Source organism: Netta rufina (genome assembly GCF_964035555.1).
Source record: "Netta rufina genome assembly, chromosome: 10".
NCBI classification, from domain to species: Eukaryota; Metazoa; Chordata; class Aves; order Anseriformes; family Anatidae; genus Netta; species Netta rufina.
In genome coordinates, this window is record NC_140133.1 from 3,818,516 (window position 1) to 3,879,463 (window position 60,948).

The 60,948-nt window shown below is 40.1% G+C and overlaps 1 protein-coding gene across 3 annotated transcripts; it reads left to right on the forward strand.

Moving 5' to 3' along the window:
• Positions 1-5,265: 5,265 nt before the first annotated feature.
• Positions 5,266-59,067, forward strand: FAM120A (family with sequence similarity 120 member A). Of its 3 annotated transcripts, none has more exons than XM_084292838.1 (18): positions 5,266-6,116; positions 10,965-11,211; positions 15,835-15,917; positions 24,878-25,006; positions 25,482-25,578; positions 26,672-26,769; positions 27,060-27,343; positions 28,748-28,835; positions 31,871-32,095; positions 35,420-35,594; positions 40,998-41,247; positions 42,620-42,734; positions 46,508-46,717; positions 47,681-47,864; positions 48,840-48,977; positions 50,448-50,589; positions 54,249-54,345; positions 57,101-59,067. In XM_084292838.1, exons 1-18 carry the CDS (start codon positions 5,643-5,645, stop codon positions 57,410-57,412), a joined length of 3,348 nt encoding a protein of 1,115 aa, XP_084148964.1. In that variant the 5' UTR covers positions 5,266-5,642; the 3' UTR covers positions 57,413-59,067. The 3 variants fall into 3 exon arrangements, with proteins under 3 accessions (XP_084148964.1, XP_084148963.1, XP_084148965.1); XM_084292837.1 differs by having other exon boundaries at positions 26,669-26,769; positions 57,101-59,066; XM_084292839.1 differs by lacking the exon at positions 48,840-48,977 and having other exon boundaries at positions 26,669-26,769.
• The last annotated feature ends 1,881 nt before the right edge of the window (positions 59,068-60,948 follow it).

The following is a 60,948-nucleotide window of genomic DNA, read 5'->3' on the forward strand; positions in this document are numbered from 1 at the left end:
CAGAAGTCAGTGCCAACAAGCAGCCCTGTAATCCCTGCCTAGGCAGATAACCAAGCTCCTCCTAATCCCTCTGCTGTTACGCCCTGCCTCCTCCTCTCTCTGCCTTAGCCATTCTGTACAAGAACTGTAAACTGTTGTCCAGATCATTCAGACAAAATACCCTTCCTTAAACCTGCCTTCTTCAGGCACACAGAATAGGTATTGTCTCAGGAGGATTAGCAGACCAGGTACTACAGAACCCAATGTCGGGTGCTCCAGGCAAGCACTTTGCGTGGGCAGTTGCTGACGCTGAGCGAGCAGCCCGTCTGCTGGGCAATGGACACCCCCAGAGCACAGGGAAACAACTGGATTGCTCCTGTTACAGGAATAATGGAGCTGGTAGCAAAATGAAGATGCCAAGTGAAATTGCCAAATATATGGAGATACTGAAAAATCCATGGGTGTCTTCAGTGGGCCTCTGCCCCAGTGTCGACCCATTTGGATGTGCTTCCTCTTCGTGGGAAGGTGTTGGGGACAGCATGTGGAAGATACCGAATACACAAGAACCTGGGAAGATTCATCGATTTGGAAAGGGGATGCAATTCTTAAATACCTTATTGCGATTTACAAAAGGACAGAAATGTGAGAAAATCCATAAAGAATTAACTAGGAATCAGCAGTGTTTGTCTTGACAGTAAACGAAGAAGGACGAAATAAAACAGCTTACTACAAAATGGATTTGACTAAGAGCAAAAAACGTAATGAGGAAGAATGCACTTTGGATAAATCTGCATTCTGTTAAGGTAAATGAAAAAGCAAGTGCCAGTAGGAGGGAAAAAAACAAGACTTCTTCCTGCATGGTCACTGCTGGTGCACATTTGCATGAGGCAAGTGCGCATTTGCATGAGACAAGCACAAGGACAGCAGACTTCCTGAGTGTCAGAACAGCATCAGCATCTTAGATGGGCAAAGAAGATGCAGGATTTACTGTCAACTTTCATGAAACACTAAGGGTCTATTTGGCCAGCTGGTAGGGGAGAATGAAAAACAGAAAATCAGTGAAGTGAGGTTCCTTGTGCGTCTCTTGTAGTCCTTGCTAGCAATTCTCAGAGTCTTAAGCTAAATGAGACAGAGAACGTGAAAAAGGCAGGAAGCCTGCATGAGCAATACAGGATTACTGAAAAGCAAATTGAGATGTTGCAAAATGCATTTGATGCAGTTCACAGCTCTCGGTGAGAATGTCCAAGGAAGATCCTTCTCCCGAGCACTGGCCTCCTACCCCAGTTCCATGTTGTAGCAAACCAGAGAGGGTGTGCACGCAGCCACAGAAAAGGCCTGCTACCAGTGCAAAGATGCAAGTCGTATTCACCAGGTAGTAATGCAACCAGTTTCTTGCAAGTGTAAATTCTGATGGAAGTTGAATTTTAACTTAAGTTGAAATGTTACACTGCAGGAGTTTTTGCTGTATTAGAGTAGATCAGTAGAAATTAAAAATTTTGGCAAAGTGCTTTGCAAAGAGAAAGTTTTGTAAAAGAAACTGTGAGAATTGTTATTACCTGATTATTGCTGGAAGAGTAATATTCCTGCTTGTAGACTAAGAAAATATTTAACTGTTCACAATAAATCTGTTTAAGGTGAACTATCACCAATCAGTTTCTGCAATCATGTCTTGCAGAAAGCTGAAAATGGAAGAAGTTCCAGAAATAGACTGAAACTCATCTAAGAGCTAATGATGGAGAGACTGATAAGCATTTAAATGACTCAGGTGCCTCCCATATGTACATTTTTTTCTGTCCTAAGAGGAAAATGTTTCATCATAAGGTAATTCACAGATACTTGAAAATAAGTTACTGTTTGCAAAAGCAAGATGGTCTTTGTAGATGTTTTGAAAGCTTATAGAGAGGTATCTGAAAACAGGAATTCTTCAGCTGTATAAATTGTGGGCTTCGTATATGGTTTATGTACACCAACATAAGAGACAAGAAAGGGACGTCTCACCTGGAAGCAAGCGCTATGGTACAAAGTTACAGCAGGACTTCAATGATTATGTATTTTTGCAAACATACACACCTTTTTTTTTTTTTAACAAAAAAGAAAAAAAGTTTTTTTTTTTTAAAAAAACAACCTACAGTAATTTTTTGCTTAACTTTTATTTATTTTTTTTTGGAACTATTTTAGAGTAAGTGGCAAGCATGTGTATAACGTGGGGAAAAAAAAAAAAAAGAAAGAAAAAAAAGGAAATCACTTGAAATAACGTACATGCTGAAGATGGTGGTACGTCAACCTGGGGAAGTGCCCCAGTAAAATGTTGATTTTTTTATATAAACCACATAAGGAACCTGCTAGCTTCTATAAGCAAAATTCTGAATAAGCAGATATGCAAGAAATTTAGCATGAGAGGATAAAGGGCTGGTTTTATCACTGCGTGCCATTTACCCCTACTACAGTCAAATGCTTCAGATTACAGGAAAGGGAAATAGGGCAGCCAACTGTCACAACTAACAGAGGAATGTCAGCACTTACTGGATGTTTACTTGCAAATGTCTGCGTTGAAATTCAGTACAGAAATACTAATATAATAGGCCTATGTCACCTTGAGTGTGGAAGTAACAATGCATGAAAGTGTCCCAGTGCGGAATAGGCCCATGGCCTGCTCACTGGCCCCAGCAGAAAGCAGGCAGGACAGGAACTTTTCTCCTGCTGCAGTGAGGACTGGAAAGTTCTGGGGCAGCAGCTCCTCAGTGAGACACACCAGGGTGAGAACAGAGGAGAAATATTAAAGGAAATCAGGTAAAGCAAGTGTTTCCCATGGATAATACACGCATCAATTATTCCCAGGCAGATGTACCCGTCGAGGTTACCCTCAATAGTTCATTCCATTGCCTACATCCACATTCATCTCATAGGACCAAGTTCGTTAACAGAGAATGAAGGCTAAAATGATATCATTCATCTCTATGTTCTTGTCCTGACATGGTTATTCATTAGGAGTTCTTCCTAATGACTGTTCAGTTCCTTCCTTCTAGGGAGCCACTCCTAATTCTCTTCTATAATGAGTCACTGACTTTAATATTAACCTTTATTAACCCTTCCCTTTCACAACCCACAGAGTGCAATGTGTTGTGTCTCAGGGCCGAGACAGAAAGCTCCTCAACGTCTTTTCCTCTGTTGTGCTATTTTCTTAACGTGCAGAGAATGCACTGTCTCCTGCAGGCTTTCTGCTGCTGGTTGTTGAAAAAACACCTTGTTTGTCTTCACGCCTCCACTTAGTTGCTTTTTAGATCTTAGTCTACCTGTATTCCAGTGTAATTTTGTTTTCCATAAATTACACTTCTTTTCCTTTGCCTTCTTGTCTGGCCAATTTTTATTTACCTAAAACCAGTTGTGTGTGTCAAATAACTTTTTCAAGCACTTTCCCCTTCTATTTTACCTCCCTTTTCTCTTTTCTATTGTGGAGGGAGGGTCGTGGCTGCCTGTGAGCCTGGTAGTGCTCAGTAACGCTTAGTCCAACTAACTATGGGAAGTGTCATAACGGTAACAGCTGCTTTTCCAGTTTCAGATGCTTTGAAACAATTTCTTTTCTTTTCTTTTATTTAAAAAAACAAAACAAAACAAAACAAAAAAAAAGAACAGAACAAAACAAAAAAAAATAAAACTTAGGAAATATATGTGATTTGTCATTCCTAAGAATACTGGTCTTAAATATCCTGTGAAATAATTACTCAAGTATTGATTTCTTCTTCAACAGTGATTGCTCTTTTCTTAAAAATAATTTAATGGCCTGTCCCAAACAGGTGCGTGACTGAGAAGATGAGATGAAAAAAGCATCTCTTAAACGTGTGTTTTGAAGAGGGGGCGTATTATTTAATGCTTTACAAAGACTTGGTTCTGAATAGCACATCAAAAGAGTAAATCCTTTGGCTGTTTTTGATCAAATTTTGCACTTAATTTGGTTGGTGTGTTGGTTATATGCAGGCATGTCCAATCAGCTGCTTTTTTTGCACTTCACGTATGGTGGTACTTGCTGTTTTGACCAAGTTTTGCGCATTTGGCGATCTTTGTATTTCTAAAGCCCTTTCTCCTTGTTCCTCTTTCCTTGTATTATTAGCAGTGCTGGTCTACCACCATACTTTGCATGCCTATTAAAATGTTCTTGTTAAGGCTTTTTATTTAGATGTCATCATAACGTGTGATGACTACTAAAAGAAAATCTAAGAAGTCTAAGGGAAAAGTAGTCTGAAAAAAATATATATTACTTAGGAAACCACACTTGGATTAATCCAAAAACAGAGTTCGAGGAAGAAGCATGTTTCTGACTACTAACAGAGCTTTTTCAGCGTTATTCCAGCAGCCTGACGCCGCACCAGACGGCCTTGGACACAGGCACCCACCGAGCAGCCCCACGCTAGCGCTGCGCGGCCTGGGAGCGGAGCAGCCCCTGCCCCGTCCCTGAGGCGCTGCTACTCTCAGGCATGGATATTTACTTCAGGTGCCAACGCAGCCTGACTGAAATCTCGTCAACAACACACTTATTTCCTGATCGATAAAATATTAACGTGAATATTCAGCATCGCAGCTTGGCGTTTGCTTACACAGCAGAGAGGGCTCCGACACCAAGTTAATTACTTCAGAAGCAAGCAGGCGCTTTCTGTGGCGTGGGACAGCCCCGACCGGGGACTTTCCAACACCATCTCCCCAGCTCAGCCTGAGGCAAGCTCCCTGCGGCCTGCCCCGGGCAGCACGGCGGCTTCTGTCCCCGGGGTTTGCTTCACACCCCGCTGCCGGCGGCAGCAGGCGGCCGGCAGCGAGCCCCCCCCCCCCCGGCACCGCGGGCAACAGGTGCGGGCCCGGCCGGGGCACGAAATGGCGGCGGGCGGGGAGCAGCCCGGGGAGCGCTGCGCCCCCGGAGCTCGGCCCCGCTCCGAGGGGCAGGGGGGAGGCCGGGGGAAGGGGAAGGGGCCCGGGCCCCGCCGGGCTCCCGCCGCCCGCCCCCGCCGCAGCCCCCTCCCCTTCCCCGCCAGCCGCTTCCGCCCGCGGCCCCGCGCATGCCTGGGTTATGCAACGGCGGCGGCGGGCGGGCTGCCTGCGGGGCCGCGCCGCCCCACAGCCGCGGGACGGGGCAGGGCAGCGCCGGGGGCCGTCGTGAGGCCGGCGGGCAGCGGGCGGCGGCAGCGGGGTGCCGGGGGCCGCTCCCTGCCTCCCTCTCCCCCTCTCTCCCTCCCGGCGGCGGCCGGGTGCGCGCCCCTCGCCGTGAGTGGCAGCGCTGCCCGCCGCCAAGTCCCGCCCGTTCCGCTCTCCCTGCTGCAGGCGGCGGCGGCGGCGGGTTGGCTTCCTGCGCGCTGTGCCGCTCCCCCGCCCGCCGGCAGTCGGAGCCGCAGCGGCAGCAGCCCGGATCCCCCGAGCCATGGCTCTGTGAGAGCAGCACATGGCGGCCGCAGCAGCCATGAGCCCCCCACTAATCCATACAACTCCCCGCTGAACGGCCGCCTCCAGCAGCCAGCGCTCCCGCCCGCAACCACCGCTCCCACCGCCCGCCCGCCGCCACCGCCGCGCCGCCCGGCCCGAGCACAGACCCCAACGCCGCCAACGCCGCCGCCGCCGCCGCCGCCGGGCCTCCGCTCGCCCGCCCGCCCGCCCGCCGCCGCCGCCGCCCGGTCCTCGCCATGGGAGTGCAGGGTTTCCAGGACTACATCGAGAAGCACTGCCCCAGCGCCGTGGTGCCCGTCGAGCTGCAGAAGCTGGCGCGGGGCAGCCTCGTGGGTGGGGGCCGCCAGCGGCCCCCGCAGACCCCGCTGCGCCTCCTCATCGACGCCGACAACTGCCTGCACCGGCTCTACGGCGGCTTCTACACGGACTGGGTGAGCGGCGGGCAGTGGAACCACATGCTGGGCTACCTGGCGGCCCTGGCCAAGGCCTGCTTCAACGGGAACATCGAGCTCTTCGTCTTCTTCAACGGCGCCCTGGAGAAGGCCCGGCTGCACGAGTGGGTGAAGCGCCAGGGCAACGAGCGCCAGACGGCGCAGCAGATCGTCAGCCACGTCCAGAACAAGGGCACCCCGCCGCCCAAGGTCTGGTTCCTGCCGCCCGTCTGCATGGCGCACTGCATCCGCCTGGCCCTCATCCGCTTCCACATCAAGGTGAGCGGCCGGGCCCGGCTCCGCGCCTGCCCCGCGCCTAACGGGGCCCGGCCCGGCCCGGCCCCGGCGGGGTGGGGGCGCCGCGCTAAGATGGCAGCGGGGCCGCCCGGGGCACGGCGCTCCCCCAGCGCCGCAAAATGTCGCCGGGCCCGGGGGGGGGGCGGCCCCGGCTTTCGGCGGGGCGAGCGGCGCCGCGGCCTCGCTCCCGGGGGATTCGCGCCGGGAGGCGCCGCTGCCTGACGGGGGGCGGGCGGTGGAAGCCCCGCTCCGCGCCCCCACCCCCCGCACCCCCGGGAACTTCGGGGCCTTCCCCGGGCGGGGCCGGGCTCCCCCCCCCGCCTCCCCCGGCCTGGGCCGCGGAGGCCTCCGGTGGGCGGCCGCCGAGCGCCCAAGTTGAGCGGGCGGCCGCGGCGAGGCCCCGCGCCTCCATGTTCTGTCGGGGCCGGCCTCCGCCCGCTGCTCGGCCTCAAAATGTCCCTCCTCGGCCCCGCAGGTGAGCGGCGCTGCCCCGCCAGCACCGCCGGCTGAGGGATGGCAGAGAGGATTAAAAAAAAATAAATAAAAAATGAAAAAATAAAAAAGTATGAGGAAAAAAAAAACCAAACACAAACAGAACGGGGTGGATGAGTTACCGCCAGGCCCGCAACAAGTCCCACGCTCCGGCTCGCCCAAGGCTCCGTCCCGCAGCCCGGTGGCTCCGGCAGCTCCGCGGGCTGTGTGGGGACGGCCACCGGGCAGCCCCCGGACCCCCGCAGCCCCCAGCCCGCTGGGGACCCCGGGTGGGTGTCCCCACGCCCCGGCGGAGCGGGGCTGGTGCTGGGCCACTGTACGCGGGGCTGGCGTGGGGCTGGAGCCACGGCCGTGCCCGCCGTAGCGGTTCGTGTGCTGGCCGGGCCAGCAGCACGGCTCAGGGCTGGGAGTGCTGCTGGCAGCGAGGACGGCCCCACGTCCAGGGGTGTGCTGGTAGCTGGGCCCAAAATACTCCTGTTCTTCAAGCACAAAGTTGCAGGGACCACGCAGGGAAGGCATTAACCTTGCTCTGGTTGTGGATGCACGATAAATCTCGGTTTGTTACTGAGACGTAGAGCTCCTTAGCAAAGGAATATGTGGGCCAACGTAACTTTTTTCTTTTAATGTGGATTCTTTGCGTGGTGCAGTGTTAAAATATATAATACGTGATTCAAAGCTGGCTGTTTGATTTTGGTAGGAATTAGGTATTTGTGATGGTCCCAAAATACATTGAACTAGCTACTCTTTTAAATACATGTTTCAGACCACGTTAGTTTCTGTGGAAGTACCTTACATCCTCATAATGTCGCCTCGTTTGACAACTGTGTCACCTGTAGCACTTTGTTTGCTTTCAGGCTTAGCAGCAGCATTAGCTACTTTACGATTTCTTGGTAATAGGCCTTATTCTTAATCTCTAGGAACGGTTTTAGGAACAAGAGGGCATGTCATGCTGGGTCCCTTGTATAACTCTAATATAAAAAAAGTGGGGGGGAGGTCAGTTTTGCTGGGGGAGATTTGAGAGTGGGCATTTGTTTTAGGTTATCTCTTGGAGCTGACAAGGGCAAGTTACCAAATAGTAGTGCTGGGGGAGTTTGTTGTTGTTAGGAGCATTCGTGCCATTGAACCAGCTCTGGGAGGGTCTGCATTTGCACTGGTTCTCCCAGCTGGCCAGCTGTCTTGGAAATGGGAAGGACGTCGTACGTTCCCATTCCATGCCTTACCCCTACGGCTGCTGAGAAACTGGGTGCTGATTGACCTGATTCATTTTAGGGTTAGGTAGTATGTGTCGTGGTTATAGGACAGGATGTACTTTAAAGGTACTGTTGAACTTGCATCGTATTCTTTTTCCTGTTTTTCTGATACAATTTTTTCTCTTTATAAATCAGCTTTACTGCATTTATCTTTCTGTCTGTAAACCTTACTCCGGTTTTATTCACGTTCTCCCCTGTGCTCACTTTCTAGCAACCGTCCTGGTGGGCAGACAGCAAATGCGGTTTGAATGTGTGATGTTTATTTGCATGTATGGCTGAGTTTGTATTTACGCATGCATGAGACTGTTACCAAATTCTAGTATTTTCTCTCTATTTGTTTTGAAAAGTTGGGTTTGAGAATACTGATTAAGTTGAAATATGAAACTGATTTTCATATTTTGAGGAAACATTACAGTTTTGAGTAGAAGGCTTCTTTGCAGACCTATGAACTGGCTATAAATTTAATCTATTTTGGTAATTGGGGGGAGAAAAAAAGGAATGTATTTCATCTAGAACAATTATAAATCACTCGCGGATGGTTTCAGCAGGATGTAGAAATAACAGGTTCCTCCTAGTTATAATAAATATCCGATGGGTTCTTAGCTTAATTGTGACCTGATAGTTTTCTGTTTGGGGAAAGGGGAATAGTTCATAAAAGAACCCCTTTAATGCGAAGCATGCTTGCTGAAATTTAAACAACTCAGCAGAGCATATCTTAACATCTGTCATACTTTGGTGAGACTTTGTTTTGTTCTCAGCATCTAAACGTGCACGTGCCTGTTTACTCATGCAGAATTCTCTTTCTGGTCCAGCATCACTGCTGCTTACACAAGATTTAGTCTTGAAAACTGTTCCAAACTGCGGGCTGTGATTCCCCGCTCCCTGCCCTGGGTTGATTTTGACTTGTGCACGCTGTCTGGGTGCAGTTGCGTCTTTGGGCTCCCCTCTGGTACGACCTGTAAGCTATCCATCCCGACCCTCACTGGGTTTGAGTTTTATGTTGCAGGTTAGCTGTACCTCGGTAAATCCAGCTCTCTTCCGTGTGGCAGCTCAGTTATTTGAATAGGGATTCCAGCGTTACATAAACACTGCAGTTTCACGCTCGGAGCACGCTGTGTCAGATAGCTCTGTAAAATGGGGAGGGAAGGAAGGAGGGGGGAGGGAGGGGACTGGTGCTGTGGAGGGGGAGGAAGCAGTTTGTAGGAGAGCAGAGCTGGCCAGGAGCTGAGTTCCCTCTCGTGTTGCCTGCACATCCATGTCACACAGAGCTGTAAAAGAGTTTGTACTCTGTTTTTGCAGGTATCTGTGGTGCACGCAAAGGTGTTTGTTTTAAATATTTGTACATAATTTAAATTTATGTACCCTTCAAAAAAAAAAAAGCTATGGGGAATGTCCTAATTTAAAACATACAAGGATTTGGAGGTGGGGAGAGGGCTGCATTGCCCTCCCCGGGTTAGTCACTGTATAAATCTGACGTCTTCAAATTGTTCCTGGGGTATTTACAGTGTGTTCCTATTCTGTGTGCAGCAGGCACACGCATTTTCCTAGGTGACAGTATAATTCATTAGAAAAATGAATAGCTCTTGTGTTTCTCACAGAGAAAATTAACTTTGGAAGGCGCCGTGGTACAGTCCATCAAGCACGTCTCAAAAGAAGTAACATTTTCTCAGAACTGTAGGGCGGTAGCACGGGGAGCAGGGAGAGGGTAGGGCGCTTTTCCCCTGGTGGCAGCGTGGCTCTGAGCGAGGGGCGGGCTGGTGGGTGCTCAGGGCACCCAAAACGGGGGCATCTCATAAAGCTATGTGGGAAAAGCAGCATTTGCCAAGCCTCAGTGGGTGCCTGATTCAGCGTCAGGTCCAGAAGGTGCCTGCGAGGCATGGGTGGAAGAGGAAGAGTCGCTTTAAACTTGCTGTTGGGCGAAGGGAACCTGTTGCTGAGAGGGAGGTGGATGCTGGAGCGTTTCATGGGGCCGTGGAGGTGCGGGGCTGTGTGCTCGGTAGGACGTGGCTGCGGAGGAAGCACGGAGCTGCTGCAGCGCTCACGCTGTCGTTATTCATACATACCGTGGCGTCTGAAGCTAATGGTTTTGTGCGCGGCTATTTTGGGCTCGCTTGCTGTGTGTGTTGTAGTTAAAATGGAGTACCTGGCTGGGTTACACTGAGGCAAAACTCGCGTGGGGATTTCCGAGCGTTCGCTAAGTGGGCGATGGGAAGCGCGCCGGGCAGGAGGAGCACCCAGCTGGCGCTGCTCCTGTGGGGCTGGGAGGCAAGGAGTTGGGGCATGGGGCTGAGGCACTAACCCGGGGCCTTGGGTTCGCCTGGTGGCCCATTTTGTTTTGATCGTGTCGAGAAGAAAGGCTTGCTTTTATATCTCCGACGGTAGGGCTTGGCTCGTGTCCCCCCGGCAGAACATGTCTGTTCTAGTCATCCGACGGCCACAGCCTAAAATATGTGCTCTGCTAGGCGATGGGAGCGGAGAGGTGCAGTTTGGGCTGTAAACCTGAGGCAGCTTGCAGCATCAGAGGCAGCTGTGCAGAAATGTGGGCTGTAGGGGGTCCGAAGGTGGGAAGAGGAGGCAATTAGGCTTCAGAGGGCAGGGCGGACCTTGGAAAGGTTAAGAAAGTTGCCCCAGTTTGGCTGGGGTTGCTTTGTTGCTGCTGGAATAGGGTTGTAAAACTTTAAAAGTGATGTGTGGTGGGGTTGCTTTTCAAGGGGGCACCACGGCTTGTGGACCTGCTGGAGTATCCCCAGCCTTAGAGCTGTTCCCCGTGAGTTAATGCAGACATCGGTGCAGTAATATGTTTGGAGCTCGAGTGTTTCTGTTAATAAACAGTTACTTCAGATGAGTTTAGTGATACATAACGCCACTTCAGTGAGTAGGCTTCCAGAACTGTGCATTGTGCTGCCGAGCAGTCCTTGCATCCTGTCTGAACATGCGATGTCATCGGATTCTTTAATCGCTATAAATATCCTGCAGGTGTTTCAAATACACATTGGTAGTTTCGGAAAGACCTAATGTATCATAATACATGTGATAAATCAGTGCTGCAATTTAACACTGTAGCTAATTATTCTGTCTTCCACTATAGGTTGCACAGAGCATTGAGGATCATCATCAAGAAGTAATTGCTTTCTGCAGAGAAAAAGGTTTCCATGGTTTGGTTGCATATGACTCCGATTATGCATTGTGCAACATCCCGTACTATTTCAGTGCCCATGCCCTAAAACTGAGCCGTAATGGGAAAAGTCTCACAACAAGCCAATACCTAATGCATGAAGTTGCCAAGCAACTGGACCTGAATCCAAATCGCTTTCCTATTTTTGCTGCTCTTTTAGGTAAGTGAAGTAATAAAAGAACTTGATGCTAATAGTTAGGCTTGTAATTTTAGTTTCTGTTAAATGTTTTAAAATATGCGTGTATAATTTGACAAAGCATCTAGGCAAAGCTCTCCGTTTGTTTTAGTGAATCCTGCTAGTCTTGAGGTTGGCTGGATGCTTTTTTTTTTCTTTTTTTTAATGAGGTCAGACATGCCAAATTTGTAGAGACCTGTGAGTGATGCAGACTGTGGCTGTCTAGAAACAAGAATAGGAAGTAAGAATTCTGCAAAGCTCTGCCTTGCCAAAATGTTCTCAGTGGTGGGGGTAGGGATTCAGGACAGCTGTGGTTCTGCTAGTTCTGGTCTTACATGGCATGTGAAGTCTGATCTTAGTAATACACTTTTCAGGCTGGGAAAGAGTATTTCTGGAGCAGACTTTGGATTGCAGGGGCATTTTTCCCCTCAGATAAATATTGGACAAATATGACTGTGTCAGCTGCACCAGAAATGTAGTATAGTCGAGTAAAACTCCACAGAAGGTGTGGATGATCAGCATCTTAACTCTAGCTTCATTTGGATAGTTCTTTAGCCCTCCTGCTTCTAATGGTAAATGGTGTTGTGTCTTTAAGGAGCATAGGTTGGAACAACATCAGTTCCACATCCCCACTGAAATGGGGCAATTTCAACACACTGTATTAGCACAGCTGTCACAAGGTCTAAGATGGAAGAGGGAGTTAATGACTAATAGACTTTATTCTCTTAAATAAATCTTACTTATTGGAGTCTTCTAGCTTTGATTTCAGTAAATAAGCACAGAGGAGCCATATTCTTGATCATGTCTTACTGAACAAAAAATTAAGAAAACTGGATTTTCTTTTCATTTTCACGCTGGCTTTGTATTTTAGTGTGGGTGCACGATTCTTTGAAAGCTGTGAATGAGAGAGGAAATGTTATGCTGCTTTAGCATACTGATATTTTAATAGTCTTTAATATTAAATGGTTTCTAGTCCAGGCAGATACCTTCCACATTTTGGAAAGAACCAACGGGTCTTACAATAGAAAGCCACAAGTGTTTGACTAGCTGAAGTTGTTTTTTGTTACCGTGTGATTTTTCATATCAAGAGTGGTTACCTGCTTTCCTGGCTGTATGGAAGAATGGCAGATGATTGGCTAAGCTGCAATTTAAAACAAAAAACTCTGTGTAAATTGCGTGGCAGACTACTATTGCTAGGCTTTGTTTTGGATTCTATAAATAAGCTGTTGAATGCCAGTTCAATGAGTAAGAATTACTGTTTGAAAAGCGGTTTCACAGTTGCAGATATGCATTACAGGATTTATGTGAAGTACATGTTAATGATGTTATTTTGCCTTGTAAGAGCAGTAGAACTACATGGCCAGTTGAGCCATTGCTGGGTGATATGAAATGGGGTATGAAAAATATGCTAGTAAAGCTGTTGAAGGTTTTGAAAAGTTATGGAAGAAGTTCTTGAATATTTTCACTTCTGGTGTCTTACATGACAAAATATTTGTTTGCTTTTAGGAGAAGGAAACTGAGGTAATTTCAAATAATTACTTAAAGGTGTAGCTTTTTTTCCAAATTGGTACAGGGGTTGAAAAAAAAAACAGTTCAGCTACATGTTTAGCTCTGTGTATTCTTTTGTATTTCTTTTATGTGTGCATTCAGTATGAGTAAGCAGAATGGAGAAATCTTTATGAAAGACAAAGCTAGAACAGAAGATACTTTTGAGTTTTTACTGTGATGAGTTATTTTTTTTTTATATTAGTGAATAGTATGAAATCTAGGTATTTGATGATATGAACAGTGGTTATATAAGCTCACAACAAACAGATCCTGTTTGGTTTACTGGCAACAGTTTTGAACTTTGACATCCTAAGGACTTAAGTAACTTAGTGTTTTAATGAAACGTTGAATGCATATAGGCACATAATTCTGTGTAGCGTGCAGTTTGTTGAAAGCAGGGTAGCCTATTCAGATCTACTACATTTATTTATTTATTTTATACACGAGGGCTTGAATGACTTCACTGTTTATTATGCCTTTGTTCCTGTGGCCTCTTCGGGGGTCTTTTGAACTTCCTGAGTAGAATGAAGAAAATGACAATGGGAAAGGATAACTGAGTATTTGGTGATGTAGAAGTTATGTGAATCTGTTGCATTGCTCTTCAGTTCTGGGTGCAGCAGTGTAACTCCCTGTGCTAAAACCTTCTTTTGGAATAAATGAGGAGGGGCTTGTGAAAAGACACATAAGTGGTCAATTAATAAAACATTCTCAATGGCACATTCTTTGGGATTGAGTTTTATTCTGGTATACAGACTCTGTTGTTAAGTATCCAGCAAAATATTTTTCTGACTGTACCAACTAGGCAAATTTTTAAAGATTATTTTCTGAGATGGTTATGTATATTCTATAGCTTGTTGGCTTTATAGTTTTTTCCTTCTTACAGGTTTCCCTACAAAATGATTTTATAGTCCTAGCTTTATACTGTAATGAGTATCTTTGTCATAGGTAGTTAAAACGTGGCCAAGATACTGTGCCCTCCAAGAGTGTGCTCTTAAAGTTTTGTCCTAATTGCTGCTGATGTAAACTGGGAGCTGATTTAGGTTCCTTTGTAAATTTTGGTTCAAACACTTTAAGAATGATCTATAAAAATAAAATAAAGCTTCAGCAGTAGAAAAACAAACACAGTGTGAGGTATAGAGCTATAATTCAGTGAACTGTTTAGAAAGGGCAGTGGCTTCAATTAGTATCTAATTGCTTTAAAAAAAAAAAACCTAAGGCATATGCTATAATAAGCCATTAAAATGGAAAAAATCAATATATGTTGAGGTTGTTCAGCCAGGTCAAGAAATAGAGGTTGCTTATGTAACGTTGATCTCTTTCCCACTGTGGCAATACTTTGTAATGTGTCTAGTTATGTAGTCTTACTCTGTTTCTCAATAAAATTTTAGAACCACTTAAGGTAAGTACAGGCATCACCTGTTAGCTGACTATAGAAGACACTGCTGCACTTCAACATACTGAATTCCAAAACTTGCTGTGCAGTGAGAATTGATCAAATGGTCAGACTGCCATATATGTGTGTTCAAGAGGATGGAATTAACTGACATGACAGATGGAGACCAAACAAGATTGAAGTTTTGGTAGGAGGAAGAGACGCTCTGACTATTTTAGGATAATCTGCAGGAGTTACCATTAGTTAGCGCAAAACTTTATAGTGCTCTGGCTGTAGTTGATTTTTTACAGACCTGCATTATAAAGACTGTCTAATCTTACCTTGATTAGATTAGTAAGAAGGTGGTTATATACAAACCTGTTGAATCTTTCTGATGTGAATGTCAGGTTTAGCTCCTAATGAATAAAGATTATGTCTCCCTGTTGGAGATCTCAGCTGGAGGTGAAATATTGATTGGATAAGAGTTCCCTCGCTGGGAGGCATTCACTAGTCACCAGGCAATGGACGGCTTTCTTCATTTTCACATGTTGCAGAGCATTAAGAGCAAAGCCAAATATTTTATGAGCAAAGTATTAAGAAAATAAGCAACTGTTGTGATTGATTCAGCACCGTCATATTCCTTATGACTTAGGCGGGAGCTCAAGATTTTGTCCAAATTGTGAAATGCAAAAAAAAAAAAAAAAAAAACCAAACCAACAACATCTGACCTGTAAACATACTGATCTGAATGAGAACCTTGCATTTACTGATAATCTGCTACTTGGTAAAAAAAAAAAAAAAAAAAAAAAAAATACCCTCAAGTTTCCTACCAAGGGTGGTAATACATTGTCTTGCTCTTTATAAAGTTTTTATTCACAAACACTAAACTCTGTCAGCGGATGATTAATTAGTATACAATGAATTAAAATGTTCAAAATGTTTTCTACTAAGTTGTTGGTTTTTTTTTTTTTGTTTTGTTTTTGTTTTTTTGTTTTTTTCCCTGAACATAATGTGCTTTGAAAAACAAAACAATCTTTTCAGTGATTTTATTTTTGGTATGAACAGCTTGGTAAATATAGCTATCATCTTTGTTCATTGAAGCAACTAAATAAGTTCCTAATTACTTTGATGTTGCCAGCCCAGGCTCTTTCCTGACCTGGTAGGCCAGGAAGAAAAACTTCGGGAACTGGGAACCTGCTAAGTATCACCAGAGCTCCTAGCATTCCGGAGGGTTAGATAAACCTGCCTGCTGGCTTAGTGCTCAACCCACGCTGTGTAGCGGGGCTGAGTGCGGATTCCAGCAGCAGCTCTGATGTGCATCGGTAACAGCATGTGCTGGCCTGCAGGATGGGCTTTCCAGCTTGTCGGGGAGCAGCAGAGCATGTTCGTGCACTGTCACGCCTCAACTACTAAAGGCTGTTGAGGATCCCCTCATAAAACGTGTCTGAGGTAGACACCGTGTGTTGTGACTGGCTCTGTTGCTTCTCTAAGGGAAGTGTGTTTTGCAGTAAGGACAGTATTTTGATTAGGATTTTCTGGAGTGACAAAAAGGGTACCTGCAAGTTCAGTCTGTCTTTGGTAACTCTTTATTGGGAATTGAGGACTACATATTGATTTTGCTGCATGTGGAATCAGCGTGAAATGTTTTTAATGTCTACATCTTAAATAAAGTTCTGCCTTTATTCTAGGTAATCATATTCTACCTGATGAAGATTTGGCTTCTTTTCATTGGAGTTTACTTGGTCCAGAACATCCACTAGCTTCACTTAAGGTACAGAGTTTAATTGCTAGTAGTTGCATAAAATGAAATCAGTCATAGCAGTTAATCAGAGCAGTGTAATAGATTAATATTTTAAATGTATTGTGAGTATAATAAAGAGCAAGAGGAAGCTTATTCAGAATTGTGGTAGCCTGCCATAGCTCGTGCAGATTTTGGAGTCAGAGCAGCCATGCAGGGCTCTTGTTCTCAGTCACCGTCTGGTGCCCCTGCCCCTCTGTTGACTGCAGAGGATACCTGGGGTGATTAGCCTTACCAGGCTAAACTTAGCCCTTGCGATCCCCCTCTGTGCCCTTCAGCTCCATGAGCCATCCACCCAATAGCTTCTGCGTGTGTTTTACTTAGAGAATGTAGCTTTTTACACTCACTTTCTTTTTTTAGGATTATTTTTTGTTCAGTCACGTTCTTCAACTGTCAAAAATAATTAGCAGGCTGTCTTCCTACCAAATTCCTTTATTTTCTATTGGTCTGAGTTTGTGTGAATTTGTCAGTTATCTGCACTTCTTGAATTACAGTGTAAATATACCAAAGTTGGCTGCACAAGAAAGTCAATGTGGTCTTCAGTAGATTTTTTTTTTTTTTTTTGAGGCAAGTGGCTTGTGTCTGATGCTCTTAGTTTACAGTATGTCTGTTCTGCTGCTTAATCACACTTGCTTTGTGCATTTGCCAAACAGCTATAAAAGGGAAACTGGACACACTAGAGAATGGAATAATAGTGACCTTTCTTTCTCCCTGCCACAATAGACATATCCTTTTCCTTTTTTTCCTAAGGTGTTCCATATAGCTAATCAATTTACGTTTTGTAAATTTTGTAAAAGTGTTCTGTTTTAGTATCTACAACAAAAATAGACTTTTTTCCTGCCACTCCTAAAGTTTCTTAAGCATTGGGGAAAAAAAAATTCAACTTGCTAAAGGTAGAATTTAAGATTTTCAGCAGTGTTTTTAAGGCTTTCATGTGAATTGCCTAGCAAGCAGGTATGAGAATTTGATGTTACTCATCCACTATTTTGCTACCACTCCTGTTTTAGGAAGGTAAGTGTCAGCATGTTGTAATCACAAAACAATATAAACGTGTGTTTGCTGCTGCCTTGTAATACTTGAGATGAAGAAGTGAAAGGTTAAAGGAATGTGCCTGTATTTTTATTTTTGACTAGTAAGGTTAAAATGTGTGACTTCTCTCAAAGTGGTTGATAAAACTTTCTGATGTGCAGAATACTTTTCTGTGTTTTAGACGGAGTAGATTTGTCTTACAGCAAAGTCAGAATATGGTTGTAGAGATCTTTTGAAACATCTTCTAAATATATACTGAATTACATGACTAGAATGAAAATCAGACATTTGTCATCTTTGCTTCTGCATTTACTTTCTCAGTGAAAGCATCAATTGGCTTTTTACCTGGCATCCTAAGGAAATTAAACTTACTTTCTTAGAGATCATTGGGCTGACTTGGGCAGTCCTCCCTTTATTTAATCTGTTGACCAATGTTAATCAGATTTGAAAGTAGTTCCCATTTGGCTGTTACAGGCTCTGTGAAAGCTGATACACTATTATCGGTGAAAAAGACCCGAATTAGTGCCCTTACTGAGGGAAAAGGCTAGCACAACACACAATTTATTTCATTTCACAGCAGCAGGCTGGCCAATTGTTAAGTACATAGCCTCAAACTAACCGCAGCATTTATGTCTCCTGGCTGATAATGGTGTCAAAAGGGAGAGAAGGAAGCTGGGCTGCAGCAGAAAGGACACAAGTCTACGGGAAACCAATCTTCATTAGTTGCCAGTCAGGGAACAACTTCATTTTTTAGCTTCAGTTTCAGCTGTGCTCATGGTTTGAAATCATAACTTGTTTCAGTAGCTCATTAGCTCAGTTTTATTTGTTTTGACATGTCAATGGTGTCATTAAAAATTGCTCTGTAGAGACTGTTAGTTGTAGATGTACAGAAAGAAATACCCCTTGTAAACTTCATGAATACTTAAAGAAGTTGAGAGAAGTTGGTTAGCTGTAAGTTAGAGGGCAAAAAGTAGTTTCAGGGCAGTTTGAAAAAAATAACAAAATATCAGAAGCTAATGTAAAAGTTGGGAAGCAGGGCAAGGGGAGTTGTGGGCTATACTTGAAACTCTGCATTGTTGCATCTATTTAAATTTAGTGCTGATTGTTTTTGGTGCCTAGGAACACAGAAATCATTCTACACCTCATTCAATTCATTTAGGATATAGAAAACTTTTCTAATTGCATAAAGACTTCAATTTCTCATATCTAAGGCAATAGATAGCTAACAAATTTGGTTCCTAGTGGCTTGGTTCACAGCTTCTCAGTGAAATCTATGACAGATAATGTACAATGTATTTTCTGCATTTTTTCTCAGTCTTTTATTATGGTGTAGCAAAATGGTTACTCTTCCTGTAAGAGAAGATTTGCTAGTTCACCAGTTAAGAAATGTGGCTTAGAGTAAGAAATTACCAGTCTTTGCTAGTAGAAAACCAGCATGTCTGCTCAAGGATCAAGTTGTTGAGGTGAAAAAAAAGCAGAACTGAATAAACTGTCACTCTTTAAAAGAGGGACATGAGAATGGACCATTCATCTAGGAACAGCTGAGTAGAAATTGAAAGGAAAGGAAATGGAAATCTGAAGAAAAAGTCTGTCCTTCACATCTAGAAGGAAATGAACCGAACTGTCCTGACAGCATCTTACGTGCAGGGTAAAAAGTGGTGCCTGCAGAAGGCACCAGCACCAATCATCAGCTCAGCAAAACTGTGAAATTCTGTGGACAAATCTAAATGAAATGACCACTAAGATCAGAAGTTGAAACAGGAGGTGAGATGTTAAAATTCCTGAGAGAATTTGGCTGCTAGTCCTACTATGGGAAGTACCATTATACTGCATTTTATTTGTGTGCTTCAGGATTTATTTTTAAGAGGTCTACAGAAACAATTCAGTTCGCATTCTGGAAAGCCTGCTACAGGAAGGAGCTTCAAGATCAATGCCTTTTTTGCATCAGAACTGAATTAGGAGGGGACTTTCTCATCTCTAGATGAGTTGGTGTTGATTTGGGAGGACATAGCATCAAAGAAATGCAAACGCTTCATACACAAGGGAAAGGTAACCTTAGAAACAAGTCTTAACACAACCTCAGATTTTTGGAAAGAGAAAAATATGCAGGGAAACTGTGAGATTGATGCCTTCGTTTGTGATGGATTATCTTCCTGTTAGTGTGGATTTGAAGGGTTGAATGTGCTGAACTCTTTGGCAAGGTCTCCATATGTCCACCATTACAATGTATCACATCTATTTTTACCTGGCAAAATTAGCTACCTAATCTTGGCTGCTTCATCTTGGTAGAGGGACAGGAAGAGATGCTTCCAGAAGTCAGTTCAAAATGTGCAGGTCGGGCTGCTTCTGTGAATTGCTCTGGGAAGTTCTTGTCTTTCTCCACTGACCTGAGAGGGAGTCTGCCAGAGGGAGACTAATCTTAGACAGTGTGCTGCTGCTCAGGTGCTACTCTTAAAATGTGCTTCAGGTAAGTGCTCTCCTGCTGGATGCTACGGGCTATCATAGGGTGATTCAGGTTGGAAAGGATTTCAGGTCATCTAGCCCAACCTCCTGCTCAAAACATGGTCAACGTGAGGTCAGAACGCATTGCTCAGGGCTTTACCTAAACTAGTCTGGAAAACCTCTGAGGCTGGCTGGTGATTGCACAACCTGTCTGGGCAGCCTTCTCCATGCCTTGACAGTCCTTGAGGTAAAGATGTTTTTCCTTGCACACGGGCTGAACCCATCTTATTTTAGTCTATGCCTTTTGTCTCTTGTTCCACGATGCACAGCAGCGAGGAGCCTGGCTCTGTGCTTTGGATAACCTTCTCACAGGCATCAAAAGGCTGCTGTTAGGTGATCTCAGAGCCTTGTCATTGCTAGGCTGAGCAAGCTCTGTTCCTTCAGCCCCTTCTCATAGAGCTACTGTTCCAACTCCTTGACAGTCCTGATGGCCTTCAGCTGAACTTGCTCAACTTTATTGACATCTGTCTTGTATTGTTTGGGCTTTGGAAGCCCAAAGCTGGATGCAGTGTTCTGGGGGTGATTTAATGAGCGCTGAGGAGCAGAAGGCATCACATCCCTCAGTCTGCTGGCTGTGCTTCTGTGGCCCTGGGCACAGCTGGCCTCCTCTGCTGTCAGGGCACCCTGCTGGATCCCGCTCAGCTTGCCATCTACCGAGAGCCCCAGTCTTCCTTGGCACATCTCCAGCCTGTATAGCAGCCAGGTGCAAGGCTTGCTTTTGTAGTTGCTGGATTTCTTAAGGTTCCTGCTGGCTCATTCCTCCAGGTCGTCTAGGTCTTTCTGGATGGCAGCCCAGCCCTCAAGTTCATGGCAGTGTGCACAGTTGTCAGGCGGATTGTCTCGTGTGAGGTCTGCCTGTATCAGCTCTTCAGCTTGTGTTTGTGCTCTCCCCTATTCTTTTTGGCATCTTCTGATTCCTCGATTTAGGTTTGACTTTTCTCCCAGTCCTATGCATATAAATTGTTCACAAATTATCTCCGCACTGTGTGCATTGTTCTCCGTCGCCACCCTGACATAGGAACGTAGAAAGAAATTTTCCAACCAGTATGAAGGGAGGAGGGGGGAGAGAGAATTTCTAATTGAATAACCCGATCTTAAGGGAAAAGCTGAGCTTCTCATTTGAGAGGATTTTAAGGCATCCAGTGAACTTCTTGCCTCTTTGGAAAGGTTGTTGTTAGATCAGATACACTACAAGCCTGTAAGATTAAATGTATTTAACCTTCAAAGGCAGAGATAAGAGGCAAACTGTTTGGGTGGGAGCTCTACCAGAAATTACTAGACAAAAATAACAAAACCCAGATAACTTGTAATGGTCCTTGTATCTTCAGCCTTTTCTCTCACCAATGAAAAAAATGTTCCCTATGTGTCACCTCCCTATAATTGAACATTTGCAGTTTCTTTTTTAATGTTTTGAAAATAAAATGAAATTGATTATCTGTTTCTAGCAGGCACAACAGTAAATGCTGGTACTTGTGTTGATTAGCTTTTAAAGGCTTCACTTCCTGGCAGTGGTGGGTAACCGTAGTTGTCCCAGAATGGGGGAGTTTTTTCCAAGTGTAGCTTAGGTTCTTCTTACAGTATCCTGCTAATCTGGTAGAGTTGCACATATGTGAGCCTATTCTCTTTTGATAAAGCATGTTTGCAAGTTTATTTCATCAAAACCAAGGCTTTTTTTTTAATCTCTTAGCTTCAAGGCTTGTAATGTTGCTCTCTGCCTCTTGTTTTGACAAATACCTTTGTAAAATTAATTTCCTTTCCCCACTTAATCTTACCAAAGTGCATTAATAGGTCACTTGTGATTCTTGTCAGTGGTCCTTCATGAAATTAAAGTAGTCCTTTTACAACTAGGAAAATGCAGTTGTCAGATGTCATGTGTTTTCTAACCTGATTCCCTCAAAGAGTGTGATCTACCTCCATGTTTGACTTGTCAAAATTTGTTTTTCAAAATATTCTCAGAAATTCTTCTGAAGAGGTTAAGGTAAAACTGGCTTCTAGGAAGGAAACAAAAAAAAATCAAGATATGATTCTAATTTTGTTCTGAAATGCTTTGAGTGCAGCTAACAGCACATTTGAATCATTAACAGTTTTTCTGTAAATTTTACTGTTAAGTCTTAATGTTTTTCCCTTATCTAACACTGAAGACTTCCTATGTATCTTAATGCACACAGCATTAGAAACATTTATGATTCAGTGCAAAATGTACAATTTTAGACTTCTAGAACATTCTGAAATGAATAGAAATTTTTTCCTCTTCAGTAGCAGGAGAGTATATCTTATTTCTCCTCTTTTTTGTTTTTGGCTTCTGTATAGGTCATGACATTTTTATTTTTGAGGGTGTTCTCACATGTGGACTAGATGTCTTCTGAAACAGAATAAAAGAGAATAAAATCCAGATGTCTGAAGTGTCTCTACATCTGCAATACGTACTTTAAGATGGTCTCACTTCAGAAGTTAGCAATATGCGCCAGTGAGGTCTTCAGGCTGTTGGTTTAAAAGGAGCTAAATTGGTGGTGATATGCATAGTAAGCCCGTAACATGTCTCGCTTGAGCTTTGTGCTTCCAGGGTCTGAGCTGAATATTAGTGCTAGAGTGTCATGATATCATCTCTTGATGGTAACTGCTTAACGTTTATTAAATATTACTATCTTGGAAATTACATAAGCCTGATGATATGCTGCTCGTGCTTTTCATCCACTGAATTTTCAAGCAGACATTGCAGAAACGCTTAGGCAGTAAGGCAGGGTTTCTCCAAGGTGCTCTGCAGAGAGCACATCGAACATGACACAGCCATGTTATGATTCAGCTGCTTTAGAGATGTGTAATAATTACACTTACAAATAAAATGGTTGGTGTTCGTAAGACGACTTAGATTACCAGTGAGGAGAAAAGCTGTCTTCTGCTAGCAGATTGGAGCAAAATTCATCAATATTTGTGAGTGCAAGCTTACATATGAATGTGATCTATATTTAGGATTGTTCTGTACATTCGGATTGCACGCTACGGAAAATTTAAATTTACTGTCTGAAATAAAAAATAATTGCTGTGCCACTTACTACACTAAACTAAACTCTTCTTTATTCAGTCTCATAAAATGAGAAGCTCATTTCCGGTAGAGAATGGCCAGATGCAGAATGAATATCCTGACACTTCTGAAAAGTAGATACGGGGAGAAGGAAATTAATAAAAATGTGAATCTGGGCAAAATTTCCATGGTCTAAATATTAAGAAGGCTGTCTAAGAAATTGCACAGTAAGTGGATCAAATACAGGCAGCAGAGAGAAAGTAATGTGGTGGACTGCATATAAAAAAAAAAGGGCTTGTCGTGCAGACTCTAAATTGCAAATATAATTCTAATTAAGTGTTAATAAGAGTATTGCATAAATGTTTCTGACGAGGCTGGATTGCAGTATTTTTTTAATACAGTATGGTAACTCTGTGTGGAACACAAACAAGGATTTTTCACCTTTTCTCATATCTAAAGTCTAGAACTCTTAAACAGTAATTACAACTTCTCAAATCTTGTATCTCTGAATTTAGCAAATTGGCAGGTGAAAGTTGAAAATCTGGCTGCCCGTATAGCTACTAATGGAGTGCTCCAGAATTGTACCAAGGATCCAGACAGAATTTTTATCAAGTTCCTGAGGCATTCTCAGAAATGTAGGCCATGTAGTTGGAGGCCTCTTTTCTGCCCGTGTGCGCGTGCGCTCTGTGCAGCATGGAGGGAAGGGAACCACCTGCCCGGGGGTGGGTAGCTCTGGAGACCCAGCTAGCAGCACAACTACACAACTTTTCATTTTGCAGTGGTTCATGATGCTTGCTTGACCTGCACTTCCTTTAGTACAAGCAGGATTGTGTAGTGCATGTACGAGAGGTAATTCCCGTCACAATATGTTGAATAATCCTTGGTTTATTTTCAGGGCTGTAGGTATAGGAGGAACCTGTTGACAGTGTTTAGATGGAAGGCCAGGTTTTCCAGAAATATCTGGTTCTCTTCCTTTCTTCATATGAAAACGGGAAGAGTTTAGGCCAAAGAACTGAGTGAAAAACTTCCTAGTGCAGCAGCAGAGCCTGGTACAGCAGAGCAGTTGTCAGCTGCTGAACTGTGGGAGCTGCATCTGTAGGGACCTTGGAAGTCATGTCACAAAGTTCTTCCAGCTCTTTCTTCTTTCTACAGAGGTCTTTTACTACAAAGTCCAAAGTGATCTGTATCTTGTCAAGCCCGTGGCCGCAGTTGGTGACCAGTAAATCAATGGGAATTCAGTATTTTCCGAAGATCTTGAGTAGACTGTACTGCAGACTCGGTAGAGAAAAATCTATGGTCTGGATGGACTTGGGTCATAAACTTGAGGGGAACTTGTAGCATGCCTTTAAAGCACATGTTTCTCATACATTCAGAATAGTCAGTTAGTATGGGAGGTCAGACGCATCTGACATCAGAGGGTGAAACGTCAATTATTTTAATGCCAGAGCGTTGAAACTACTTTATCAATGAAATTATCTTCTGAAGAACATCCTGTGTGTCTGTAAAAAGAGTAACTGGGCATATAACCGTGTTGATATTGAATTGCTTGGAAGAGAAAGTAAATATGCTCACATAGTAATGAGAGAAATTTATACCTCTTTTTGTATAATATGAAAGAAATAAACAATATTTTCTTGCCTAAAATGCTCCTTATAATATGAAGGTGTGTGAATATAGCATACTGTAATGAAATATGCAGAGTTTGAAAACACTAGTTATTTAACTATGCATTATCTTCAAATAATAATTTGCAGACCAAAACCTGTAGGATCTTGAGAGTAAGTTTCTTTGAGATATTCATTTTCTGTGTTTGTTTTTCAAATCTTCCCCTGTGTTTCTGTTTCTTGTGCACAGAGATCTTTCTGTCCCCATTGGATCTCTTTCAGTAATTCTGACACCACTTTACATTCAGAATATAAACTGTGTCAATATATAAAAAAAAAAAAAATAAAAATATTAATTAAAAAAAATAAAAATCTGGCATATATACCAAATGGATGTATCTTCTAGAAAATCCTTTATCTAATGTGGAGGTGTCTAACTGGAAAGCAGTAAAATAATTAGCGTCATTGACCGTGTTTGTTGTTGGACCAGATACTTCACTTAATCAACAAATGTTTACACAGAGGTGAGGTTTCCCATACATACGTACGTGCATACATACATATATGTACTGTAGATGAAAAATATGAGTCATTGCTTAAAATGAAGTTCTGAAAACAAGGTGAAAATCCCAAAAATATTTAGATCCTTAAATCTGTCAACATAGAATTTGTTGAATATATTTTCAGTAAACAATTGTGTTAATTCTTTGCAGTGTAACTGAAGTATCTTGGACTGCCCTGTTATCTCTGAGTAACGTATGTGTGTGTTTTCACAGGTACGTGCTCACCAGTTAGTTTTACCACCTTGTGACGTAGTAATCAAAGCCGTAGCTGACTACGTCCGTAACATTCAGGACACCACTGATTTGGATGCCATAGCAAAAGATGTTTTTCAGCATTCACAGGTAAAGTATGGAAAAAAATATTTTTTTAAACAGTTGTGCACTTGTGCTCTAGACTTGTGTTGAAGAATTGCATTCAATAAAAGTAGTGCTTTGTATCAGTTGATATAGGAATCTGTTGGTATATGCAGTGTCGTAGGTACCCTAGTGTAATTTTCCAGTCTTTTGGAAAGCAGAAATGCTGCACTTATTCCCAGTGCTTTAAAGTTAAATTTGTGATAACCACAGGGGTTTTGTAGTCTAGCTTTGTGTACTGTCATTGAGAATCAGTGGTACATGAGGATAATTTTAAAGCTTTATCCTTGCAGGGGTTGACATGATGTTCCTTGTGAGGGTGTGGAGGTATAGTCCTCATGGCTCCATGGGTGTTAATACTGTATGTGATATAAGTTAACTGCTCTGCAGTGCTGTGCTGACGTATAGATGACATGCCTGGATTTGATCTTGATGGATATTTCTTTTTATTTATTTATTTTAGTCTAGAACAGATGACAAAGTTACTCGATTTAAGAGAGCAGTTGCTTATTATTCAGCAACTAATAAACCTATGCCATTTCATCCACCACATTACCTAGGTAAGTAATTAAAAAATAAAAGACTCTTAAGTTTAAACAAAACCCAGCATAACCCTAAATTATTATTTTAATAACCCTAAATTATTATTAACGGGGTCTTTTAAAACATATTTATTCTCTGGCAATTAACACTTGAATACCATGCTTCCAAAAAAGATTTTTCACAAAGTTCACAGAGTATTCACAGGGGCTGTGTTCTTTCCCCAAAAGGAGAATAGTAATGTGGACTGATTTTCCTCTTAGCTATTGCTGAATCAGTTCTAAGCATTATGTTGCTTGTGAGTATAGTGCTGAAAACGAGTGAAAGCTGTGTCTGGTTCTAGTCATGAAGACAGCTTCTTTTCCACAAAACATTCTTACTCCTTGCTTGATTTACCTGATGTATTTTAGAACTCTTTTCATGGTCTTTGATTTTTCTGATGTTATAACATACGTGCTTAAATTGCAGCCACTAATTGATCTGGTGTTGCAGATTACTCACAAGATGTACAAACTAATCATATGATCATAGCACCTAATACATGTCCCTCATTTCTAACACTGAAATGTAACTTGAGCTGAAATTTTCCAATGACTTTCAGTTACCATACTGGTATGCTAATATATTTTTTATTCTTTTTATTTAATTGGTTTTTGTTCGTTTGTTTTTCGTTCCAAGAGCTACAACAAAAAGATTTTTAAGTCTACTCTAAGTCAGATACTCAAATGATAGAAAGTGCTAGCACTGTGTGTCTCTGTGACATCGTTTTTGTCAGCTTCTTGCTTATCACCTCTCTTGGGCTTTTTTCTTTTAAGTTTCCTTTGATTCCCAGGTAGAATAGAAGTGTACGGCAATGAGAGAAAAACAATTGAGAAAAGGTGAGGCAAGTAAAATAGACTTCACAAGCTATTTTTATTAAAAGGCAAAAATGAATAAAACTAACTTAAGGCATACTGGAAAACAGTAACGCTAACAGAACAAGAAAAGATAAACCATAGAAGCAAAAGGATAAAAAAGGTAAAATTTGTGTCAAATAAATAGTGAGCATTTTTCATAAGTGGTTTTCTTTTCCCCCCTGTTTATTTCCCCTCCTTCCCACTTGCAATGCAGCAGCCAGACCAAATCAGTTTGGAATGCCTGGGATAGTGCCACCATATGTTCCTTCTCAGATACTTAACATTCCACAGACCTCACTACAAGCAAAACCTGTGGTAAGTGTAGCCCTCCGTCCTTCTCCTTGGGAGAAACCTACTGTGCTTCTTGAATTAGAATCTAGGTGGGAAAGGTATATGCAACTTTTAGCATGCGCGTTCACTGACTGCATTTTACTCTGGAGCTATAAAGATGCTGTAGACTCTGGTAGAGCAATTTTTGTGAATGTCTGTGACAGCTGAGATTTAATGTGTACAGCTGAAATGTGCCGCTTGGTTAAATAATATATTCAGTTTTAAAAGAAAAGTCGTTTTGTTACCTTCATTTAAGAAAGATTGCTTGATTTTAGGCCCAGCAGATGTCCAATCAGGGTGGTGCCCAAGGTCAGGGTCCATACCCATACAGTCTCTCTGAGCCAGCCATCACCTTGGAAACAGGTGGAAAAAGTCTTTCTGAGCAGAACAACTACAGTAACATTCCTCATGAAGGAAAACATACACCATTGTATGAACGATCTTCTCCAATAAATCCAGCTCAGAGTGGGAGCCCTAACCATGTGGATTCAACCTATTTTCCTGCCTCTTCTACATCATCCTCCTCTGACAATGATGAAGGCAATGGAGGTGCAGTGAAGTAAGTTTTTCATGAGGGTGCTTTCTTACTCAGCTTCTCCTAAAATAAATTTATTTTCATAATCATTTAGTATCCTGAAAGTAAAGAAATCTGCTTATTAGTGATATGATAGACCTACACAATATAGTCTTGGGTCACTGACTGCAAATATATTCATGGTTCACTCTAGTCGCCTTGTTTCTTAATGAGCAGAAATCCAAAACCAAATAATATTGGATATTTTTCCACTTCTGCCCTTATGCTTTATTGAAAGAAGGAAAGAGTGAGATTTTGGTAAATGTCATAAAACCTTCCTGTTCTTTTTTTTGTATAAAGGAAATATTCCTACATCAAAGTACAACTCAGTAACACTTCAGTAGCTAAAAACTATGAAACTTCACTGAATTTGTAGTGTTTGTGCTCGTAAAATTTTGGGATAATGTGGTTTAGCAGAGAAACTTGATGTGGACATCAGAAACTTAAAATTTAAGGCAGTGACCTAAGAGCCCTCATTGACAGGCTATGTATAGAACAAAGGTGCAGTGAAATTGTTCTTGTTCTCTTCTACTAATGTGCCTTGTTTACTGCAGAAGTATTTCTGACTTCCAGTAGATCATATGTCTGTCCTTGGCAATAAAGTTGTGCAGACTTCCTTGTAATTACTGCTTACTGACCTACAAAAAGGAAATTTGAACGGTGGCGGTTTGTGTTTACCTTCATCTTGTTAGGAGTAGTGGATTACGATGTGAGAATCAAAACCTGTGTCTTTAGAAGGCCTGTGATTGCTTCTAGAAGTTTGAATTTGTGTGTAATAGTATAAATAAAGGTTGAACTAGATGAGCTTAGAGATCTTTTCTAACCCGAAGTATTCTGTGATTCTACGAAATACGCTTCTACATCATATTAAACTCTGAATGTATCTGCAGTTATGCATGGTAGCTTGGACTTGTTCTTCTGATGCAGTCTATTTTATATATCATAATATATAATTTATAATATATCATATTAAAGTATTCGTTTTTTTCATCTGACTGTCTATTGCATTGTATGCAGTAAGTTTTGAATTAATTTAGAAACGGAAGTTTAGATAGCTTTGCTGTTTGTAGAAGTAGTCTTCATCTGTCTGAGAGAAATTGGCATAGTGACAAATATTTAAAGCTCAATCGAGAATTTTTCTTGCATGAACATTATTTAGTCATTGTAAAGGATTCCTTATAGCTTTTAAATATGATCTAAATATTGACATAGTATTAATGAATAAACATGGTTATCTAAGTCTTCAAGACTCCTACAAATTAACATTTCTAATACACAGAATCCCCTGAAGTCCTCTCTGACCAGTAGACCCATTAACAGTTGGTGAGGATTTATCACATCATACCTTAAGCAGCACTTTAATACTATGTTTTTTATGTTGTCCTTCAGCCATGTCAGTGGGAACAAAATAGGCTGGGAAAAAACAGGAACCCAGTCAGAAAGTCAAACACGTGGAGACCTGGGAGACCAAACAAAGGTAATTTGTTAAGTTTCAAACGTTAATTGCAGTGTATTATTTTGTGCTAAATCTTTATAGCAAACTTGTGAGTAGAATTTTCAAAATTGATCTGTGGGATTTAACATAAATTTTTACACTTTTTTTGTGAATTTCAAAGCAGTGTCTTTAAAATATAGTAAGATTTCCAATGAATATTGTAGAATAGGCATAAAAATAAAAATTAAATAGGCTGTTTTAGAAAATGCTAGATAAAAAAGAGAAACATGTTTACCCCTTAGCTAACAGTCTCATCCATGTATATTGCTACCCACATCTACAGCAGTGCATTATTTTTATTTTTTTACTAAGGATTCTGCATGGGACACAGTCCATGGGTACAGGATCCATGTCATGTAAGCTACAGTGTAGTGAGAACAGCTCTAATGCAACATTTCAGCATTAGCCACGGACTGTTATAGGTGTATTAAAGCTCAGCTGAGGAGGAAAAGTCCTTCACAACCACTTGGTATGATTTTCACATAATACATATTCAGGTAGCTCCATGGGAACAGCTACAATGTATTGCTACCTTACTAAGTAAGGATGGAATAATTAAGCCCTTGTTAAAGACTTAATGTTATCCTATTAAATTTCTTGAAGATATAAAACCATTGTCAAATTAAGAGCATGACAGTCCGTTTTCCGAGTGTGAACCATGTTTAGTGTTTGAATCATTTGCATGTGATACCTCAGCATTTTCGTGATGGAGCTAGCTATTAGTCTTTTGTCAAAAAAAAAAAAAAAAAAATCATGAGTTACTTATGCTGCAGAAAAACAGAAGAACATTTTCCCTGTACCTTTGGCATAGAAATTCCAGTAAACTTTGGCTTGGTGCTTAAAATATCATGCTGATGATTTCATCCATCAGTGGTTATTATTTTTGCAGACTACGCCCCGCATGATAACTGTATCTGCCTGTGGATTAGTCACCGTATGCAAATGCTAATGTGACCTATTGCATTCCTTTCTTGTCTGTACTATTGGCCATGTGTGAAGCCCTGTGTGTGCTGCACAGCCCCATGCCCTCCCAGGGGAGCCAGTGGTGGTGATGCTTCCCCTGCAGCTGGGTCACAGGCGGGTGGGACATGCTGCAGTGCACCCCTGCCTGCCTGTCCTGGGACATGCGGAATTAGAGCTGTATAAGCAGTGATTAAACTTTGCAGGAGATGCATGCCTGCAGTACAGCTCGAGTGCATCCAATTTAAGGTGTAAATGCTTTGAGTTCTACGTGCATACTGTTATTTTTGAATGTCAAGCCACTTCTTTAGCCTTCCTTAGCAGAAGACAGTTGTATCTCTTGAGCACAACAGGGAGAAGTATGAGTACGTTTTGTAGATTCACTTACTTCCTGAAGAGGCTTATATAAAACAATTAGAAGAAATATTTCCTAAAGGTTTCAACTTTGGAATGAGCTACGTGATTTTCTCAGGTAATTTGAAGTGCTGAAAACCTAGCATAGATCAGACAGCACCAATCGGCACTTCTTACCCTGTTGACTTGCCTATCAAAATTCCTGCCTTGGAGTTGTGTAGTGTGGGATTATATGTGACAAAGGTGTGCTCATCTCACTTGCATGACTGCATAGTACTAAAAAAATAAATAAATAATACTTTACTGCAGTAGTTCCTCGGTTTAGGTGTTTGAATACCACTGTAAAAGATTCAGGAAGAACCTGGGTAGTGCAAATGAAGAAAACATTGGTATATTTCAGATTTGTTTTTTTTTTTTTTTTTTTTTGTCTTCCTCCCTATGTGTCCCTAGTAATGGGCAGTCTTGTAAACTTCTCTTTATGTTCCAACATTACAGACTTTAAATTGGTGTGGTAGTAGAAGACAGGGACAAAAATCTTTAAACTGATAATGTAAAACAATGTCCCCCCTTTGATATTTTATTAGAGCCTGTTTTTAATACGCACCTTCCAGTACAAGATTATTGGAGGTTCTAGGCATTCCTTTTTGTATTTTTCATCAGAGCCTGGTGAACAAACTTAGCTTGTTATGAGTTTTTTCCTCCTGTTATTTCTTGTACTTCGTATGGGATTTCATGGCTTTGGCCTTTTTTGTTTAGTGTTTGCTTTTGACATTGTATGCAGCATGTGAAATTTTATGCACAAATTGTGAAAATACTCATGCATAAGGTATCATTAAGTGCACAAAAAGTAATTTCTAATATTACTGTAATAGTTCACAGGCATGAAAGTACTGTGATTTTTTTTCCTGAAGCTAAAAACAACTTTCAGTTTTGTAGGCAAGGATTTTTAGGAAAGAACCCTTTTTTTTGGTACTATCTGTGAAAGCTATAACACAAATGCTTACAAAAGGCTTATTCACTGGTAGGTTTACAGTACGTTTTTATGCGTCATGTTTTTGCTCTAAGCCTGTGAACTAAATTTCAAGAAGTGGAACTAAATGCCATTTTAATCTTGCAGTCAGAAAATGTTACCATTTTCTCTTACATTCTTCTTCTCAGAGTAATTTTATGTTTAAAAAAAATAACACTTAAGGCTTTTGAGTTCAGACACTATATTTTTAATGCATTTAAATTGCACTATGTAGTCTTTCCTGCTTCATTTAGAAATACAGTGGAGGGTTGTGTTAATGAAAGTCTATATATATATGACAGTCTTTGTGTCAGTTAAAACATGTAGTTGGGTAGAATTTTGGAAATCATTATGAGGTCATCCACATTTCATTAAGAGGTCGTCATTCACTCTTTTGTATTGTGCAATTAAAAAAGAAAATAATAATTACTTGTTGCTGTTAATAAGTTGAAGCTTTAACATAATACCTTTTCAGTAATTGTCTTCTGCTAGCAAGCAATGGCTGTAAGTTTACCTTCTCTGAAAATCTTTTAGTCGATGTTGGGTAGTATATTCTGCTTACTGACACATCATGACGTGAAGATTTACTATTTTCACTGTGAGTGAAGAAAGAAATTGCAGTTCCTCTTGGCTGATCGTCTGGTATGTTTCTGTACACTTTCAAAAGCACTTTATTTTGTATGTTCTGTTGTAGGCAGAAGGTTCCTCTAGTGCTTCTTCAGGAAGTCAGGCAGCTGATGTCAAAGGGAATCAAACCAGTAATCCACAAATCCCATGCCTGTTGTCAATGCCCACCAGAAACCACATGGATATTACTACTCCTCCATTACCTCCAGTAGCACCTGAAGTATTAAGAGTGGCAGAACACAGGCACAAGAAGGGGTTAATGTATCCCTACATCTTTCATGTCCTAACCAAGGTATGACATTTTACAATTATGTGCTATAAAAAAATCATTTTTGTAAAGGTGATTGCACTTACGTTTCTGGACAAGAATATCATAATTTTACATCCTTTCTGATGTTTTGAGTTTTGGTCCATTCTTAGTGCTTCCAGCAGTTTATTTCCTCCTGCTTTCTAACCACTGATCTGGGCTGGTATATTGTTCCAGTAAATATGAGTTGACTGTTATTAGAAGTGTTTACTTAAAAAATAGCTCATTTTTCTGAATATTTTGTTTATATATATCTACACACAGATATATAAAATACTTAATTTGCCTGTTTTCATCTAAAAACTCCAGCATGTGTACTGTGGTGTCTCTGCCAAGTCTTCTGTTTTAAGTGTTCAAAAAAATACTTAGATTATTTTCCCTCACAATTTGATCCCTCCCATCCCTGGTAGCTACCCCTGACGGAAACATAGGAGCTATAAGAAATACCTCTTATAGAATCATGAAATGCAATTATAGATGAACTTGATGATTATATGAATTTTGGCCATTGATTTGCTTGTTTTATGCGCTAGCCTTAATGTGCCAGGGAAGCTACAAGCATTTTCACACAGCATAGGCCACTTTCTGCTCTATCTTTAGTTAAAAAAACAAAATAATCAGATCTACCTCAATAGCCACGTAAGGACAGCTTGAAAAGCAGTGCGTGAGCTTCTTGCAGAAGTAAGCAGTGGTGTTCCTGCACTGTGCTCAATTTAATCAAGTTTCAAAAGACATGAATTCACGCTTCATTGTTCTTTCTAAGTGCAAACATATGCATCCCAGAGCTAGACAACTAATTCTTGTCCACTGAAGTCTTCAAAACACTTGGTGCTGGTTTTTGTTCATCAAGCCCATTCAGTGTACATATTTGTACAGCATGTAGCAAAATGGTGTTGTCCACGTTCCTGGTCATTTGTATTAGTCTTAAAAATCCATTTCAGGATGATAAGGACAATAGGCTGGGATTTGAAATGCTTAAAAATAGACTTTTCTGCATCAGGGTTTGGAGTTCCTAAATCCCACGTGTTTATTGCACCATATTTTGTATAGCTGTCACGTTCTTGTACTTACCACGTTTACCAAACGAAAGTGGAGAGGAAACAAAAGGCCTATGAAGACCATTGATGCCATTGAAACCATCTGTTTCTTAGTTTGCATAATCATATATTCTTTATACACTTACATACTACTTGATACTTAATTGGTACACGAAAATGCCCCAGATTTTGTTGCTGTTACATACAGAGACAAATCTTTCAGATGTTCTTTATACCTAGCTTAGTGTTGACTGAATTAACCTAGCTGTATTGTAACGTAATCACTCCAAGGTGTCACCTACTGTATTCACTACTGGGACAGTTTAAAACATTTTTATAATTCAAGTAGCAAAAGTATGCTTGCTTCTTGTCAGTGTTGAATATAAAGGCTGTGGGGTGCAATGCAGCGAAGGAATTAAACGCCCCTGTTTGTTTTTTTTGTTAGTCTTGCTACTGATTCATAAAATCTTCTGTTTTCCCCTAAATACAAGGGGAAAATGAAAGGGGAGTTAATTTATTCCTTTTCTAGGGATGAAAGTTCTTGCCTGCTTCTGCAATGGTGGATTTATCTTGAGTTGCAAATGAACAGTCTTCTACCTGGTTTCAGAAATCTCAGCTATATCAGGTTTCCCTGATAAATTTCTACACTGCAGTTACTTTAATAATTTAGAAATAGTATCCTGTACTGAAATTCCAGAGTCTGATCTTAGATGAGAGGAGATGGAATTGGCAGTATTTAGTAAAGTGAGGCATTGTGCTCTGTGCCATCACTTACTGTCACTTTGTGGAGTATAAACCATAATGATCTAATTTCCAAAATAAAAAGGTCAAAACGTTAATTGTACATGCGCACAAGAGAAACTCATTTTTGTGTAATACTTTAGCCATATAATATCTAAAAATACCTAATATTGCTGACATAACATATTTTTAGGGTGTGAAGCCAACAAGTAACTTTTATGTAGTTATACGTTTACAGCTGTATACAGCTTTCACCAGTTTCTGCCTTTTAATCTGGTTTGTGTTGATTGCAAAGGCTTTTGAGCATATAGGATGCTGTACCATTTCCCTGTATCTTACTCTGTAGTGGAGAGTTTAACTGGAAATGTAATCAGTGTGGCTTCCTCAAATCTTTTTCTAAATCTGTGTTCTCCTTACATAGGATGATTTAGCTTAATTTGCTTTAAAAAAATCTGATACAGTAAAATAAAATTAAAAAAGAAACAACTGATAGACAGGGCTCTTCTGCAGGTTGCTTTTACTTGATAAGGAGTTAAACTTCATGAATTATGTTACAGGTTTTTATTTTTGTACTACATAGAAAGGATAAGTTAGTGGCATTTTAAAAATTTAAGGAAAAGCCCTTTTAGAAAGTAGCATTTAATATGTGAGATGCGTCTCTGGAAATGGGCAAGGTTTATTCGCAGGGAAATTTTTGTTGAGGTCACTGTCAGGAAAAAAAATGAGAAAGTTGAGTAAACCTTAAAAAGTTTGGTGGTTCTCAGCACCTTTTTAAATAGGAATATGAGTAGCTTTCCCAGAAAATCTTACAATGATTGAATGCACAGATACAAAAAATATAGAATGTTGCTGATATTTTGAGAGAGAATATCAGAAGGTTCTTTCATGCCTTTTTTTTTTTTTTTTTATAAAGTATAAAATGCTAAAGCTTTATTTACTCACATTTGAAACAGTACTTGCATAATTCCCAGTTAGTTTTTTTGTCCAGGTCTTCTCATAATGTTGTTTTTTAGAGTGAGTCCCCAGCACCGTTTCAAACCCTTGCATCATAAAGTCAGACTGGTGTTTTTAGACAGCATGAATACTTTTTTAAATAACTATCTGCAGTCTAGATTTAGTATTTATTCTTCAAACGTGCTTTGCATGTCTTTTAATTCTATACGCACATTGCTATATTGTCGTATATACTGTTTTTCTCCTAGAAATATCTGTATGGAAAGATCAGTAATTAGACAGACACAGACAGACACACACACATACACGCACAAAGTTGTGTGATGGAGAAGAGGAATAGGAAAGTGATAGGAATAATCAGATCCTAGAGAACTACTGGAGGAAAGCAAGCAGATTGTAGTAGGGTAATCCTCCTCTGGTGTTACCTTCTCGTATGTAAGATCAACATTATTGCTGAATCACATTTTTCTTGACTAGATGAGATTCATTTTAGAGCTAGATTGAGTTATTGAGCATACCTAAATACTTTCTGTTCACTTTAACATGTTGTGTTTTTCTGCTTTCTTTCACACAAAAGGGTGAAATCAAAATTGCTGTTTCTATAGAAGATGAAGCCAACAAAGACCTGCCTCCTGCTGCTCTGCTTTATAGGCCAGTTCGTCAGTATGTTTACGGAGTCCTGTTTAGTTTGGCAGAAAGCAGAAAGAAAACTGAAAGACTCGCTTTTAGAAAGAACAGACTTCCACCAGAATGTATGTACTGTAGAATCCAGTCTTTATTTCTCTTCTCTTTTACCATGTTGTCATTTGTACTATGATTTGAATGAGAATAATTGCTAAGATTTCATGAATGTGACTAGAGCTGGAGGAATTTATGACTTACTCGATCCATGGATAATACAAAAAGATGTTCTTACTTCGAAATGTTATTTCTTGTAGTAGTTTAAGCACTTGAAATGCTACCCTTTCTAAGTAAGTTCTGGGGTTTATTTTTTAAAGTATATGCTTAAGCTGCTGTCAGGCTTGCAGCAAGCATTGTCATATTTTGATGTAGTTTTCAAAGTATATGGCAGAACTTGATTAAAGGAAACTTGTATTCTGAGCATATGCATGCAAATTCATGTGCTTTTTTTCCCCTTGAGGACGAGACATGCATATGTTAACTTTCCCTGTCTTCCCCTCTGTTCTCCCAAATGTATAATTAAATGTACTTCAGTGAATTTTGCAAGTCCATTTAGTAACTTTCAGGTGTTGGAATAAAAACTAGGTTTGAAATTTGCAGAAATCAGATGTAATGCAACTAAAGGAAGACTAAACTTCTGTGAGCAGACTTGTCAGAAGATCTTATGGCTAATTCAGTCAGAAGGATCAATGTTAATCTCATATTAATCTGGAAGTTAACTTTTTAAGTTTTCTGCTTCCAGGAATTACTTTTATTCCAGAAAATTCACCCTCCTCATTCTGCATTGTTTTACTTGTAATGAAATGCATACAAGGGTATGATTGAATGAACTTTACAGTAGCATCTTATAAAGGTTAAAGTAATGCTGAAACATTAAGTGGATGGCAGCAGCAGAAGTATTTATATCTAGGCTGCTGTCACTAGGCTAAATTTAAGAAGCGGATACTTAGAACGTAGGAAAGCGTTATTCAGCCTTCATGTGTAAAAGAGCAAAAAACAAAGAATCAATAGTAAACTTCATGTTCATTCCCTTCATTTTTAATTGTTTGATGTTTTTGTACATTCATAAGGAAGATTATAATATTACAATGTTTGAAAAACTGTTAATCTACATTATTTTGTGGAATTAATATTTACCCTGTTTGAGTAATGTCTTGCGACACATTGTCAAAAACTTAACCCTTTAAACTCAACATAATAGTATTTCAGGTTATGAGGTCATTTCAGGATTAAAATAATGAAGTTATTTGTGGTATTCATTTGACCTCATTAGACATTTGTCCTTAAGTGTACTACAGTATTTGGAGTGGTGAAATAGCTAACTGCTGAAGGTTTCAGAATGTTTTCATCTTGTAAGCCTAGAATGTTCTCACTTAGACAGCTGGAATACATGTATGATCTCTATTTTCTCTTCATTTATGCTGCTTTTCAGAGGTTTATTGTCAGTGGAGGCTAAGAACACTACTGCTGACTTGGTGTAGTTACAGGAGCTCCAGCAAATCTTGCTGCAGGACACATTCAGCTACCTGACCTACTTCTGTCTTAGGACTGGCCATGCTCTTAAGAAAACAAAAATTGGAACATCTGCCCAAAGATTAGCACTTCGCTGCAAAGCTACAATTGCTAGTAAAGATAGATTTGAGCTAAGATGCATGCTTGTGGCTTGAAAGGGCTAGGTTACATGAATGCATTTCTTTTGGTCGTCTCTATTACAGAGTAGCAAGAATTAGGTAGCCTGTGCCAGATAGAGGGGGAGAATAGCATCTCAAATGGCAAGAGCAGATTTCTCAAATCGATTTGTCACACTCGTTAGCTGCTACTAACTTCTCTGAGGACTACAACACAAGCTATAATGATCTGACAGTGGTGATTCCCCTTTACTGCCTTAATGTTTATCACTGCTCTCCAAAAAATAAGTATGAAACAGTAATTAGCAGAAAAAATCAGAAGAATTAAGAAATTAATTTCTAAAGGCATGTATACTGTCCTTAGGTTTATGTGGAGAACTGATGATTCTACTAATACATCTAAAATTCTGTCATCTTTGTTGTACAAACCATTACACTGGCAATATAATAATTGTGTGTGAGTAATTTGCAAGTATATTGTGTGTGAGGGTTATAGCAAGCTGTGAAAAGTACATAATAAATTTGATATGTCAGTATTATTACTAAATTTATAGGCAGTAAGATAATGGATCTTTCTTAAAATGGACTTCTTTCTGTCTTTTAAATCATTATTTTTCTGTAGTTGAAAAGTCAATTAAAAACAACAGGTCTGCTGGGAGAGGTAGTCAGTGAAGTTTTTCAGTAATAATTGCCTGCTAAGTAATGCCTTTGCTATACATGTCCTCATGTCTGCTCCCAGAGGACATGAAAAGCTGAATTGCAAAGTTCTTCATTGTGCTTTTACTGCCAAGTGTACAGCGTTGGCTGTGCTCCCCTTCCTTGTGAGGGGATACAGTCAAAATGTCTGACTTGGTCTTCTTTACAAGCTCTGAAATGGGTTATTTCCCTGGTTCTAATAAATATATGTGTGTAGATGAAACCATCTGCCCTTTCCACTCTGCAAAAATGCACACTTGTACAAGCTGTCATAACTCCTGGTTGGATCCGAGGGTTTGTTATTTTAAGCCTAGCCATCTTGTGATGTACTGTTCTCCATCAAGGATGTATTCAGCTGACACTGTTTCTGCCAAAAGGAAAGCCGTATCTTGGGCAATAGCCCTTTTGCAAAATCAAGCATGCGTAGCTCAAGCTGTACTGTCAGTGAAGATGACAAGGTTAGAAGAGTCTTGATTAATCTTCATTAGCTAGCTCATTTTCTGATGATGGTGGGTACCTCACACCTCGTGTTCAGTTCATGGAAAAAATGCAAAGAGAATACCAGAAAAATCTGAGTCACAGGTAGCAGCGAGGGCTCTAACAGCTGGAGCATGCAGGATGCTGCTGCTAATGGCTTAAGCCTGTAACAACATTTACAGGTGTTTATCAAGCTAGTTAGCTTAGTGCGGGTTGGTGCTGACTTTTTTTGCTCTTGGACTGGCCATCAGTGTCCAAAGGGTGGTGGTTAAAGCAGACATCAGTGCGCAGTGCAGTCACTTGGGCTACTGTGAGTAGTCAGATCTACTGATCAGCAGCAGGAGGAAGTGTAGTACAAAAAACAGCATAATTAGCTCTGTGGTGTTGTGACTGAACATCCTCTGATCCTGAGTGTTTGTTGTAGCTAATGCAGTCTTCAGGGGAGACATTTCTTATCTCCAAGTGGAAGTCCTGGAAAGAAAACACAAAGCGTTCCTCTGAGGACAGAGATACTCAGCAGTTGAGGAAGATGGCATTTTTGGCAGCAGTCCCGGTACAGAGTTGTCAAATGTGTAAGAAAGGCCCTGGAGAAATAGATATGGACAAGTCCTAGATTCATCTGTTACGTTAAAGGCTTAATTTGAGTGAACAGTACTGCAGTTACTTTTTGACTTGATACAGCTGTAATTCCTCCTTTCCATCATTCGGGGGGGAATGTTTGCTAGTCCACTAGACTGCCCTTCATATTAAACCACTCTCCAAGAAGAATTTTTTCTTTCCCAAAATAACCATTACTTTGTGTAATTTTGAAACCAGGGTGAGTCTCCAGCATAACCTCAGCAGGTACTGTATTACTGAGGAAGGTACCTTTTGAGGGAAAACGAAGGGTTTTGCTCTGTTTTTACAGAACATTTGTTTTCTGTAGAGCTCTGTCTCCTTGCTGGTGTCTGCTGTTAGAGGAGTGGTGAAAGCTGGAGGGGTGGTCTTCAGAGGGTGCTTAGATGTGTGCTCACAAAATTTGCATCTAGTCCCCTCTGGAGGGGCATCCAAACTGAGAAACTAAGTGTAGCCGGGAGTATTGTCTCTGTTGTCAAAAGGAGGTTGAAAGGAAGAAGAGAAGAACTCCAAAACACAAATAACTGGTTTATGTCAGTTGTCAACAGTTCAGCTTTTTCACTGCTGAACAGATTAAGCTGTCCTGCATAGTAGCCTCACTGTTTTCCCTAGCCATTTGCTGGGAGAGCTAAGAGGTTTTGGTACGAAAGTACCTCTTGCTTCCGAGACCTACAGCAATTAAACTAGTATTCGAAAGCCTTTGTAAAATCCGTCCTTTCATGTGTCCACATTTACCATCCCAGGCCTAAACAAGAAGTGAACACCAGCGTGATACACCCTGCACGAATAACAGAGTAGCTCTGCTGGCTGTTAAAGCCCATCTTAAATAGCTGAGCGGCACATAAAAACTGGGAGCAACCAAAATAGAACATGATTTTGTCGTGAGGCTACCGACTAAATATATCAGAATATTTATTTTCATTGCTGCGTGTTATCTTTGTAAAACTTAGCCTGAGGTCTATAAAACGTAGCTATGCTGCTAGAGTAGTTTTAGTCCAGAAAAGCACGAGAGGGTGCTTTAGGGTATTCTGGAGCTTCTTCTTTAATCCAGATCATGGCCTCTGATTATGAAATCATTTGCAAAGCTGATGTCTGATTGCTGAAGGAGACTTTGTAGCTGTGAGAGCTCTTCTGGCACCAGCGGCACTCTCCTCTCAATCCCTAACTGAAAGGCTTCCAGCAGAAAGAGCAGGTCTGTTCTCCTGCGCCGCTTTGCTAGCGGAGGAATCTCTCCGGGCTGTAACCTGAAGCTTCACTAACAAGCTCCTTGAGTCTTTCCACACTGCATAACTGGGCTCTGAGTTAAGAAGGGTGCAAACAAATTTTGAGCTGTGTTAAACTTGGGGTCACTCCAAGGCCAAAGATATCATTTCTCAGTCTTGACTTTTTTTTTTTTTTTTAAATTGTGTTCTGTTTTAGTTGCCATCAAACATAAAGAAGGGAGGGGCTTTAGCAGCAATATGGAGTTGAACACAGTTTTCACAGGTGAAAGACAGCGTAGCAGACAAAAAATACTAACCTCTTCATAAAAAGCAGTGCTGTAAATTGAAAGGCATGTGCAAATTTTGTAAAAATGTTTATTTAAAAAAATCAGCAGCATATAAATCCATATTTGAGATCTAATTCCATTGCAGTATTTGAACAACTTTGAAGAAATATGACATAAGCTTTAAATCTGATTTAAATAAAATCACTAAGGTCATATTGTTCTTAAAAGACCACATCTAGAAAAATATTTGTATATATGTATTGATTTTATTGTATTGCTCTAGGTTTTTGATAAATGATGCAGATACTTTAGAGGGAAGTATTGCATATCAATTTGGAAATAATTATTGTAACATTCCTAGTGTACACTTGGCTGCATGCACTTGTTCCGTAAGTGATGGTAACTAAAGGATGGTCCACGCAGAATTTGACTTGCCAATACAGCAGTGTGACCAGGACATATCACAGTCTCAAAGCGATACTTTTGGAATCGGTCTTTTGCGTAGAAAGTTTTCATGTGCTACTTGTTAACTCTGAGTTCTTTTTCTTTCAATTGTTGTCATGTTATAGTTTCACCGGTGATAATTAAGGAATGGGCTGCTTACAAAGGAAAATCTCCACAAACCCCTGAGCTTGTGGAAGCACTTGCGTTCAGGGAATGGACCTGTCCTAATCTGAAGAAGCTGTGGTTGGGAAAAGCAGTGGAAGACAAGAACCGAAGAATGAGGGCATTTTTGGCCTGTATGAGATCAGATACACCAGCAATGCTCAATCCAACTAATGTGCCCACTCATCTTATGGTGCTCTGTTGTGTACTAAGGTCAGTGTTACCTTGCAGTAAAACAGAAGGAAGGAAAGGTTTTACTGTTCAGCATGAACTCTCTGATATATTTAACTTTGTATTAAACGGAGTGTAGAAAGTGTTAATTCCTATTTGCAGCTTCACTGGGACAAGGGATTTGTTTCGTTTTTAGAACGTCACTTTTGGCAGTCTTTAAAGCATGCTGTATACTTCAAGGTTTCTTTCTTCAGTCTCTGGAGAACTGAAAGGAAGAGAAAAAAAATCTTGTGTTGCAAAGAGGCCACTGTAGCATTTGAATTAATTTACCCTTACTATACTCAAGGCTTCAACGTGAAGAAAAAAAAAATTGGAGTCTCAGAGGCTGTGCTGGGGAAGTTGTAAAGCAAAATAGCAAGCTCCTCAGAGAACAGCTGCTTAACAGCTTATTGGGATTGAAAGTGGATGTGAATGATAGTCTGCCTATGGTGTGTTTAGGTTCCGTGTGAGAGAGTTGCTCATCTGGTTGAGATGATGATAACCAACACTTGAAGTGTACTACTAAAGAGAAAGTTGCAAGGTCCAAGATGTTTATTTTTTTCAGAATGAAAATTGAACTAGAAATGAAAGTTGCTCACTTTCATGGGGAAGGTGTGATTATTTCAGTATGACTAGCTTATAAATCTGGCAGAATGCAGGGTTGGCTTGTTGCACAGGAGAATTTTTAAGCCATTTCTGAGAGTGATAAATGTAAACTTGTCTTTAGTTCTACCCTATTATGCCTTGCCTTTTGAGCACTAAAAATCCTTTTTCTTTTTAAAGAGTAGTAACTATACAAAAGATTAGACAAATAGTATCTTAAAGCAGAGCTACTCATGCATTTGGATAGTATGTTTCTTTCCTGTGACATATGGCATATATAAATTGTTGCTTACTTAGACATGAAGTTTCATTGGCTACTTGTTTGAAGTGGAGAGCATAAAATTCACTGAGTCATTTTTGAGTAACATGTTATCTAGAAGCCATGTTCACAAAATCTTTTTACCATTAGTTTTTTTTTTTTTTTTTTTTTTTTTTTGTTAAGACCAATAATCTTAACGTTATTTTATTTTTAGGTGTATCAGAAGCCACTTATGTTTTAAATTCTATTTCAGTGACCTGTCCTCTACCTCATCACTTGGAAGCAGGTCATTCTGCTGTGAATTGCAGAAGTGACTCACAGCCACTCTGTCTTTGGTTTGATCTTTAATCTTCAAATCTATTTAACATTTTGGCTGTTATAACTATTGAAATCTAGACAACAAAAAATATTTCTGTTTTTGTTGTTGCATTCTGCTGACTTCTGACCAAGTAAAAGACCACTTGATTTATCTGCTAAAGGAAACTATTGGCTAATGACTGGCTTCCTCTGTAGGTATATGGTACAGTGGCCGGGGGTTCGTATACTTCGTCGCCAGGAACTTGATGCTTTTCTTGCCCAAGCGTTGTCTCCAAAGCTCTATGAACCTGACCAGCTTCAGGAACTCAAGGTAGCTCTTAACTATAATTTCCATAACTTAAGGATTTATTTCTAGCTGACGCACATTGATAACTATAGCAAGTGATGCATAAATGCCTGTCTCACCAAAAGCCTTGCATGTTTACATACACTTTCCACAATAGTCATCTTCATATTTTTAAGTGTTGCAAAGATTGATAATCAGTCCTGTTTCTTTCACTGAGTAAATAAGTAAAATTTTAAACATGTTCTTATATTACAGAACTTCTGTCACTGTTTAATTAATTGTCTTTTGGAATTTGTAAAACAAATATGCTTCCATTAAAAAGAGACATTTTCCTATTGTGTATGTACAAACTTGGCCATTTTTTCATGATTCAGCATTCAGATGGTTTTTACAGTTAAATGAAGAAGAAATGGAGAATGCCTTGCATAATCTTGAATGCTAAAATGCGGGATTATAAAAGGAAAACGTACAGAATTGTAGAAAAATATTTCAAGGGTTTTAAAAATTAAGATATCAAAGTTTTTGTAATATTGTAATATTAGATGAAGTAAATACAGGTAAAGTTGTTTAGTGTAGTGTCCTTATTGTAAATACAGAATGCCTATCAGTATGTGCAACATCTTCTTAGTCCAGGGGATTTCTCCATCCAGCCGTCACATGCTCACAGCGCAGTTTCCTCTTCCAGCCTTTTAGTTAAATACCAGATTTGGTCTTTGGTCTTTGGTCCTACATTGTTAGCTCTTAGAAATTTGTTTAGAATTTAAAAAAAAAAATCTCTGCTCTGAATAAAATGGTAGGATTTAGCCCTTCATTTGAAGCAAACATGTTTCTGAATGGAAATAATTATAGATATGGTTTTCCACATAGCATCAAGTAGTGTATTTGGTAACTAGAATTACTGGGAGGTATTAGGATGTATGACGAATGGACAACTGGAAGTGATCTACCTGATCTCCTGTCTGCTTTCATGATCAACACAGTAACGGAGAGGAGATGCTGATCACCTCATCACGTAACCTTCTGTTGAAGTCATTTTGAATGGTCTTTTTCATATATAGGGCTTAAGTCAGGAAAATCTAGTTATCCGTTCTGCTCCCAGCTGTGCTTGGATACATGCTGTCCTTAGTTAAATTGGCAAGGAGAAGCTGGGTACGTATTTTTCTAGTTACTCATATTTGCAGGTACACACTGCAAAGGGGCACAGACAAAAGCAGCAGTCCTAGCATTGCTCTTCACAGAAGAAACCATTATTAAGCTCATGCAGATTTCATCTATTAGGCTTTTCTGAGGAACGTTTTGCCATTAAAACGTAATCAGCAAGAGCATTTTTAAAGCCAGCAAGTGACTGTTTCTCTTCTGTGGGTGATGAGCAGAGTCTGGCTTGCATTCCTGCATGTAGCAACCTGGCAAGGATTTCTCAGTCTATAAACCAAATCAATCTGCTTGTGGAAACCCAACACCTTAGCCATAGAAATACTAATAAGTGTCAGGGGAAGAAAACACTACACAATCTGTTATAACTTGTCATGCAGCAACTAGTGAGTTCACGTTACCAATCTTAATGGCAGGGTTAACAGAAAAATTAAGTCATCTTCCTTTTCCCATATTCTGAAGAATGAAAAAAAAATCCAACAGGAAAAACTTATTTGGCTGTTCTATCACTGTTGAAAGAGGTATGAAGAAATACATAGGAGGACAGCTCCAATGAACATCTGATGAGTTTGTGCAGGACCACTTGTTTGCTTCAGTACTTGAGACTGGATTGCTGGTAACATGCATTATAAGCATATTAGGCTCTTGAGAACAACATTTTTGAGTATTGCTCATTAGCATGAATTCCTTGAACAGAGGCTAAATGTAAATGCTGTCTGTCAAGAGAATCATTCAGATGTTGGCTGGAACATCTTTCAAGGTAGATTTTCAACTCATTCGTGCTGGAAGCCCTGTGTGCTTACTGGGCCTTTCTGAATCTCAGAGGTTCTGGCTCTAAGACGACAGCAATTGTATTAAGTATGGTGTGGGGAGCAGTGCTTTGTCTTCAAGGAAGCAGTGGCAAACTTCTGCCAAAGGAACAAACTGACAGCGAGTTATCCTGTATGCTCAGAAGACATACACATGGTCTTATCTGAGGTGACAGACACTGGATGTAGCAGAGTAGGAGGGGAGAGCCTTTCAAAGTCTCAGTGAGAGCGTGGTTTAAGATACCTACCTCAAGCTCCTAAAGGGGAGTAATTGTACCTGTAGATATCAGTGGAAACTCTAACGACAGTTTTGTAGGCAAGGCTGGATGCATCAAAAACAGCAGAGTATCAGCAATGTAGTATTCAATATCTATTTTCAAAACACAGCACAATAAACACATAACATTCAGGGGCAGAGATTTTGGGAAAGTTATCTACAAGAGTTATCAAAGACTTGATGAAAAGAGGAGGAAACCCCACTGTGAAAACTGTTGGTCTTGGAGATCTAAGAAAGGAATTCCTAGATAAAATATTTTTAAAATTCCAACACAAAATGAAAGGCAGAGACAAGGCAAGTATGAATAGCATACAATATTTTTGTTTAATAGAAATTGTTCTCCAAGTATTAGTTTTAAATCATACATGAAGAGTAATGTGGATAATTTGCATAATACATGTATGTCTTGGTTAACTGAAAGATGCAATGTTTCATGCGCTGTTGTTACTGTCTTCATATGAAGCAGCTGCTTCTCTTTTTGTTGAAGTCAGACAGAAAGAGCAGCTGAGTTTGAACCCAGCTGCATATCTGCAAAACGATCTGGATAGTCTTTTGGATCTTAAAGGTTGCTTATGCATAAGGAAGGTAATGTAGTTTAATTTTAAAATTTAATACCAAGGTCTTTAAAATGTTCCCAAGAAGGGGATGGTATTTTCAAAGGTGTTTTAGAGGACAGCAGCGATGATATTTTCTTATTCTAAAGCTAAAAATTTATTTGCTGCAAGCAAATCCTTTTTGCTTCCCCCCATCAGCTGTTAGTCACTATATAATTCTACCTTTGTTTACCTATCCTGCATCCTAAATACAGTTGTCGTATTCATAAAAATGTCACTTCATTTATAGGAGACACATTCTAACATAGCAAAATCTTGAACCAAGTTATTATAAAATCCATTATTAAACGCATTGGAAAGGAATGTAGGAATTAAAATTGAATGCTAACATAGAGCTCATTCCTGAAACTTTCCTTTAAAAAAAATCACAGAAGCACAAGACTATTTGAAATGATTTTTAAATGAAATTTGCTACTGCTGAATTCCTATAAATGTCTTTTAAAGCTTTTCTTTGCTTTAATACGGCTCACCATTGTTGGGAAAAAAAAAAAAGAAAAGAAAAGAAAAACTGTACTGTATGGTACTGCATATTTGTCAATGATACTACTGCAGCTAAAGTATTCATCGGATGTATTTTAGACACTACATACCACAAATTCAAGATGTGTATTTTACTTAGAGCTTTTACTGGCTTCTTGATTATGAATTGAATTCAAATAATTTCTTATGCTGTGTTGTTAAGAAAATAGCTTTTTATTTTTATTTCTCACCTGTAGAGTGGATGGATGGGAACAGCAGCCTTCCTGAGTATTGCAATTTTGCGTATACAGGTTATAGATTCCCATGGATTCTTCTAGTCAAACTGGCCATTACATGTGAAAAGTCTGATAACCTTCTAAAATCACTCTGTTTTCAAGAGTTTTGAAAATAATGCAAATATTGGAATAACTTTGAATCATATCATGTTATTATCTTAATAAATAAACTGTTTTTTTTTTTAAACAGATTGAGAATCTCGATCCCCGAGGAATTCAGCTGTCTGCTTTATTTATGAGTGGTGTCGATATGGCACTTTTTGCAAACGATGCTTGTGGGCAGCCAATTCCGTGGGAGCACTGCTGTCCGTGGATGTATTTTGATGGAAAATTATTCCAGACCAAGCTCATCAAAGCAAGCCGGGAGAAAGTTCCGCTCATTGACCTCTGTGATGGTCAGGTGTGTAGCTGCAGAAGTGTGACAGAATATTGTACGCTAGATTTTCAGAAATGTTAGGTGTGTTTTATCAGTCATTTACTGCGCACATCATCTTCCTGCTTAAAAGGGATATACAAAGTGGATGGCTAATAGTTACTTGTCAGCTCTATTTACTCTCTTAACTCTGTTGTTGAGCTAGCAAGTGTGTCACAAAGGACTGAGCTGCCATGGTTTTACAGTGAAAGGAAATTTCCAATTTATTTTAAAGGCTGTGAAGTCATTCTTACAGTCCTTAAGCTCAAAATCTCTTCGCATTTCTTACAGTCATCATAAAATACAACTGAATTAGGTTTTTGATATACCTTGTTCATTTGAAGTTATTATCTAACTGTAAAAACAGAACCTGATAAAATTATTAGTTTACTGAGTGACCAAAACTTCCAAAACTTCTTTTTCCCAACTGTTTGGGAGGTATGAAATCTTTTAACAAAACAGCTTACTTCCTGCTTTTGACTCAAGGGAAGCTCCTTTTACATTATATGTTGATGGTGGCTGTGGTCACACTCAGGCTTGTTAGCCTCCAGACAAATTTTGTTTTGCAGTCGGGGTTTATAGTGATGATTCTGCGTAAAGTTTAAAGGGCTGCATGAAGTTTTCAGGAGACTATAGACTGCAGTTTCTCAGTTAATTTCTGGAAACTCCCTTTCAACTTTTAAAATGTATGTGTTTTCAACTTGTAAACTGTTTCAGTATTTAGACTCCCCTATCTCTACTGATAAATAAGGATTTTCTTGTGAACACGTGGTATATCGTTGAGCTATTAGTAGGTGTGCAAGATAAGTTATTGTAATTTACTATCTAGCCTTGTGGTACTTATATACTCTTCTGTTCTTTTGCTTTCTTTGAATTTGTTCTGTGAATATAGCATTGTACAATTGAAACCAGAATTCTAACATCTGTTTCTGACTTTCTCTTTATTCATAGGCTGAGCAGGCAGCCAAGGTTGAAAAGATGCGTCAGAGCATCCTAGAAGGATTAAATTTCTCCAGGCAGAACCATCCTCTCCCTTTCCCACCTCCACCTGCCATGCCTTTCTATCCAGCTTCTATGTATCCTCGACACTTCGGGCCAGTCCCACCACCTCAGGGCAGGGGGAGAGGCTTTGCTGGTAAGTGACAGGGCAGCAGCGCAAAACACATGGGCATGAAGCATTACCTTGTTTTTCACATTCCCCAAATTGAACTGATTTGCTTGTTCAATTTCATAGGAAACATACATAAAAACAACTGTTTGGCACGTATTGTCCTGTGCCAATCACTGCATTTTGTTGTTATTTTTATTAGCTGTAGCCTGGCATCATGGAATGTGTTGTATTGCTGCATATTTCCATAAGGATTTTTAGTAGCTGTGCCAGACCACAATGTTTTTACAGCTATTGTATGAAAAAGCAAAAAAAAAAAAAATTTAAAAAAAAAAGAATATATCAACACCAGATAATATGAAAATGCTCTTAAATGAACTGCACTTTGCTTCGAAATATTTGTGTTCATAAATACTAAGAGTACCTAAATGAATGGATGCAGTTTAACTCTCAGAGTTGAAGACCACCTTTCCTCCTTCCCACCCCTCTCTATTTTGCTACAGTCATTTAACCATTGGCACCCTCGAGTGTAAATAGTGGAGAGCACTGGTTAAACCATTCCAGGCTGTTTCTAGAATGATTTCCCCAGGTGCAGAGGACCGTAGGTGTATCGATGCTGGCCATTCAGAGCAAGACGTTCTTGGGGTGCCACCACTGTAGCCACTGAAGCTCATTGCCAAAAAGTAGCTGCAAGCACCTGTGTGCTCGTTGTGCCATGGAGGCTGGTTTAGCTGTTCCAAACCCAAGCAGAAGGCCCGCACCCTGTGGATGAGGGAGCCCGTGCTCGCTGAGGCAGCAGGAGGGCTTTGGCGGGGGCTCCCCGAGGCACCGCGTAGACCTGGGCTGGGCCCAGGCACCTCTTAGCCGGTGCACGGGAGCGTGGACCCCGCTGCTGGCACTGGGAGGAAGGAAGGAGGCAGCAGCGGCTCTGCTAGGGGCCTTCCCGGATGCCTGCCCCCCTCACAGCTTTTCCCCTGTCTTTCTTTACCCTGGGTCTAACAGGAGTCTATGGCTTCGGAGGCCCTTATGGGGAAACAGTAGCCACAGGTGCTTACCGGGCCTTCCGGGTGGCGGCAGCGGCAGGACACTCCGGAGCCTTCTCTGGCAATGACAGCAACAGGACTAGCAAGTTTCAGGGCGGTAATTATACCCCAAACCCTTTTCTTAGAGCTTCCGGCAACAGCTTCCTTCACTTTACGGTTTGGTCTGAGGCTTCCTACTGACTCCAGTTTCCCTCTCTCCCTAACCATCTCGGCTCTCCCCCTCCGCAGCTGGCCCAGCTGCTGCGAGGCCGCGCTCTCCGCTCTGCTGCCCGGGCTGTCCCGGCCCCGCGCACCCCTCGGTGCCAGCCTCTTGCGCCTAGAAACCCTCCTTCGGGCACAGAATAGCTGCAAACGCAACGAGCCCTTCTGTCTCCTGCGCTTTCAAATGTGAGGGTGCAGTCTATCATGAGCTGAACTGTGCTGGAACCTATTAACAGTCACTTCCTAAAATGTGGGGACAATTGAGCTTTTCGTAAAACAACACAGTATGGAAGTTACTGACTTCTGTTACTGCTAACCCATTCCTTGCTGGCATCAGTGTCAGTGTGGTCGTAGGCGTGAGACTGACTTACACATTTGTGTGTCCATTGCTTTGCTCCTATACGAGGTGAGACAATGGAAATCTGCAAATTCCAATCCGTCATTTTGGGTGGAATTTTTCCATACGTGTAACTGTTCTTTCTGGCCTCTGAGCTTTTATTCTAAGAGCGAACATACCTCTAATGCTTCATTGTGTGAGTAACTTTGCCCCCATAAATAACGTGCATTTGAAGCTGAAAGACTTGTACAGGGAAGTACAAACCTTTTTGAACTTAATACACTAGGAACTAAATTACTGATTAACGTTTGATGACTAATCGTGGCTGTGTAAATGCTGTATTTTGTAACCCTTTCAGTGCTGATGGTCTTACCAGTAACATCTGACTCAGCTGCACTTACCTTCTTGAACTTTGTTTCGCCCTAGTGTTGATTTTTAAGTGCAAAACACACACATAAAGATGAGCAACGTGAATTAAAGTTACATTCAAATTTCGGACAGTAGCAATTTCAGCTGCTTTCTCTGGAGGTAGAAGAATAAACCTACCTTTTACACTGAGATCAGTTTAAACGCTGTATTTTTATTAAGACTTAGGCAGAATTATCTATACTAATGCTAATAAGTTGTTTATGGGTCATCTTTGTGTCTTACACTGATACTTGATGTTCACTAGAAAGTGCTTTTATGCCTTCAAAAACCACTTCATTAGGATTGCAGGAAACAAAATCTTCAAATAGCTTGTAAAATTTCACTTCAGTTTCTCAATGCTTGTTTAAATTGTGTTTTTAGTTACTGAAACTGAAGTATTCAAGATCATTTTTCTTTGCAAATTTCATACAAGTTTTTAAAGAAGATGGAGGGGAGGACTCTAAACTTACAGTTATTCTGAAAGACACAGAATGGAAAATAGTTTACCTGTATCCAAAGAGGGAACTGTACATGTAATCTGAACCAACAAGCTTTCCATTTATTAGTAACTTTAATGTTGCAAATGTGAAGATCAAGTTTTGGTTTTGCTTTTATGTGCAGGAGTCCAACCTATTCCTTCTCAGGGAGGGAAACTTGAAATTGCCGGCACTGTAGTCGGCCATTGGGCTGGAAGCAGACGTGGACGAGGGGGTAGAGGGCCATTTCCTCTGCAGGTCGTTTCTGTGGGAGGACCAGCGAGAGGGTAAGTGCACTCTTGTGGAATGTCATGTAATTTAATGATCGGGGGGGGGAAGGAAAACGGGAAAGTTGGAGACATTCGAAGTTGCATGCAACACATTTTAGAATACCTTACACAAATTATACCCACTGAGTATTCAAGAAAAGCAATTACATTCATGTTAAGATGTTTTTAATCGGTTATTCACATGAGTATAAGCATTTTTATGTGCAAAAAACATTAATACTCTGAATCTGAGAGATGAGCTGGATCGTTTAGCACAAGAAGATGACTCGGGGCTTTCCCTTACATGAAATCAATAAATACATTATACCTGATCAAAACTGTCACAGCATTCAATTTTTTTTGTCATGGTAGAACATTTATAACCAAGTGTGATAAATTTTTTAATAACTTCATTATGTAATTCTTCTGTGAAGCCAAAAACAAGGACACTTCTAGGTTTAATAGTTCATTGCTACTGTCAAGATGAGAGATGTGCTTAAAATAACGCTAATTTCTTCAGCTCTTTCATGCTGCTTCACTACAGCTGAAATTACATGTGCACAACATTTCTGAAAAATAAATAATTTGTGCAGGAATATGTAGCGTTTTACTGTTTTAAGATTGTTTTTTCCATGGGTTTATTATTCACATCACAGAGCTATCATCTTTATTAAGATTACATCTGTTACAGTAAACTGTCCCAAAGTTATGTGATGAATGTATTACATTTCTCGTCAACTGTACTAAAGGAATGGAGTAAATTAGTTATATTTATGCTGTCTTGAGCCAGGAAGCGTCTCAAAGAATAAGTCTCAAACTGCATAGAATAATAAAAATTTCTATACTAAAAGAATGAGTCTTGAATTCCTCTCTATCCATTAATGAAGTCCAATGTGCAATATAAAGCATGGTGCTAAAGTCAGTATGAGCTGTGTGAATGCCTGTCTTGTTGGACTGACTGAGGAGATGGTTGGACCTGAAGCCCCAGGACAAGGGAGAGAGGTGAGAGTGGAAGGGTAAGAACAACAGAAACAAAGATGAAAAGTTCAGCAGCAGCAGACAGCATTGGTGTAAGAACAGAGCTGACACCTTAAGGGGTGCAAATTTAGTTAGGAACGCTTTATTTCCCAAGGATAGGATGCAGTTGCCAGAACATATGCCTCTAGTGCTGTTTTAGACACTGCAGACACTCCTAAGGGCTGTGCAGGTTAGCAGGACCTATAGGACACCTGTGCTGTTCTAGAACAGCAGACCGCAGCTCAAGGATGTGCTGAGGCACAAGACTTTTTTGCATATTTTAATCCTACTCCTCAGTTTTAGTGGACAAAATAACATTTCAGTGAGGCTAATGTGTGGTTATAAATTCTCCAGTCCATGGATGGACTACTACAGAGCTTTTTCCTTCAGTTAAGTACACTGTCTGCACTACTGCTTGTGAAAAATGTCCAGGTAACTTATATTGCCATAATCAAGATTGCTGTCAGACTGAGGCACCCTGACTGGTTATCTGGAGACACCTTCAGGCTCAGATCTGTCTTACATTTATACATACCACTGACTTCATAAAACAACAGTTCCTCCATTTTCTGAAGAAGCAAATACATGAATTTATGGAAAATAGCAGCAGCCGGAAACTAAGGCTTGAAAGTCCCAAGTTAATTTCCCTCCTTTGCTGGGTAGCAGTCACAATACTAAAAGGATGTTACCGCCCCTTTATGCTCCATAAAGTACCTTTATGGCAGAGAAATGCTGTTAACCCAATAGTAGCTTTTGAGTTAGGACTTAAAATACCTGATGTTTTCCTTCTGTCAGAGGCACTACCTTTGGCCAGTTAGGTTTGGATGCAAGTTGTCACCTCAGAAAGACAAGGAAGCTGCCAGAGCTAGTTAGGATTTAATATAGACAGGAAGATCTGATACTAAATTCTTTACTTTTGGAATTACTAGAATTAGTCAAAGAGGAAAAGCTATCACAGGCAGGCTCTTTGTTGTTTTAGTTTGTATGAAAATTAAACGTAGTAGGAAAACGCTAATGCTATTGTTCAATCTAAAGCCAAGTATTACACCAGGTATTATAAAGATTGGGGTCCTTGTCTGTAGATGCCATTTCTTACTAATGAACACTTGACTAGGAAAGTACACATTTCATTGACTGCAATTTATCATCTAGCTGTACACAATTATTTTCCATTTTTTATCTGTTTCAGCAGAGGGGATTGTGTCAAGCTTGTTTATGGCATTGTCTTATATCTGTGCAACAGTGAACTTGAATGTTGTTCTTATATAAGATTATACCAGCTGCTTTTTACTAGCTTTGATCCATTATTATATCTAGCGTGATAATCATCCGAGTTGGAAAAACCCATTATTCAGTTTCCTGAAGGGTATACTTTCACCACTTAAAAAAACAAAACAAAACAAAAAAAAAACAACAGGTAAGTCATCTTAAAATCTTTGGAAAGAATGCAGTAAGAGTCATTAAACATAAAACACAATTCTTGCCTCCTTATCCCCTGCTGTGACTTTGAAAATCCAGTATTTAATTTCTTGTACTGAATGTGGGAATTTGCAATGTGTGAGGAAAGACTTGCATGGCGCAGATGGGTGTTTCTCTGCTCTATCAATTCAGCCTAACTAGGTTGCTACAGCATAGCAGCAGCAGGAAATCGGAGCACTGAGCAAAATCTTCATTCCTCTTTTAAGCTGTTATTTGTACAGCTCACAGGGACCTTACTGGCATATGGGAATTGTTACATGATGAAACAGTAGGTATATGGATGTTAAGCATGTGGGAACATTGGGTACACAGAAGTATCCAGCAGCATCTGGCTGCCCTGTGCTAGCTTCAGAGGAGTCGGTGTTCATGTTGTGACCTCCCGGTGTTGGGCAGGGGATTTGGAGGAAAAGTAGAGCAATCACCTGTCTCCAGTAGAGATAACAAAGAGAAGTTTTAGGCAAGAAATAGTTCTTGACACAATGATGAAGGAAGTTGCATTTCTGCAATTGATTGCATTAAAAGTTTTAACTGAGTGAAAGTTTGTTTTGTCCTAATCTTTACTGAATCAAATCAAAAAGCCACCACCTAATGAATCCTGGTTGGAAGATTCCCATTTAAAAGCATCCAAACGTGATATATTGCTACATGGCAAATTGGGCTGAAGCCTCCATTTTTTTTTCTCAGGTTCTAGAAGAAATCAGATAAAACAAAGAAAGGCAAAATAAAAAATTGCTTCCGTTTTGGTGGGAGAATTCAAAATTATCTATGTCTAGCGTATTTATGTGTGGGGAGTGTTACGAAATGGGAGAAATGGTCTTTTAAGTGGTTTGAGTTTGCACATTTTTTAAGGTGAATTTGAGCTCTGTTTTTAAAGGACTGTAAAGATGACTTGACATTTTGAAAATGCTTTTGTAAAGTTTGAAAGTACTTAGTTATTGTTTATCATAAAGTGAAATATAGAAATAGTGATTTTACTGCTAGCAAAATGAAGTTTTTTAGATTTCATATACTTGTAAGTAGTAGAACACTAATTCTTAATTAGGCAGTCATGTATGAAATGTAAGTGGTAGTCACTAGACAGTAAAGCTAGAAAAAAACATCCTGCAAGCAAGATTGAAATTTAATGTACTTTGAGATTAAGTTGATGTGCATTTTTTCTTCTTTTTCCTCAAAACTTACAGGCGTCCTAGAGGAGTTATTTCCACTCCAGTGATAAGAACTTTTGGAAGAGGCGGAAGGTACTATGGGAGAGGCTATAAAAGCCAGGGAGCAATTCAGGTAATAAAGCCATGTGCCTGACCCTCTAGTTTCATAGGCTAGTTTGTTATGGACTTCCAGGCCAGCTAATACTGACAAGCACAACTTGAAAATATAAGTGTTCCTTACAGTGATCTTACCTATGTGTTGAACCTGTAAGCTGCACATACAGACAACAGGCTAGTTTTGCATCTCAATCACAAGCAAACTATGGTTATAAAGACAGAAGTGGAAAATGTATTTTGATAGGAAGGTTGTGCCTACACAGTTCTAACCAGTTGTGGGAGTAGAAGAGAATTTAGAAAAATGGGAGAAATACAAAGCTGAAACAAATTAGCAGTTTCTGTTCCCACCCCCAGTCTTTCCCAGTTTTTTTTTGTTTTTTTTTTTTTTCCTGGAGCCACAGTCTGATCTCATGAAGAAAAAATAGTAGCAGTAGAAGATTTTTTGCTGCTGCATGGCTCCAAATCAAAGAACTTACATTAAACTTCTAGGAAACAACTAGAAGTCTTCGCCCCCTGAGCACACAGTTTCATTTTTGATGACAGTATACAAAGTCTGTGGATCATAATTTTTGTATTTTCCACGGATCCTTTAAATATAGCTGAAGCAAACTGATGTTTCATATTAAATGTCAATTGCTTCAGAGTTGTGTTTTCCTCCCTTTTTTCATTGTTCTTACTGCTATGCAGTTTTCAATGTTGAAAATCCCAAGGGTAATGGATGAGTGGGTAGTAAATAGGCGGAAAACTTTCACAATAAATATATCATATGGTTCTTTGATTTGTCACGTAGACATTAGAACGTAAGAGTAGTGAAACATTTGCAGGTATCAGACAGTATGAGAAGGGATGTTCTCCAATGGGCTATGAAGCAACTATTAAAGTAAAACTTGCTGTTTTAGATGTAAAAATGGAAATACTTCTCTTGTTAAATTTCTATTGACACAGATTGTGTTGTGATGTACTTATGTATTTAAAGCTTTAGCTCTCGTACTTTAAATAGAAGAGAAACCACTGTTAATTATATAGTATCTCATTTCTAAGTACTTAATCCCATAAAATAAAGCAAGCCTGGAGAAGGAGTTCCCAAATATGCTGGGCTTCCTGCAGGTTTACATATGTAAATGTAGTTCAGAAATGACTTGCAGGTAAGATGGCAGACAGTCTTACCAGACTGTCAGCAAGTTTGTGCGGTCACATTTTTACTAATAATGTATAATTTGGATGGTAAATACTTGTAATGGCAAGTAGTTTGGTCTAAAACTGTACCTGTGATATGGAGAGGAAAGATAAATAGTGACATTTTCTGCAAACTGGACCTGAGCTCATCAAATTTTACTATCGTCAGTCACTCTACTGTAGTATATGTTCCTTTTACAAGAAGAAAAAAAATTTAAAAAAAGGTGGATTAGCGTGTGGTAGGGAGAATTTGGGAAGCTTAATACATAACAAGTAGATCTTGATACCCAGTTAAGATTAACTGGCGACAGTGTGCTTCCCTGTCCTACAAACTTGGGCAGTTAAAGAAAGAATGCTGATGTAGGGCCAGATTCAGACATGCACATTTGCAACAAGTAAAATCCTCCCTGGAGAATCCAGGGGCTTTATTGGTACAGATTATGAGGTGCCATTGATAAAGGTTGGAGAAATCTGATGGAAAGAAGCAGTTTGTATTTATTGAACATAAGACATGCTTATTTCTTCACAAGATAAGAACTTTCATTCTTGATCTGGAAAAACAAAAAAGCATGTATTTAAAATATAATGCTCACTAAAGCCTGAAAAAACTACATTTACACATATGATAAATACTCATTGTTTTCATATGCCAATTATATTCCTATGCAATGTTATTCCAGAATATTTTGTGATTTCTCTAGAAAACAAGGCTTATGATACTGATAGTAGAGAACAACAGTTCTTAAGTTTTTCACCTGCAAAATCTGTCAGTCATTCATGAGAGTACTAACCATGCTGGCTTCAGTATGACAGAATTATTACACTGTGAAACTGTGCTATTGTTCAAGTTGTACGAGATATCCATATCTTAGTCATTTCTTAGTTTTTGACTTTGTTAACGGAGTGACAGATAAGTACAGTACATAGCATCTTAGCAACACAACCTACTTACTTTGTTTTGTTGTTTAAAGCCTGTTACATATCTGGAATGCTAAGACTCATTGTTACAGGTGCTTAAAAACTAAATATACATTCTAATGCTGCTTAAGTATGTTTTTTATTGCTATACTCAGTTGTGTAAGATTCTGCTATATGCTTTTCATATGAAATCACGTGCCTAATCTCAGAAGCGACTAGTACAGAAAATATTGCATGGTACTTTTGCACTTTTTAAAAGTTCTGCAAAAATAAGTTTTGGTTTGTATTTGAATACCGTGTAATCACATCATTAAATTATAATGTATATGAACCAAGAAGCAGAGTTAAGCTGTATATTGTTTCTCAGTTTTGGTATTTCTATACTTTTGTGTAGCTTTTACATTATGAAATAACTGAGGCTTCAAAGTATAAAGTGCATTTTACCACAGGAACATCAAAAGGCACAGCTAGAAGGCACTCAGATCTGAAACTTCTTTCACGTCTGTGCTCTGATGTTAATCTTGTATGCCACTTCGTTGTTCAGCAGTACATAATATTCAGTGTTTACTTGTGATATTTCTGCACATTGCATGCTGCCTATTAATAGTGTCATTGTAACAGCTTGTAAATACATAGCAGTGGTTCTTCAGTAATTTTCTTCTTTTCTTAAAAAATAGGGCAAACCTCCTTATGCTGCTTCAGCAGAAGAAGTAGCCAAAGAACTTAAGTCAAAATCAGAGGAATCTAAATCCTCAATTGTGTCTTCAGATGGATCCCTGGCTGAAAATGGAGTTGTGAATGAGGAAAAACCAGCTTCCCAGATGAATGGGAATACAGGAGACATCAGGGCTTCCAATCAGTCTGAAAGTGCCTTGAGTAATGACTCTAAAATGTGCAATACAAATTCTCACTTAAATGCACTAAATGCAGACAGTGTTTGCCATAAAGATGATACTCTTGAGGCCACTGTCTTAAAAAAAGAAGAGTAAACTTATTTTTTATAGAGGGTGAAGGATGTTGGGAAGGGTCAGGATTAGGAATATCTGGAAAGAAAGAGAGCCTACAGTTACGTACATTTTTTCCTTTCCGTAAGAGAAAAATGAGGACTTTGGAAATTCGGATCCCTCTTTGATGTCAGAGATTTAAACAACACATTTTTAGTTTTAACCAGTTGTAGTCAAAATGCTACAATAAAACAAAAAAGAAAGAGAATGAAGAGCATTTGACTCCCGCACTTAAAATGAAGTATACATAAAGTTTAAACTGGTTATGACAAAAGCTTGTAGTTTTGTTTTTTGAAATATAAAGAAAACAAATTTTGGCAGTCTTTAAGTATATATAGCTTAAAATATAATTTTTAGTACTTGGCACCATATGTATGCCATTATATTTGATTTTGCATTACTGTGTCACAATAAAGCTTTCTTTAAGGCTTTGATTTCATGATTATGGGGGGAAAAAGGCACAACCACAGTTTTTTCTTTCTTAAATTTCATCACCGTTGATGTGGTTCTTTTGTGTTAAAATGTGCAAACTATCGAAACTAAAAATTATAGAGTAATATTGCAGTTCTGCTGATTTTAAATATACATCATACATACTTTACAAGCAAGTTAAATGGAGATAAACTTGAAATCATAGAAGATGCAAATGACCTTTCAAAATAAACACAATGTGTTCTGAAACTTTTTGTGACTAATACCATGCATCCGTGATCAATGAACTATGTGGTTTTGAATCAGACGTAGACCATTAGTACTACTATTTGAGCTAAACTTCTGCATGGTTCATAATTTTTAAAGTGTGTAGTTAATATTATGCATGTTATTGTCCTCTTTCTTCCATTCTTACAAGTACTGTGCCCATTTGCAAAACAAAAAGCTAATAATCAGTAATAGTCCTATAAAAGATGTTAACTATGTTTAGTCATTGACTGATCTTGCTCTAACCTTAAAATTTTGTGATTATTGACCTCTGTTGCATTTATTCTAAAACTTAAAAAAAAAAAATTATCTAGCCGTTTTGAATATCAACGTTACCCTGGTGTACTCATTGCTGTATGCATTATTGTTCTCTGTTGCTGTTTTATGCCTTCATATTAGCAAATATGAAATTCTGTGAAAAACAAAAAAAAAAAAAGCTTTGATCTTCAAAAAAAAAAAGTACCCCCCTTCTGTAGCAGGAAACAAATGGCTTGTTCTTGAGAACTTTCCCATCAAGAATTTAGTATAAGCAAATATACCTGTATCATTTTGATGTTTTTGTTAGTGTTTCCAAACTTAATGTACTTCAAAATCAGAATCATTTCTTTATATTCGTTTTCATATAATTCTCCTGATGCTCTTCATCACACATTAGTGATCAGAAATGAGGTGTAATTCCCCATTCCCTGCCCGCAAGAGCTAAGTAGGTATCTTAATGTAAGTTGAAGGGAGTTCTGCCCCAACTCATGGATTGTGCAAGAATGAACTACTGTTGGGTTTGATTGGTTGTAGATGGATTGTGGTGTGGTGTATTTGAAGGCTATTGAATGCAACTTACAGTGCTTAATAAAAATCTTTATTCTTTTAGTATAAAATACTGTATGCCTTTTTTGTCAAATATTTTTAATTACATGTTGTAAATAAAAGTTTTCCTATGCCCAAATAAAGTGATTGAGTTAGCAGACTACATACACTATGTCCTCCTGAAAGACAGAGAAAGAAAACAAAGCAAAACTTTCATATGCCACCATTGCTGGGAAATAGCACACTTCATCAGAGTAATGCTGTGTCCTTTTTATTTTATACAGCTGCCCACTCTTAAATGCATGATAGCTAATGAGATGCAAATATTTGACAGAAGTAACAAGGGCAGTTGTTTAAAAAGAAAAAGGCCATCCCCAGGTGCTTGCAGTGGTGCATAAGTATTATGTTTGATGTACAGGATTATCAGCACTGCTCGTATCCCAGCTCCTTGTAGCTGAAAGCAAATCATTCTGTTACACGAGCATTTTCTCTACATAATGGATCGTTCTGACATAACAGGAGTAGTTATACATTTATACCTAGGTTGGTATCAGAATAGCTTTTCTGTCTAGGCACGCCCTTATTGTCTGCTGTCTCTATCTAAATGTTCATCTGTTTACTCTAGTGCCTGACACACATTGTTAAAAACAGTCTTGCCCTGAGCGTTTTTGATCTCATGTTGTGTCTACATGAGCAGTATTAACAGCTCTGTGCTCTTACTATAGATGCAGTTTATAGCAGCGCAGCTGTGTTTTGTGCAAATTGCAGCAATCATTCTTCCTCTCTCCCTTCAGAAATGAAGTGAGCTGGAGAGGAGCAGTTTTCCTGGTGTAACAGCAGCTAAGCTGGGGATTCTGTTGCTGAACTCTTGGGACTGTGTCCCTTCCTGCCCAGCACCCATGCAGTATTATTCCTGCACCGTGTGGTGTGTGTTCCATCTCTTGCTCTGGTGAAGTTACAAGGCACCAGTTGCCCCCTCTTGCAACAACACAGAGGATGCATTACACTGCTAAGGCATAAACCAGTCACTGCCATGCAATAATCGATGTCAACAAAAATAAATCTTGTCTGATGTTGCCTACATAAGAGATGCCACCTGTGTGCTATGTGCTGGAAGTACAGTGACTTCACCACTCAATGTAACTATATGTGCAAAATTTGTCATGTGTAGCTGGAGTGCAACTAGCTATCCACACACACATGAAGTTAGGATGTGAAAGTACAGCAGATGAACTAGATCATTGCCCCAAATACAAAGCAATGCATCGACTTTTTCCAGAAATTACGGTGAAAGAGTTTGGCTTGCATTACGTTTATGCCTGTTACTCGGGGCTCTTCCTTCCTTTGTGGCCCATTTCAGTGCCTGGCACTGCCCCCGGGAGGCCAGAGCCTGTCTTCTCGGGCAGAAACTACGTGGGGCTGGCAGAGGCAGATGCTGAGGTGAGAGGAAGTCAAGCTCTTGGCCCCTGGTAGATGCTTATGGAAGTCTCTGGGGGAGTCTGCAGGTGCTGTTTGAGCAGGAATATGCAAACCTAATCCAGAACCAACACTTTTTTTTTTTTTTCCTTGCTCTCTGCAGTGTGGATGTACAGTTTGGCAACTGAGAATTAGGGTGATGCAGCAGTGGCAGCTCTGGGGCTGAGCACAGGCTGCACACTCACAGGTTGGGGGGAGCTGAACAATGTGTGAATCCACTCAGTGGGGGTACATGCATGGGTGTCTGTCCTCACCCTCGGACCAGAGGCTGTGGGCACAGGAAGCGGGTTGTAATCCCTCTGCTACTCATGCAGTAGTCTCGAGAAGCTTCCTGCAGGAATTACAGTGCATTTAAAATTAATCCTTTTCTAAATATTTACATCTCACGCTTCCTGACAGATGTCTTTCATACATGTGTTTATACATCTGCACCTACATTATGTTGATATTCACTGTCACATGAACTTTTTTGATGTGTTAATTGAATTAGTGAACACTTTTTAATAATCTATTGCCATGTGTAGACAGGTTGCATGTATCTC

Excerpts from the sequence above, each read along its gene's own strand:
- FAM120A (XM_084292837.1), top strand. The coding sequence starts at position 5,643 with ATGGGAGTGCAGGGTTTCCAGGACTACATCGAGAAGCACTGCCCCAGC. Across the intron at positions 35,595-40,997 it reads GAACAGACTTCCACCAGAAT|TTTCACCGGTGATAATTAAG; the intron begins GTATGTACTGTA and ends GTCATGTTATAG. Across the intron at positions 50,590-54,248 it reads GTGGGAGGACCAGCGAGAGG|GCGTCCTAGAGGAGTTATTT; the intron begins GTAAGTGCACTC and ends CAAAACTTACAG.